The sequence below is a fragment of the Rutidosis leptorrhynchoides genome, chromosome 3, assembly GCF_046630445.1.
Source record: "Rutidosis leptorrhynchoides isolate AG116_Rl617_1_P2 chromosome 3, CSIRO_AGI_Rlap_v1, whole genome shotgun sequence".
Lineage (NCBI taxonomy): Eukaryota > Viridiplantae > Streptophyta > Magnoliopsida > Asterales > Asteraceae > Rutidosis > Rutidosis leptorrhynchoides.
Window position 1 is genome coordinate 481,365,110 of NC_092335.1, and position 72,089 is coordinate 481,437,198.

General features: G+C 34.3%; 1 protein-coding gene and 2 long non-coding RNA genes across 12 annotated transcripts; 2 read left to right on the plus strand and 1 right to left on the minus strand.

Annotated features, from left to right (window-relative positions):
* Positions 1-12,164: 12,164 nt before the first annotated feature.
* Positions 12,165-15,702, plus strand: LOC139902876 (uncharacterized). Of its 9 annotated transcripts, none has more exons than XR_011777764.1 (8): positions 12,166-12,598; positions 12,686-12,801; positions 12,997-13,059; positions 13,189-13,569; positions 13,649-13,844; positions 14,280-14,361; positions 14,686-14,769; positions 15,468-15,702. It is a non-coding gene; the product is annotated as an uncharacterized lncRNA (long non-coding RNA). The 9 variants fall into 9 exon arrangements; XR_011777766.1 differs by having other exon boundaries at positions 13,189-13,272; positions 13,347-13,844; XR_011777765.1 differs by having other exon boundaries at positions 12,167-12,598; positions 13,189-13,272; positions 13,377-13,844.
* Positions 15,703-17,153: 1,451 nt separating this feature from the next.
* Positions 17,154-26,404, plus strand: LOC139901710 (uncharacterized). The gene is made up of 11 exons (XM_071884389.1): positions 17,154-17,478; positions 18,334-18,477; positions 18,566-18,751; positions 18,834-18,896; positions 19,337-19,540; positions 19,672-19,821; positions 20,140-20,584; positions 21,467-22,407; positions 22,901-23,441; positions 23,530-24,188; positions 24,747-26,404. The coding sequence occupies exons 1-11, from the start codon at positions 17,154-17,156 to the stop codon at positions 26,402-26,404; spliced, it is 5,316 nt and encodes a 1,771-aa protein (XP_071740490.1).
* Positions 26,405-55,737: 29,333 nt separating this feature from the next.
* LOC139898156 (uncharacterized) lies at positions 55,738-62,628 on the minus strand. Of its 2 annotated transcripts, none has more exons than XR_011776901.1 (4): positions 62,304-62,628; positions 62,051-62,123; positions 56,515-56,743; positions 55,738-56,164 (listed from the first exon to the last, which is right to left on the minus strand). It is a non-coding gene; the product is annotated as an uncharacterized lncRNA (long non-coding RNA). The 2 variants fall into 2 exon arrangements; XR_011776900.1 differs by having other exon boundaries at positions 62,051-62,129.
* Between the last annotated feature and the right edge of the window lie 9,461 nt (positions 62,629-72,089).

Below are 72,089 nucleotides of genomic sequence, written 5' to 3' on the forward strand. Positions count from 1 at the left end.
AACTACTACCCAAATAGTATCAAAACCACTTGCAGTCCTTGGCAATTTAGTGATGAAATCTATGGTAATGTTTTCCCATTTCCATTCCGGGATTTCGGGTTGTTGAAGTAGATATGATGGTTTCTGATGCTCAGCTTTGACCTTAGAACACGTCAAACATTCTCCTACGTATTTAGCAACATCGGCTTTCATACCCGGCCACCAAAAATGTTTCTTGAGATCCTTGTACATCTTCCCCGTTCCAGGATGTATTGAGTATCTGGTTTTATGAGCTTCTCTAAGTATCATTTCTCTCATATCTCCAAATTTTGGTACCCAAATCCTTTCAGCCCTATACCGGGTTCCGTCTTCCCGAATATTAAGATGCTTCTCCGATCCTTTGGGTATTTCATCCTTTAAATTTCCCTCTTTTAAAACTCCTTGTTGCGCCTCCTTTATTTGAGTAGTAAGGTTATTATGAATCATTATATTCATAGATTTTACTCGAATGGGTTCTCTATCCTTCCTGCTCAAGGCATCGGCTACCACATTTGCCTTCCCCGGGTGGTAACGAATCTCAAAGTCGTAATCATTCAACAATTCAATCCACCTACGCTGCCTCATATTCAGTTGTTTCTGATTAAATATGTGTTGAAGACTTTTGTGGTCGGTATATATAATACTTTTGACCCCATATAAGTAGTGCCTCCAAGTCTTTAATGCAAAAACAACCGCGCCTAATTCCAAATCATGCGTCATATAATTTTGTTCGTGAATCTTCAATTGTCTAGACGCATAAGCAATCACCTTCGTTCGTTGCATTAATACACAACCGAGACCTTGCTTTGATGCGTCACAATAAATCACAAAATCATCATTTCCTTCAGGCAATGACAATATAGGTGCCGTAGTTAGCTTTTTCTTCAATAACTGAAACGCTTTCTCTTGTTCATCATTCCATTCAAATTTCTTCCCTTTATGCGTTAATGCAGTCAAGGGTTTTGCTATTCTGGAAAAGTCTTGGATGAACCTTCTGTAGTAACCAGCTAGTCCTAAAAACTGGCGTATGTGTTTCGGAGTTTTTGGGGTTTCCCACTTTTCAACAGTTTCTATCTTTGCCGGATCCACCTTAATACCTTCTTTGTTCACTATGTGACCGAGAAATTGAACTTCTTCCAACCAAAATGCACACTTTGAAAACTTAGCGTACAATTCTTCCTTCCTCAATACTTCTAACACCTTTCTCAAATGTTCACCGTGTTCTTGGTCATTCTTTGAGTAAATAAGTATGTCATCAATGAAAACAATGACAAACTTGTCAAGGTATGGTCCACACACTCGGTTCATAAGGTCCATGAACACAGCCGGTGCATTAGTTAAACCAAACGGCATGACCATAAACTCGTAATGACCATAACGTGTTCTGAAAGCAGTCTTTGGAATATCATCTTCTTTCACCCGCATTTGATGATACCCGGAACGTAAGTCAATCTTTGAATAAACAGACGAGCCTTGTAGTTGATCAAATAATTCGTCGATTCTCGGTAGTGGGTAGCGGTTCTTGATGGTAAGTTTGTTCAACTCTCGGTAGTCGATACACAACCTGAATGTACCATCTTTCTTCTTGACAAACAAAACAGGAGCTCCCCACGGTGATGTGCTTGGTCGAATGAAACCACGCTCTAAAAGTTCTTGTAATTGGCTTTGCAGTTCTTTCATCTCGCTGAGTGCGAGTCTGTAAGGAGCACGAGCTATTGGTGCAGCTCCTGGTACAAGATCTATTTGAAATTCAACGGATCGATGTGGGGGTAATCCCGGTAATTCTTTCAGAAATACATCGGGAAATTCTTTTGCAATAGGAACATCATTGATGCTCTTTTTTTCAGTTTGTACTTTCTCGACGTGTGTTAGAACAGCATAGCAACCTTTTCTTAATAGTTTTTGTGCCTTCAAATTACTAATAAGATGTAGCTTCGTGTTGCCCTTTTCTCCGTACACTATTAAGGGTTTTCCTTTTTCTCGTATAATGCGAATTGCATTTTTGTAACAAACGATCTCTGCTTTCACTTCTTTCAATCAGTCCATACCGATTATCACATCAAAACTCCCTAACTCTACTGGTATCAAATCAATCTTAAATGTTTCGCTAACCAGTTTAATTTCTCGATTCCGACATATATTATCTGCTGAAATTAATTTACCATTTGCTAATTCGAGTAAAAATTTACTATCCAAAGGCGTCAATGGACAACTTAATTTAGCACAAAAATCTCTACTCATATAGCTTCTATCCGCACCCGAATCAAATAAAACGTAAGCAGATTTATTGTCAATAAGAAACGTACCCGTAACAAGCTCCGGGTCTTCCTGTGCCTCTGCCGCATTAATATTGAAAACTCTTCCGCGGCCTTGTCCATTCGTGTTCTCCTGGTTCGGGCAATTTCTAATAATGTGGCCCGGTTTTCCACATTTATAACAAACTACATTGGCATAACTTGCTCCGACACTACTTGCTCCGCCATTACTCGTTCCGACACCATTTGTTCCTTTCGTTCTATTAACCCCTGGTCCGTAGACCTCACACTTCGCCGCGCTATGACCATTTCTTTTACACTTGTTGTAAAATTTGGTGCAGAACCCCGAGTGATACTTTTCACACCTTTGACATAGCTGCTTCTGATTGTTGTTGTTGTTGCGGTTATTATTGTTGTTGGGATGATTGTTATAGTTGCTGTTGCTGTTGTTGTTGTTGTTGTTGTTGTTGTTGTTGTTGTTGGGCCGTTTGTTGTAGTTGCGATTGATGTTGCGATTGTTGGGATAATTGTTGCGATTATTGTTGTAATTGCTGTTGTTGTTGTATTGGCGATTCTTATCACCGTTTTTCTCCCACTTTCTTTTGAGTTGCTTCACATTGGCCTCTTCAGCAGTCTGTTCTTTAATTCTTTCTTCAATCTGGTTCACTAGTTTGTGAGCCATTCTACATGCCTGTTGTATAGAGGCGGGCTCGTGTGAACTTATATCTTCTTGGATTCTTTCCGGTAATCCTTTCACAAACGCGTCGATCTTCTCTTCCTCATCTTCGAATGCTCCCGGACACAATAGGCACAATTCTGTGAATCGTCTTTCGTACGTGGTAATATCAAATCCTTGGGTTCGTAACCCTCTAAGTTCTGTCTTGAGCTTATTGACCTCGGTTCTGGGACGGTACTTCTCGTTCATCAAGTGCTTGAATGCTGACCACGGTAGTGCGTACGCATCGTCTTGTCCCACTTGCTCTAGATAGGTATTCCACCATGTTAACGCAGAACCTGTGAAGGTATGCGTAGCGTACTTCACTTTGTCCTCTTCAGTACACTTACTTATGGCAAACACCGATTCGACCTTCTTGGTCCACCGTTTCAATCCGATCGGTCCTTCGGTTCCATCAAATTCCAAAGGTTTGCAGGCAGTGAATTCTTTGTAGGTGCATCCTACACGATTTCCTGTACTGCTAGATCCAAGGTTATTGTTGGTATGTAGCGCAGCCTGTACTACGGCTATGTTTGAAGCTAGAAAAGTACGGAATTCCTCTTCATTCATATTCACGGTGTGTCGAGTAGTCGGTGCCATTTCCTTCAAAATAGTCAAATGGAACAAGTTAATCATACAGAATATTAAGAGTAGTTAATAGTATTTCGTAGCATAATATGAACTCATTTATAAAAGCTTTTTCTTCATATTAGCGTTTTATAAGTTTAAATTCGGGTAGTACCTACCCGTTAAGTTCATACTTAGTAGCTAATATACAATTCAACTACTACAATTCTATATGAAAAACTGATTATAATAATATTTCGCGTTCAAACTTTTACACAATATTTTACAAACTTACAATACCGCTTATTTTACATATAGCATGAAATATAGCACACAATAAATTTGATACAAGATGGTTGTGAAGATAATTCTAGCTAGTACACAAGTCGTTCAGCAAAGGCAATAAAGACACGTAATTCATACGTCCAGAAACAAGTCATGCATTCTGGTTTTACTAGGATTACTTCCCATCCTTGGTCTTGTGGAACATAACCGTTATGGCCGTTGATAAGACAGCGTGTTGTAACGTCGTCAAAGGGACGAGGGTTACGTAATGTCCAACAGTCCCGTAACAATCTAAAAACCTCATTTCTTACCCCAATTACCGACTCCGTCACTTGTGGGAACGTTTTGTTTAATAGTTGTAGCCCGATGTTCTTGTTCTCACTTTGGTGAGAAGCGAACATTACTAATCCGTAAGCATAACATGCTTCTTTATGTTGCATGTTAGCCGCTTTTTCTAAATCACGAAGTCCAATATTCGGATATATTGAGTCAAAATAATTTCTTAACCCATTGCGTAAAATAGCATTTGGGTTCCCCGCAATATATGCGTCAAAGTAAACACATCGTAACTTATGGATTTCCCAATGTGATATCCCCCATCTTTTGAACGAAAGCCTTTTATAAACCAAGGCATTCTTGGAACGTTCTTCGAATGTCTTACAAACTGATCTCGCCTTAAATAGTTGTGCCGAAGAATTCTGACCGACTCTAGACAAGATTTCATCAATCATGTCTCCGGGTAGGTCTCTTAAAATATTGGGTTCTCTATCCATTTTATGTTTTTATACTGTAAAATAGACAAGAGTTAGATTCATAAAAAAAATACTTATTAATACAAGCAATTTTTACATATATCATAAAGCATAAGCACACTATATTACATATATTACACCACACGAATACAACTATCTTATTCCGACTCGCTTGTTTCTTCTTCTTCGGTTTTGGTTCGTTTTGCCAAGTTTCTAGGGATATATGATGTTCCCCTAATACGAGCCGTCGTTTTCCACATTGGTTTAGAAAAACCTGGTGGTTTAGAGGTTCCCGGGTCATTGTTACAACTTAAGGACTTCGGGGGTTGACGATACATATAAAGTTTATCGGGGTTGGAATTAGATTTCTCTATTTTTATGCCCTTTCCCTTATTATTTTCTTTTGCCTTTTTAAATTCAGTTGGGGTAATTTCTATAACATCATCGAAATTCTCGTCGGAATCCGATTCATCGGAGAATTGGTAATCCTCCCAATATTTTGCTTCCTTGGCGGAAACACCATTGACCATAATTAACCTTGGTCGGTTGGTTGAGGATTTTCTTTTACTTAACCGTTTTATTATTTCCCCTACCGGTTCTATTTCTTCATCCGGTTCCGATTCTTCTTCCGGTTCCGATTCTTCTTCCGGTTCCGACTCTTCTTCCGGTTCCTCTTCGGGAACTTGTGAATCAGTCCACGAATCATTCCAATTTACATTTGACTCTTCATTATTATTAGGTGAGTCAATGGGACTTGTTCTAGAGGTAGACATCTATCACATAATATCAAACGCGTTAAGAGATTAATATATCACATAATATTCACATGTTAAAAATATATAGTTTCCAACAAAATTTGTTAAGCAATCATTTTTCAAGTAAACACGGTCGAAGTCCAGACTCACTAATGCATCCTAACAAACTCGATAAGACACACTAATGCAAAATTCTGGTTCTCTAAGACCAACGCTCGGATACCAACTGAAATGTCCCGTTCTTATTGATTAAAAACGTTCCATATTAATTGATTTCGTTGCGAGGTTTTGACCTCTATATGAGACGTTTTTCAAAGACTGCATTCATTTTTAAAACAAACCATAACCTTTATTTCATAGATAAAGGTTTTAAAAAGCTTTACGTAGATTATCAAATAATTATAATCTAAAATATCATGTTTACACACGACCATTACATAATAGTTTACAATACAAATATGTTACAACAAAATAAGTTTCTTGAATGCAGTTTTTACACAATATCATACAAGCATGGACTCCAAATCTCGTCCTTATTTAAGTATGCGACAGCGAAAGCTCTTAATAATCACCTGAGAATAAACATGCTTAAAACGTCAACAAAAATGTTGGTGAGTTATAGGTTTAACCTATATATATCAAATCATAATAATAGACCACAAGATTTCATATTTCAATACACATCCCATACATAGAGATAAAAATCATTCATATGGTGAACACCTGGTAACCGACATTAACAAGATGCATATATAAGAATATCCCCATCATTCCGGGACACCCTTCGGATATGATATAAATTTCAAAGTACTAAAGCATCCGGTACTTTGGATGGGGTTTGTTAGGCCCAATAGATCTATCTTTAGGATTCGCGTCAATTAGGGTGTCTGTTCCCTAATTCTTAGATTACCAGACTTAATAAAAAGGGGCATATTCGATTTCGATAATTCAACCATAGAATGTAGTTTCACCTACTTGTGTCTATTTTGTAAATCATTTATAAAACCTGCATGTATTCTCATCCCAAAAATATTAGATTTTAAAAGTGGGACTATAACTCACTTTCACAGATTTTTACTTCGTCGGGAAGTAAGACTTGGCCACTGGTTGATTCACGAACCTATAACAATATATACATATATATCAAAGTATGTTCAAAATATATTTACAACACTTTTAATATATTTTGATGTTTTAAGTTTATTAAGTCAGCTGTCCTCGTTAGTAACCTACAACTAGTTGTCCACAGTTAGATGTACAGAAATAAATCGATAAATATTATCTTGAATCAATCCACGACCCAGTGTATACGTATCTCAGTATTGATCACAACTCAAACTATATATATTTTGGAATCAACCTCAACCCTGTATAGCTAACTCCAACATTCACATATAGAGTGTCTATGGTTGTTCCGAAATATATATAGATGTGTCGACATGATAGGTCGAAACATTGTATACGTGTCTATGGTATCTCAAGATTACATAATATACAATACAAGTTGATTAAGTTATGGTTGGAATAGATTTATTACCAATTTTCACGTAGCTAAAATGAGAAAAATTATCCAATCTTGTTTTACCCATAATTTCTTCATTTTAAATCCATTTTGAATGAATCAAATTGCTATGGTTTCATATTGAACTCTATTTTATGAATCTAAATAGAAAAAGTATAGGTTTATAGTCGGAAAAATAAGTTACAAGTCGTTTTTGTAAAGGTAGTCATTTCAGTTGAAAGAACGACGTCTAGATGACCATTTTAGAAAACATACTTCCACTTTGAGTTTAACCATAATTTTAGGATATAGTTTCATGTTCATAATAAAAATCATTTTCTCAGAATAACAACTTTTAAATCAAAGTTTATCATAGTTTTTAATTAACTAACCCAAAACAGCCCGCGGTGTTACTACGACGGCGTAAATCCGGTTTTACGGTGTTTTTCGTGTTTCCAGGTTTTAAATCATTAAGTTAGCATATCATATAGATATAGAACATGTGTTTAGTTGATTTTAAAAGTCAAGTTAGAAGGATTAACTTTTGTTTGCGAACAAGTTTAGAATTAACTAAACTATGTTCTAGTGATTACAAGTTTAAACCTTCGAATAAGATAGCTTTATATGTATGAATCGAATGATGTTATGAACATCATTACTACCTTATGTTCCTTGGATAAACCTACTGGAAAAGAGAAAAATGGATCTAGCTTCAACGGATCCTTGGATGGCTCGAAGTTCTTGAAGCAGAATCATGACACAAAAACAAGTTCAAGTAAGATCATCACTTGAAATAAGATTGTTATAGTTATAGAAATTGAACCAAAGTTTGAATATGATTATTACCTTGTATTAGAATGATAACCTACTGTAAGAAACAAAGATTTCTTGAGGTTGGATGATCACCTTACAAGATTGGAAGTGAGCTAGCAAACTTGAAAGTATTCTTGATTTTATGTAACTAGAACTTGTAGAATATATGAAGAACACTTAGAACTTGAAGATAGAACTTGAGAGAGATCAATTAGATGAAGAAAACTGAAGAATGAAAGTGTTTGTAGGTGTTTTTGGTCGTTGGTGTATGGATTAGATATAAAGGATATGTAATTTTTATTTTCATGTAAATAAATCATGAATGATTACTCATATTTTTGTAATTTTATGAGATATTTCATGCTAGTTGCCAAATGATGGTTCCCACATGTGTTAGGTGACTCACATGGGCTGCTAAGAGCTGATCATTAGAGTGTATATACCAATAGTACATACATCTAAAAGCTGTGTATTGTACGAGTAAGAATACGGGTGCATACGAGTAGAATTGTTGATGAAATTGAACGAGGATGTAATTGTAAGCATTTTTGTTAAGTAGAAGTATTTTGATAAGTGTATTGAAGTCTTTCAAAAGTGTATAAATACATATTAAAACACTACATGTATATACATTTTAACTGAGTCGTTAAGTCATCGTTAGTCGTTACATGTAAGTGTTGTTTTGAAACCTTTAGGTTAACGATCTTATTAAATGTTGTTAACCCAATGTTTATAATATCAAATGAGATTTTAAATTATTATATTATCATGATATTATCATGTATGAATATCTCTTAATATGATATATATACATTAAATGTCTTTACAACGATAATCGTTACATATATGTCTCGTTTAAAAATCATTAAGTTAGTAGTCTTGTTTTTACATATGTAGTTCATTGTTAATATACTTAATGATATGTTTACTTATCATAGTATCATGTTAACTATATATATATATATCCATATATATGTCATCATATAGTTTTTACAAGTTTTAACGTTCGTGAATCACCGGTCAACTTGGGTGGTCAATTGTCTATATGAAACATATTTCAATTAATCAAGTCTTAACAAGTTTGATTGCTTAACATGTTGGAAACATTTAACCATGTAAATATCAATCTCAATTAATATATATAAACATGAAAAAGTTCGGGTCACTACACTTAAGCCGCGCCGCGACTAAAGGAGCCGTGCCGTGGCTTAAGGCATGATTTCGACCCCGACAGCTTTCCAAGTGTTAAGCCGCGCCGCGGCTTAAAGCTGCTGCAAAATTCTTCTTTGTTTTTGATATTCTTCACACATCCAACATGTAACTTAAAAAGATAGGTAACAAGTAAGGAGTATGACTGAAAAGTTTAACAAAAAATACATGTGACATGTACGTTTTTTTAAACCCTGTGTTTTTTATCTGTGAACAATAGATTTGAGACGGATGAAGTAGTTTTTTCAGAAAGAAAAAATAATAATAAATAATAAAAACTACTAATTTGTTATTTTAGCAAAATATCGATAACATTAATACAGATTCAAAGATTAACAAGTAAATATAAACAAAATAAATCGAAAGGACCACTAACCAAAAACTACTGAACTTTATATATGTCAAGGATAGGATGCTAAGTTTTACGTACATATTAAACACGCAAGGAATATTATACATTGAGATGAGAAAAAAGGTTTTTGTATTTGTGTGTAAGGTGGGTCCGGTAGTACTTTCAGGCATTTTTGGCTTACTGTTATACTCAATCACCTTTTGCTTCGAATCTCATGCCTCGTACAACTAAAATGACTCATGCTTGCTTACTACACTAGTAGTATTCAGTAAAGCAACCAATTTAAATTTTTTTTAAAGCAAAGAAACCCTCCTCTAAAAAAAAAAAAAAAAAAAAAAAACCTCCTCTAAAAACGAGCACATTGTCTCCCCATCAAAAGTAAAACCTCGGGTAATCAAGCTCCTCGAACGCGAAACTTGGTACCGGGTGAATTGCGCATTATGCGCACCCTCTAGTCACACTCTCTTTTTGAATAATTTGACATAGTCAGGAATTGAACCCGGGTGGTGTGCTTCATTGGACAACTCAGTAACTAATTTAGTTTGTATATCTAAGATCATAATATTATGGAGTAATTAATTGGTTGACATATCTAATTCGAAAATTACACTTTGGTAACGTACTTTACCGCCCTTCTTCTAGCTAGCCGCGGATAAGAAGGTTTAACGCGGACAAGTATGTTTACTAGGTAGCACATAATAAAATAAAATAAAATACAAGGTTGTTTTCAAGTATTGATACATATACAGGAAACTTATACTACAACAACAATAACAAACAAACCAAATCGCAGAGGTAAGATGTAGACAATCCTTTCTCTATTTCATAATAAAGAGAAATCATTTATTCACCCAGAGTGAAAACACCCAAAGAGTAGAGAAGTTCTCCCTCTCAATATTCTATTAACAGAGAGATTGTTTCCGAATGAAACTCCAGCCAATAAGTCAATTAAATAAAAATAATTGAGAGACACCATGAAAATTGTAGAATCAAATTTCCATGAGTTTTAATTGTGTCTGAAGTTTAATTTGGACTATAAGCGACAGTCAAATCGCCAATAAATCGACGCTTGCTATTGACTCGATTAATGGAGCCATTATACAAGAAACTTATGTGAAAAGAAAAAACTACTCCTTACTTAGCATAGAATAAGATAAAAACCAAATAGATATAACTACGTAGTTTTTAAAGTATAAGATTCAAAGTTTAATTATTGTACCAAATGTATATTCGTTGATCAATGCATATATTCGCGTTAATCAAAGGAGGCCCGAAGAAGGAACAAAGTGAACGACTTGCTCAGGGTCCAGAACTTTCAGGAGCCCAATTTTTTTTATATATAAAGACATAACGGAGATTTGAGAATCATGGGAATTAGGAAAACGCAACTGGAGCAGCTAATGGCAAAGCAAAATAGGTTCAAAAACAAAAATCAAAGGATCCAAGAAAAAAAAAAATCAAAGTCCACTAGCATTCTAGCAAGACCGAAAGGGCTCTTTTTTCACCTCGTTCTAGGTACTTAAATTCTCGAGACCGGTCCTGACGTTAATATTTTGAGTAGCCAGGAGGAAATTTCAAAAAATAAAAAAAATAAAAAATATCACATATTAAGGTGCTGTTTGTTTTTTAAGATGTTTTTGTCTAAAGATCTGCGAACCACGTCTGTAGAGAAGATATGACCTGAAAGTCTGTAAGTTGATACCAGAAGACTGTTTGTTTTTTTGCCTGCAAAATCTTTTTCTGAATTTATGAATTTATGTAATTTCAGTTAACTATTACGTAGTAGTAATTATTAACTTATATAGATAACAACATTTATTTAACATTTACAAGTATTCATATAATATTCAAAATTAATTAATTGTTATCACTATTATTTTATTTAAAGTAAAAATACTTTGACAAGGTTGTTAACGTTACACGTATTACACCTATCACCCACTATCAAGTATACTCTGTACAAGTTTCATCGGTTCATGAATCATTCCCAAGTTCTCATTTTCGTTCGTATCGAATTCAAAGTATATATCCCTCCTCTTTAATATTTTCATCTATCTCGAATTCTCGATATATATCTACCATCTCAATCCCCATCCTTCATTATATATCAATATTTCTTCATGTTCTTCATATCTAAAATCAAATGAGGAATTCTTTAATTTCTACCAAAATACCTTATTTTACATTAGTTTCATCCCCTATAGTTTACTTAATATAAATTGAAAAGTTAATGTGCGAAAGAAATTTATCAATTTGTTGCTGCCGGAGGTCATACCGTTGAAGGTGGTGCCGCCATCGGAGGTGGTGCAGCCGCCGAAGTGAGTAGGTTGGTGGGAATAGTTGGAAGAGATGATAATAAGGTTATCAGTGAACTAGTTACAAAAGAATAATGTAAGAGATAAAAATGTCTTAAGAAGTTGGAAGCTATATTTTAAAGCTTCAAATTTGCAGATGTTTAAAGCTCTTATTTTGTCTTATGTCTTCAGAAAAACAAACCGTCTTCAATGAAAACGTCTTCCCGCTCGCAGACATAAGATATAATAAGATTTTCAATATGAAAAACAAACAACACCTAAGTTAGATTGCCTACATCCAGATATTTTCCTGTTCATTCTCTCGGCTTGTCACTTTAGACAACATTGTAACGGGATATGGTGTGAGGTATTTTTAATAAAAAATTTCCACTTATGGTCCTCCACATATTTAGTATTGCAAAATTCTTTTGGTTTACTTTTAGACTATTTGCAATGCAGCGTGTTTGGGTGTTTGTTCAAGGAGGAGGCCCTAGCAAGCTAGTAATGAGGTGTATTGGAGGCACATTTTGGTGTTGTGCTCGATGTCATCACGAGGCGTAAGCATGTTAGCCATATTTGTGTTTTTCAATATTTTTTTAACCCATTTTGTATTCAAATTAATTTCAAACATAATTAATATTAATATTAATAATTTGAGCAAATCTCATTTACCGTTCACCAACACTAAGAATATTTTCATCCTTTCACGCTAAAAGATATTGGTATTTTCATAAATTCTCATGCCTTGAAAACCCTCTTCAGATCTAAAAAAAACTCCACCACCTGTTACAGCTTCAGGCATCTTCATCTTCACCACCTCTAATCCATCACACAAATAGTGATTCCGCCATCACAATCTCCATCTTCGGTCGGTGGTTCCGCCATCGCCGTCACCACCGTCTCCCGATCTATCAACAGCGGCCGTTGCTACATCCGACTCCTTCGCCGTCTCTGCCGCTACCACCTTTACCGCTGGTGCTACGGTATCCTCCTCCACCGGCGCCGCTGCTATTACCCCTATCGGCGCTGCTACCAGCACCTCTTCCGGCTTCTTCCAAGGTCTGCAACTATAAAAAAAAAAGGTGTTGTTTTTATCTTATTTTTTTTCCAAAATTTATAATGGACCCATAAAATCGTTGACTCTGATTTATGTGTTACCTTCAATTTAGGAACACACGAATTGGAGAAGGGAATTAGGGTTGTCGATCAAGACGTGTTAACATCAAAGATCTGCTCATTTTGCCTACTTAAAGAGTGGTAGTGGACCAACCAAGCGACAAATTTGGTTTTTATACCTCCACCTTCTTTTATATCAAACCATTTGTTAATCATTTATAATGCTTATATGTTGTTTTTTAGTATTGGTGTAAATCGTATAAGTATATAAGTATATGCATAGCATGTGGCATATTTTATTTGTAATAAGTTTAAGACAAAGGTCTGTGTAATGCTGCACTAACAATTGACCCGTATCAATCAGGCGACGAAGCCAAAGACACTAATAAAGGGGAACAACAGTAACCAATTACGTTAGTTAAGTCCTGTAAGTATTTGTTGTATCCTTATCATTCTTAAGTGGTATGTTTTGGCCCTTTTTAACTAAACTGATATATCATTGTTCACATTTTATGCTTGCTATTTATAAGGTTCATTCGTACGGCTATATTTGCAGTTTCCAATTTGGATTTGGTAGGTTCCTCTCTCGATACTGTATGCGGTTCATCGAACGAGTCATCTAGCCGTCTTAGTTCTGAAGGTACATAATATTCTACTCAATTCGTATATACATTCAGCCCTAATAGTTATTATTTTAGTTATAACGGATGACAGGTACCTATGTATAAATTCATGTATATATAGGGAATACGCATTATTTATATACACATATATGCTTTATACTCTGCATCAAAAGAACTATGCTTTATACTCCTGCATCAAAAGAACTGAAAAAGAAACAAGAGAAGTGCTTTAGCATAGGTCTCTTTTACGCCTGTTCCAACTGGATCGCGTATCTTAACTAACCTTGAAAGGTATCCGCAATCAGATGCCCGTGGTAAATGCTTTAGCATATTTGTGTTTACTGTTTTGGAATGTTATTTTCTTACCTCTCATAAATTTGTTGTTAAATGTAGTTTATGTTCCAAATTCGGCCTCTACAGTTGTAACCTTCAAAACATCGCCACAATTTGAATAACCCAAGGATTCAACAATATAAGTCGCAAGTCGGCCCAAAATATTCTCAAAAAGACTACTGCTACAAATGCCAGTTGACCACTTGTTCAAGCAGTCGTCGTCCACCTGCTAGATCGACAAACGAACCACCATAATGTAAGCATTTCTTTAATAGATCTTTTTTAGCTATGTATTTGATATAGGAAGCAGAAAGTAATCGACATACCTGGGTCAGTAAAATAATTGAACAACTTAAAAAATGCCATCTTCAACATGTTAATAACTTCCACTTATTAAAAGCGTATATATGAGTCAAAACATATTCGTTTGACTGAAATGGGTCATAATTTCGTATTTCAACTCAGATATATTTAAAACTTTTTTTCTAGAAACCAAAACGTTCAAACTCACTTAGATCAACATATGGGATATGCCCACGTTTATTGTTATTTATTTTGATACCCATGAGCTCAAACGTGTTAACTTTCCAAATAGCTCAAACGTGTTAACTTAGATCGACATTGGAAACATAAGGTGTACTTCATATCTATATCTATATTATTCATATAAATACTAGCAATAAACATTCAGGAAACGCTGAGCTAAATGGAACGCATGCAACATACTGTTACTTGAACCAGAACATCGAAGAGTTTCACCAAACGATCAATGAGTAAGGAAACTAATATAAATTATTTCCAAATTTTTACTTATAAATAAATCACTCAATGAATTACACATACAGATACATGAGAATATTTGCACACCACACTTCATTTGTGATCAACAAAAGAAAAGAAATAGGTATCTATTGGCTACAATAACTGCACAAAAACCAGAAAACCACGAGGCCAGCTGACTTCTATAATAAAAAAATTTCAACAACTAATACAACTAACAGACTAAAAAAAAAAAAAAAAAAGTTCTGCAGTGTATATGCTCAGGATCGATCACGAAATCCAAACCAAAAGAAAGTGGTATTACTTAATGTGTGCAGAATGCAGGAGGCAATTCTTATGTTGCGAGCGCGGTTCTTCATATTGGTATTACCTCTGCAGCAAAATACATTGGTCACAATAATGTAAGTGTTTCTTTAATAATCTTTCTTACAACATTGGTTATTCGTCCAATCGTTTTAACCTAACAATGTCATTTAATTGTTTCACTAATTTAGCAATAATGTTACTTTTAAGACTTCTCATCTTACACTTATATATATACTTTGAATCTCATAAGATATACGTACTGTTTAAAAGTACGAGGATTGAGGAATAACACCTAGAATGTGTCTTTAAGTACATCAGGAAATTAGACATTTTACCAAATACGTTAACATTTGCTGTTGGCGTGTTACTTATACTGCATACAACATACTATTCGTTGAGTCTGTTTATATGTTGTCAAAATCATACAAGTATGGCATGTTGGATATTTAGTGGATGGGGTTATCTTGCTTCTTCAATGGTTTGTGGTCATTCAACTTGAGTTTAGTGATTGATAAGTTTTGGTAATATGGGTTTTTACCCGTTAAAAAAAATACAAATATGGGTTTTGTCCATGCTCATATGTAGCCGATGCAACCAAAAAGGAGAAGCGTGTTGCAACTTAGAACTAAGAGCGCCTCTACTTCAGTTCCTCCTTTTACGAGGGGTTGGATCCATCCTCTACTTGAGAGTTACATCCATTTAATGATCAACATGTTCCGAATGCTAATTATTTGCAATGCTTTTGCTTCTAAAGTCACTCCTTTTAGAATTACAGTTTGTGGAATTTTTTCAGGTACCTAAAACATACAAAGCCTTCTCCAAAAACAGATGATGCTCCGGTTTCCAAAGAAGAAAGACTTGAGAAGAACGCAATGCCAAAAGTTTCATGACCATGGTGATGTGTAAGCGAATTACGATGTATCCATGAAAATAGATTACAAAAAGTAGCCAATTGTGCGTACATATATCTTTTATGAATGCCTTTCAAGGTGGCCGCCGCAACGGGCGGTTGGCCACCTGCTTGTATATACTTTTAAAATCAACTAAACACATGTTCTATATCTGTATGATATGCTAACTTAATGATTTAAAACATTTGAGCAAAAGTGGGTTACTATTGATGAATAGTAGCCCACTCTCATGCTTAGAGGAGTTGTACGTCCCGCTTAAATCGTCGTACCCACTAGCACCCTTTACTAAAAAAATGTCAAACAACCCAAACTCCAAGGGATAAAGTGAAACTTACATATTTCTAAATAAAAATACTTAAAAAAAAACTCACCCAAATCTTCAACGGACCACATCTTCTCGCTCGTCATGCGTTAAATTTTTCTGAAACCACGGTTCAACTCGAAATAATTTTATGAACACAACGCAACCTATGCGCAAAATGGACGTTTTTCAAAAACGCTAAATATCTCGGACTATTATTCATACACTTTTTTTTTTAATATTATGTTTTCCTTTAGTGTCCGTTCTGGCCTTCCGTTGCGAAGCGCGGGGCTCATTTACTAGTTTAATACAACACTCAAGACATTCCCATTACCTTTTTCTCACTACTTCCTTTTTTTATTACTACATTTGACACGTCAGCAACATCCCCCTACAACCTAAATATAAATGGTCTTAGCTACAACCTCCAGTTTGTTGCAGGAATATATCTTTCATAAAAAATAACTAATTAAAAGTTTATAATTTAGTTTGTTAGCTCTACAAATTCAAAACTCACCAACAACATATCTTGAGATTGCCTAAGATAGAATCGAAACGGTTACGTAATAACCGAATTAGACTGCGTACATCTAGGTAAAAAAACACCAGCCTTCTCGAACAGTTTAAACAGCAAAAGGTTTATCCGTTGTATCCTTGCCAATTGTGGCTTACTTTCTTGCTTAAAATAACTTTAACTAAAGAAAATATAATACATTAAAATCGAACATGTGAAATTAATTACTCCGTATTATTTTGAACCTTAGAAAATAATAATAATACTGGCTCAGGTTGAATGTGGAATGGGGTCAAAATGATTGTAACTTTGGCAGCTTTGAAGCATGCAAATTCCAAGTTTCAAGAGCTATAGAATCTCCAACTTTCAAGACCTATAAAAGTTAGTAGTAGTAAAAGTCTCCTTACCATTTGAGAGAGTGAGAATCAAGTTAGGTGGCAACAATATATACAATAATATGATCATAGCCACATGCAAATTTAATTGCTTTGGCACTTGAATTTGAAGGACCATTTTCAGAAATACACATACATTCAAATTCTAAATTAAGACTGACTGTATATTCATTTGGGTGGCTAAACTTGATGGCCGATGGTGAAAGCAAAGCAATGAGCTTTTCCCTTTTTAATGTATCCCAATCCCATCTCTCTTTGCCTTCATTTCCCACATAAACTCAAGTTTAGTCTTTCACTCACCTCCAAAACTCTTTCCATTTTTCACCACTCAAACACTTTAGTACTTTTAGTCTTTTAGATGCAAGAACAAAGGGTAGAATTGGAATTTCATCCTCATCATCAACAACAACAAGATGATGAAAATGAAGAGATGCCACTTCCCATCAAGAGCACATATGGACACAATAATCACACTGACCCATTATCACTACACCATCATCATCACCACCACAAACCACCGCGTGTTGATCATGTATCCACCACCATATCACCACCACCACCACCACCACCCTCATCTTCCATGGAAGACAACAAGAGAATGATGATGATCAAAGTTGTAAAGAACAAAGAATGTCTCAGGAACCATGCAGCTTCTATTGGTGGAAAAGCAACAGATAAATGTGGTGAGTTTATGACCTGTGGTGAAGATGGTTTTACCAAAATTGCCATCTCTAGGCTCGCTTAAATTTCTTTTCAGCATGATTTATATATATTATGTGCATATTTAGCTACTTCGTCACCACACAATTTGCAGGCATAATCATCGAGTTGAAGTCATCTACAGATCACATGCTAAAATTGTAGGAAATATAGTTACGAAACTGATTACAAACAAATTATAGGATTAACCCGTAAACAAATAAAGAATGCTTTCAAGGTTTCAAGGATTCCTCCGGGCAGCGATGGGGAGGGGTTATTATTGCTGCATCGACATAGTCGAAACGGGAGATGATCGCAACGGGTGGTTTAGTCCCCCCAATCGCTGTCCAAAAAAAAAATGAACTAAGAAATCAAACCATATTCAGAATGGAACCAGGCATGTGTTTAACACAATTCTCTTAAACAGATTCTCCGTCTGTTCCCAGGTACACCGATCCGAGTCAGCATACTGTCGGACTTGAACACTTGTCTCAAAATAACCGGAATGGGATGGGAAGACCTATGTTGTGGTTGAGATAATGGAGAATCCGCGTGTTGATTGGTTCTCGCTTTTAGTGTGTTGTGTGTGTTCTTCAAATTTTTAGAGAGCACATTCTTTTCCATATTGGTTATATATTGAGATTGTGAAAATTAAATTTGTAAATGGCCATCAATATGTAGTATAAACCGCATTAAAAATCTTTTATCTTTCATAACTTAAAAGGTAAAATGAGAAGTCTCCAAAATCAATTCTCATTCAATTAATCATTATTTTCCAACAAAAATTACTTTATCAAGTTATACAAATACTTTATTTATTCATCACAATTCATAAACAGATCATCGTGATGCATATGTTTTAGGACCAAATTGCGACCCTGTAATCGCCAGGAGTAGTAGAAAAGAAATTATCGCCAGTAAGAGAAGTCACCAATTAAATCGTGCAATAAACAATTTGCCTTCATCCAAATCCGTTGTTACAGGTAACCTTATGAAATATTGGTGTTCTGTATATATATTTTACCATTCTTTGGTGTGTTAACAAATACTAACATATAACTTCATGTGTAGATGAAAACTATAAACAACAAAGTTGTAATAAACGCCCTTATTATGCAACTCTATCTGCCAGTGAATCCTTCACAAAGAAGAACAGTCATCCATATTGTCATGTTGTCCCACCAATATTGTACTTTCCAGCTCACTACATTTACATATCACATACACATTTGTATCAGAACTCTGTATCATCAACAGGTAACTAAAAACTCATTGCCTATGTTTAGTTTCTTTAAGTATATTTGTCATTGCGTAACACGTGTAGTTTAACTCTATATAGGCGTTTATTCAAGTCACATGTCATTCCCATGGTGTTATTATCCAGCACCAATTACTCCTCCTGGTAATATCAACTACAAGTTTCAAATAATTGCAACAAATTTGTCTTATCAGCTTATCATTTGCTCAATATAGTAAATTGATCCTTTTTTTTTCAAATTACTACTCCCTCCTTCCAAATCTAAACAATATAACTTTTCTAGTTTTCCCAAATTGATTTTTCACTTCAATAAATAGACAAAAATAAATAGATAATGTTTACATGTAAGACAAAAGTTAGATAAAAAGTAAAGGGTAAAACAATAAAGTAACAAAAAGTGTAGTATGATAATAATAACATATAATTATTTTGTGTGTTTTTTTGTCTTTAAACAATAAAAAAAACTGGGACGGAAAGAGTAATAATGAGCAATCTACACGCTCGACGTTGAGAGTGCAATATATTATATAAATTTCCTTTAACTTTATTAAGTTTACTTTTGTTTTCATCGTTGTTATCTACAGCTCTTGGATGGGTTAATAATTTAGCAAAAGAGGCTAGAAGGTCGAGAATGTCAAAACTCGACGAACGAAAAAGAGCAAAAATAAATCCAATTAGTAGTACACCATCATTGATCCCAACCCTTCGAGCATCAACTTCATCGAACAGTTTAACTAATTTAGATCCTCCAACAGTTTCATGGAATCCTCAAAGTCATTTATTTAAAGGTAACACTTACAGTAAACACATTGAATATTGTTTTATAAGTATATGGTAAGACTTTGATGTGGTACAACCATGTTACTTATTATCACAGCAGAATATTGATAACTTACTATTAATACTAATAAATGTGCAGAAGCGAGAAAAAGGAGATCAGCTTATCTACATAACCGCCGTAGTAACAGTAAACGTCATATGAGCATAGTAACTCAACCGGTCCCCTTTAACATCGATGAAACCACACAATCTAACATTCAAAGGCAAGAGATACATGGCATCTCATCAGGTTGCAATGATTCTATCAGCTACATTCTTATTTTAAAATATTGAAAAAATGTAAAAGGTAGAAGGTTTTCCCTATTCGGGCTACCCTGGAGGGCGAGTAATTCGACCTCATACTCTGATTTACGCAGCCCAGCAAAATTACTCCCTGACTATTTCCAATCCAACCTTTCCCTGGCCACCTCAATATATTCGTCCTAGACAAGATTCGAACCTGAGACCTCTTGTAAGGAACTCGGGGCCCTAACCATTGAGCTTTGTGATGGTTATTGTATATGACCTATATATATATAATAAATTATTTTTTAATTTACAATTACAGAATATGTTGATGAAGGAGATGCAAATTACACTTGTGCAGCATGTGGTGCAATGTTGTGGTATCAAGAGACACTTCGTGGTAAAACTACTAAAGGACTCCCAGGATCTTTCTCACTTTGTTGTCTCAAAGGAAAGATTGTGTTACCCCTTTTTAATAGACCACCGCCAAAGTTGTTACTCGATCTATATACTAATAATCACCCAATGAGTAAACATTTTATTGAAAATATTCGACAATACAATATGATCTTCTCATTTACATCTATGGGTGGAAACATTCACACAAAGTTGAACAAAGGTAGAGGTCCGTATACTTTTCGTATTCGTGGACAGAATTGTCATAAATACGGAGGTTTGGTTCCTATTCATGGATCAACACCTAAATTCTCCCAACTCTACATTTATGACACTTCAAACGAAGTGCAAAACAGAAAAAAATCAATCGGGTACCATCCTCCTGTTGGTGTGATTAATATTTTTTACCATATATTATATATATATATATATATATATATATATATATATATATGGAGAGGATCCAGTGAGAACTTTTTTAGTGTGAGAATTCTAGGAAGTCCAAAAAACACCTAAATACACTTAAATTCGAGCAAAAAAAGAGGAATTCGAGCAAAAATACAAAACACGGACGAACAAAAATTTCATAGTCGAGCAAAAAAAAAAAATTTTTTATTTCGAAAAAAAATGTAGAACCATTTTTTGTTCGAATATCAAAATTTTTGTTCGACTACCTATATGTTCTACATTTTTGCGTTCGAATTTCAAAAATGTAGAACACATTTTTTGTTCGAATATCAAATTTTTGTTCGTCCTTCTTTTTTTTTGTTCGACTTTCTCCATTTTTGCTCGACTATCAGGTTTTTTGCTCGTCCGTGTCCTATTTTTTGCTCGAATATGGAGTTTTTTGCTCGAATATGGAGTTTTTTGCTCGAATTTCCCATTTTTGCTCGAATTTCAGTGTATTTTTGAGTTCTCAGTGTTCTCACACAAAAAAAGTTCTCATTTGATCCCTCTACTGTATGTATGTATGTATGTATGTATGTATGTATGTATGTATGTATGTATGTATGTATGTATGTATGTATGTATGTATGTATGTATGTATGTATGTATGTATGTATGTATGTATGTATGTATGTATGTATGTATGTATGTATGTATGTATGTATGTATGTATGTATGTATGTATGTATGTATGTATGTATGTATGTATGTATGTATGTATGTATGTATGTATGTATGTATGTATGTATGTATTCTAAACATATTATAACTGAACTTCTTATGTTTTCAACATCATTCATGCCCAGGAGTTCACACAGAATTCGAGGACGCACAACAAACAACTTGCTTGACGTAGGCCTAATTGCACAAATTATGGATCTTTTGAACGAATGCAATCCTCTTGTCAAGTTGTTTAGAATAGCTCGTGACCGATTTGAAGGTAACCCAACCAGTAAGTTTAAAATAAGATTGATAGCTCGAAGGACACAAGATGGGCGAATTTACAACCTCCCAACAGTAGACGAGATCGGCGCTTTAATTGTTGGTGATATAGACATGTCGTTTGATAAGAGGGATATATTAATCGAGAGCCATGATCGAAAATTACATCGTATAAGTGAACTTCACGAGCAATATCTTGCTCTTCAATATCCATTAATATTTGCTTACGCAGAAGATGGATATAGACCTGATATATATCACAGGGATGCTGATGAGGGAACTTCACGAAAGAAGAAACGTGTTACAATGCGTGAATTTTTTGCTTATAAGATTCAAGAAAGAGATCATCCATCTCTATTACACAGTGCCCGTAAACTGTACCAACAGTTCTTAGTGGATGCATACACCATGGTTGAGTCTGAAAGAATATCATATATACGCAACAATCAGAACATTCTAAGATGTGATTCTCTGAGAAACCTGACAAACGCTTCTAATCTAGGCAATAACGACATCAGCCTATTAGGGAACCGGATGAAACTGCCGTCTTCATTTACGGGAAGTGCTAGGTATATGTTTGAAAAATATCGTGATGCCATGGCCTTGTGTAGAACTTTTGGTTATCCTGATTTGTTCCTCACGTTCACTTGCAATCCGAAGTGGCCGGAAATAAGACGGATCTTGAAAGATACTAACTTGAAACCGGAGGACAAACCGACTTATTTGGCAAGAATGTACAAGATCAAACTAGATCGGCTTATGAATGACATCAAGAAAAACAAGATTTTTGGAAAGATCCAAGCGCGTATGTGATTCTCCTACTCTTTTCATTGATCATATTTTGTCACTGATTATACTATATCACACATAGTAGCATTTAATTGCAAACCATAGTCCCACATTCGAAGTTGAAAGAACTTTATGTATGCATATAAGTACTTCGGAACATTTTTGTATCAACAAGTGGTTTTAGAGTACTAGAGAACTTATTAACTGTTGCTCTAAAAGTGATCCTAAAAACATCTATAAAACAAATAAGATTACTGTCCACGTAAGAAATTAATGATAGTTTTTGAAACATAAACTACTACATTGTGAATGGTTAGGCAGTCAGCTTTTGCTCATATAGTCAAACATACCACCAGTAACATACCAAAAACCCCTCTAAGAATTCATGTCTCATCAGATAAGATATATCATTATTTTTCTACCTTTACGAAAACGCGGCAAGGAATGTACTTATGCATATGTAATGTTATAATTTATATTGGGGCTATTATAATTTATTGTTTTTGCAGAGGTTTACAGGATTGAATTTCAAAAGCATGGTCTACCGCATTCTCACATATGTCTTTTCCTTGATGAAAAGGACAAGATGCCGGAAGTAGAGGCTGTAGATTCATATATTTGTGCTGAAATACCCGATAAAAATTCTGACCCAGAGTTATATCAACTTGTCGGTGATTTAATGATACATGGTCCATGTGGAGAAAAAAATCCCAAATGCCCCTGCACCGACCTTGAAAAAAGATGCGCAAAATATTTTCCTAAGCCTTTTTCAGAGAACACATGTGTTGATAAAGAAGGTTATCCAATCTATAGGCGTAGGGATGATGGCAGAACTGTAAATAAACTTGGTCATGATTTGGATAATAGAAATGTTGTTCCGTATAATCCATTACTGCTAAAAAAGTACCAAGCTCATCTCAATGTTGAATGGTGCAATCAAGTGAGTTCAATTAGGTATCTATTCAAGCTTGTAAACAAAGGCAATGATCGAGTTACTGCCGGTGTATGTGATGAAGAAACGGATGAAATAAAAGAATACTATGATTGTCGGTATGAGTCTTATTGCCTTTCTTAATTGTTTATTGACAATTAAGATGTATATTTGATGTCTATAACAAATATGTTCATATGATTGTAGGTATGTATCTTCTTGTGAGGCAGTATGGAGAATGTTATCTTTTGATATACATCATAGCATACCAGCTGTTGTTCGGCTCCTTTTTCACCTACATGGTGAACAATCGGTTGTTTTCGATGAAGAAGAGTTGCTTGATAATGTTCTTAACAAACCTTCAGTCAACACTTCTATGTTTTTAGAATGGATGAAATGCAACAAAGTTAACGAAGAAGCTCGGCAATTAACATACGTTGAGTTCCCTTCGAAGTTTGTATGGCAGAAAAAAGAAAGGGTTTGGACTAGGAGAAAACGGAGTGGTGGTGCAATTGGTCGGATTCATCATGTTTCTCCATCAGCAGGAGAGCTGTTTTATCTGAGGATTCTGTTGAATAAAGTTAGAGGTCCAACTTCCTATGAAGACATTCGCACAGTAAATCATAAGGTTTGTCTTACTTTTAAAGATGCATCCTATGAAATGGGGTTATTAGACGATGATCAAGAATACATTGACGGAATTAAAGAGGCGAGCACATGGGGTTCAGGACCTTTTTTAAGACGGTTATTTGCTCAGTTACTGCTATCCAACAGTTTAAGTAGACCAGAGGTTGTTTACGAAAAGACTTTCGAGTTACTATCCACTGACTTATATCATCAAGAAAGAAGGATAAATCGTACACCAGGTTTCATATTATTATTACTAATCTAAATAAATTGATATCTTGAAACTGTTCAAATTTAATTCCTATTTGATAGTAAGTTACCTAAAGTGTATAATCATCCAAAAGCTGTGCAAAAATCCATATGTTTCTCACCGTTTCATAGTACAAACTTTCATATCAATTAGCCAAAATGTGTACAAATATAACATGTTTATAGTTGGTTTATTATGATTCCACAAAATTTCGTATGTTTCAACCAGTCTATGCTTCTCACATTTTCACATCTACATAGTCCACACTCGAATAGATTGACTCAACATAGTACATCTATTAAGTACAGAAGAAACAAAAGTGGAATCATAATTAACCAACTATAAACTTATTAAATATGAGGACTTTTTTTTGTAATTGTTTCGCATTCACCTTCAAGTATGAATTGCCGAGTATTTATACAATGATGTATAAATGACTTTTTTACGAGCCCTTATCTATTGTAATTGTTTTCATCTCTTATACGCATTTTTTTTTAATTATATATACATATACATTCTCACTTTCTCACAAATGGGTGTAATGCAGGTGTTGATATAAGCCCGGATGACGTACAAAACATTACTTTAAACAAGATTGAGAAAATACTACAAAGAAATAGTAGTACACTAAAGAAATATAGTATGCCGTACCCATCTACAGCTTTTTCCAACCAGTCTAGAAATCTGTTGATTGTAGATGAGCTATCATATGACAAGTCTGTACTAGCAGCTGAACATGCTGATCTAAAATGCAAATTAACCAATGAGCAAAGACATGCATACGACACTATTTTAAATGCGGTTAATGAAGATCGAGGTGGTGTTTTTTTCTTGTATGGTTATGGTGGTACTGGTAAAACTTTTGTTTGGAAGACTTTGTCAGCGGCTTTACGAAGTAAAGGGGAGATTGTTTTAAATGTGGCATCGAGTGGAATTGCAGCCCTTTTGTTAAGCGGTGGACGCACGGCTCATTCACGCTTTGCTATACCAATTAACCCTACGGAAGAGTCATTTTGTTGTATTTCCCCCAACAGTCACTTGGCAGAGTTGATACAAAAAGCAAAGCTTATAATATGGGATGAGGCGACTATGGTGCATAGGCATTGCATTGAAACGCTCGACCGTTCATTACGTGATATATGTCGTCATATTAACAGTAATAGCATGGATACCTCATTTGGGGGTAAAGTGGTAGTATTTGGTGGTGATTTTCGACAAGTTTTACCCGTCACTCCTCAAGGAAAAAGAGAGGATACTGTTGGTGCGTCACTCAATTCTTCTTATATCTGGAGTCATGTTACAGTTCTTAAACTTACAGTTAACATGAGGCTTGGTAGAGGTACATCTGACAGTGCGACCCACGATACAAAATCGTTTGCTAATTGGGTATTAAATATTGGTAATGGAACTTTGGGGGAGTCAGAGAATGGAGAATCTGATGTGCACATGCCTGACGACATTTTAATTCGTGATGTTGAAGATCCGATTGGTTCACTTATTGCAGCTATTTATCCCGACTTTATTGAGAACCTGGGTAACCCAGATTACTATCAAGACCGCGCTATTTTAGCACCGACGCATGACGATGTAAACGTAATTAATGATCGCATGATGAACTTTCTTGATGGTGAGGAGCAGGTTTTCTTAAGCTCGGACAGCATTTGTCAGTCGGAAAAAGATGCAGGTTTTAACAACGAATTGTACACTTCAGATTTTCTAAATAGCATCCAGGTCAGCGGCCTACCTAAGCATAGACTAATACTAAAAGTTGGTGTTCCTGTGATGGTACTTCGTAATGTTGATCAATCATCTGGTTTGTGCAATGGTACAAGATTGCAGATTACAGAGCTTGGTGATAAAATGATACAGGCGAAAATCTTAACTGGTACACATGTGGGAACAATAACTTGTGTCCCACGCATGTTAATTGTCCCTTCGGATAAAAGAATACCCTTTAGGTTTCAAAGAAGGCAGTATCCGTTGTCTGTTTGCTTTGCAATGACTATCAATAAGAGCCAGGGACAATCGCTTTCTCATGTTGGTTTGTTTCTGCAACGACCAGTTTTCACTCATGGTCAACTATATGTCGCACTTTCTAGAGTTAGAAGCAAAAGTGGCTTAAAGGTTCTAATTGTAAACAATGATAAGAAGACCGAAAATTTAACAAAGAACGTTGTTTACAAAGAAGTGTTGCAATATTTGTAGAGTATTATAAGCTCCAAACCCTTCAAGAATCTTCATTATTTACTTCTTCACAAGTCTGAAGGTATTTTCCGCATCATCTTAATATATATGTGTTTTTTTATTGTGACATAACAACCTAAAATTATAGTAGAGAAAATTGCGTGGTTGGTCCCTGTGGTTTACATGAAATGGGGTGTTTGGTCCCTGAACTTCATTTTCGGGGTTGTTGGTCCCCGAGGTTTTCAAAACGCGTGTGGTTGGTCCCTGACACGGACCAAATACACCTGTTTTGAACTTTCATTTTCGGGGTGGTTGGTCCCTGTCAGGGACCAACCACGCGCGTTTTGAAAACCACAGGGACCAACAACCCCGAAAATGAAGTTCAGGGACCAAACACCCCATTTCATGTAAGCCACAGGGACCAACCGTGCAATTTTCTCATTATAGTATTATAGTATAATACTGTAGTATAATGTAATGGATATAATAAACCTGTTATTTTTTAGGAAATATATGTCGTAATACAATAAATATGTAAAATATGTTTAATGTCAATTTCTTTATATTGTAGAAATATTTCCATTGTTATCTTATGTATTCGTTGACCTTACTTATGTTAAGATTTGTTTATGTTACAAACCTATAATGTCATCAATATTTATATCTTCTGTATTCATTAATTGTTATTGTTTATGTTATAGATCTGTTATAGGCTTTTTGTCATTATTATTTATGGTATAAATACATCATTACTATGTATACTCTCTACTATACTCATCTATCACCTACATATTCATATTCTACTTCAGGTTTGATGTCTTTGAGCTGCTTATTTCAACCTGGACATCATTTGGAGCTGCATCTTTTAGAAGTGTCCTTCAGACCATGTCGATAATGTTTCTTGGTCCAGCCAGGCTTGTCTTTCAAACAATGTAGATAATCTTTCAAATTGTTCAAGCAATCGGTTGTGTATTTTGTTTCATGGACCAGATAGACTTGTGTATTTGGGTAGGTTGTATTAAAGGAAAAAAAGGTTGTGTCATGGACCAGCTAGACTTGGGTATTTGGGTAGGTTGTCTTTTGTTTCATGGGCCAGCTAGACTTGTGTATTTGGGTAGTATGTAATGAGCTCGGACTTTATATGAGCTTGCATTACAGACTTTATATAAACGCGAGTCAGTTGATATGAATTAGGGACTTAATGCACCAACAGCCATGATGAATCCCATATCAAAACGAATTAAGTTTTTGATCCAGTATAACATTAGTGCTTCAATCATCGTTACATACTTTGTCTTAGGTTGTTCCGACATTCAAGTATTCATGGGCCTACTGTTACATTTTCACGTATAACCCTATATATAATTTCACGTATAACCCTATATATAATTTCTATTTCTTCTTTTAAATATGTACTTTCATCTTCTTTCTTTCTTTACATGCACAAACATGCTGCCGATTGTATATGTCTTCTATCAAATCATGTCTTTCGACGCCCATGAATCATTCATTGACGTGTCTTACAGATGTCTCATCTGAAAAACAGCGCACTCCACAAGTTGGCTCCATCAACAAGAAACCGAACTCTCCCATAATGAATTTGAGATCTCGCCCATCTAGCTTACATTTAACGCTTTTATCTGAATCGTTTACCCAATCTTGTATATAGCCACGCGTGACTTGAAAATAAAAACAAAATTCTCTCACGCGATGTGGGTAAACAAAATCGTCTAGTTCGACCAGGGTTTTCAATCTTACCGTTCGAACTTTTATAATACGGTGTTGCGTGCCAAAGGTAACAATCGTTCACGAATTAAACACGCACCAGTGCGAATGGGTTGATTGGTTGCATATTCTTTAGATCTGCGAGTGAATCATGAGATATGTGGTGAAGTTACAGTGTTACCAGCCTAACTTTATTTAGGCAATAAACGTTATTCAAACAGAATATGAAAAGTCAGAAAATCCGGAGGTTATCCAAACAACATCCACTACTGGAAAAATGATTTTTTCGGATGATAAATCCGGACGACTAGTCGTCCCAGAAAGTTTTCCCGGACGGCACATCGTCCGGGATGTGTCGTCCAGAAAGGTTTGTCCCAGAAAGTTTTTCGGGACGGCAAGTTTTTTTCCCCGGACATGAAGGTGGGGCATGTAACATCCCGCCTTTTTCCGTTTACTTTCCGTTTATTTATTTAAAGTCCGTTATATGATTATAACATCTTTCGTTAAAACGCGTTTTAAAATTTTTTGTTTAGGTAATCCGTTTGGTTAATACACGCACCCGCTTCAAACTTGAGGGACCAATGTTGTCACTTGACCAAACTCATGACTAGGTCAAAGAGTCAACATCCATCTCCTCCATTCATTATCCATTTCCTTTTTCCTTTTTCTTAATACTTTCATCTTTTCTCTCAAAACTCCAAATCAAAGATTCATCATCCATTTTCAATCTAGCAATCAAACATCAAAACAAATTACATATTTGGAATCCTTGCATCTTCCTATTCAATTCTATACCGATTTCATCAAGTTTGGGTAACTTTCTAAAATCACTAGATTCTTTGTTCTTGATGTTTTTAACTTATAAAAGTGTTAATTAGTGTCTATGGCTCAAGTATAACATGAATATATGATTTGTATGCTTGTTCTTGTTATTTTGATGTAACTAGCTTAAACTTGAAATGAGTGTGTTTGATCTTGAGATTTGGTTGCTTAAATGTTGTTAGATGTTAAAAGTGAATGTATTAAATGTGTTACTAGCATCACTAGCTTCAATTTGATGTGTAGGTTGATTAAGAACACTTCATTAAAATGATTATTGATTTTGGGTTAGGGTTTGATAGAAGTAAAATGGAATTTAAATGCATTGAATGCTTTGCAAGGTTAATTGTAAGTGTTTATTAGCATTGTATGCATGATTACCTATAAAATGGCGTATTATATGTGTGCATTTAATTCCCGAATCATCAAAGTGCATTTATGAACTTGAAAGCATTTATGGTGGGCATTTAATGAGCTTTCAACTTGGATTTGATTATTGTAAATGATGATTTTGTTTGATGAAATGTGTTTAGTTGTGTTCCTCGTTAAATTACCTTTCCAACGATGTATGGCATGCATTTTGAATGTTTTCGGTTCATGAGTTATGTTTGTTTGATGTTTGGTTCGAGACTTAACACAATTTCAGCAAACGGCACCTTTTAAGTAGTAATGCGCGCCGCGCATTATTTCGCGCGCCGCGCAAATGTGAAGACCCAGATGCTTACCCCCTTTAGACAATTCCTGACCTGATTCCACGCTTTAGCGCTCGCCGCGCACTTCCCCAGACCAAAATTCCTTTGTTGTTTTATTTTTCACAAACTTTTCCCGCTTAACCGCAACTCCGATTAACATGAAATTTGGATAACATGCTCATATACGATTCCTCATCATGGGAAATTTTTCGGATACCCGACCCGACCCCGTTGACTTCTACTTTGACCAAGTTTGACTTTTAGTCAAACTTAACCAAATGTTTAGGGAATCGTTCTAACATGCTTTTATACTTGTATCTTGCATGAAACTTGACAATTTGATTCACATGCTATATATTCGAGTCGTAACGAGCCATAGGACTAATTGAACAACTTTGACCAATCGTGTTTCCGTTATTGATACAACCTACTTGTTTAGGTCAAGACTAGCAATTGTCCTTGCACACATTTACTTGTGAAGTACTTTATTACTGGAGCACTCAAGGTGAGATCATAGTCTCACCTTTACTCTTTTAGACTTACATTTGAGATGAGAAAACATAAACGTTTCATTTTACAAAGTGAACACAAGTACGAAAACAAACATTCTACATACGAGTTAGAACAAAAATCCTCAATTCGATTATCATTAGTTACACTTGCCAGGTGTAAGCGAGAACTTATGTTGTATGGCCATATGGGTTTGAAAAATCCTCATTCGGACGGTTCGCTACCGTTATTCGGATGAAATATAATTTCGAGAAACAGTGTATGTTCTAACACTATTGTGATTGGGTTCTATGGATGGAAAGTTAAGCCTTAATAATTGGGTGCTCGTGACAACAAATTTTAGAATGGTTTACTATTATTTCAATGATATAAATCTTGTGGTTCATTTATACTTACTTACTTACTTAAACCTATGATTTCACCAACGTTTTCGTTGACAGATTTCTATGTTTTTCTCAGGTCCCTGAACGTTTTGTGATACATGCTTCCGCTCATTATTTTGATACTTGCATTGGATGTCGAGTATATATGCATACATGGAGCGTCTTTTGGCTACTTTTAAATTGTGTCGCATAGGTTTCATTTGTACTTATAATGTTATAACATAACTTGTGGTTGAACTATTATTGTAAACCTTGAAACAATCTTTACATTTGAAATGAATGCGGCATATTTTTGGTCAAACGTTGTTTTAAAGACTTATGACCACGTAACGGGACCTAAGTAGACGGCGCCGTCAATGACGATTTTGTCGGGTCGCTACAGATGGTATCAGAGCGTTGGTTGTAGGGATTTAGAGTTCATTGGTGTTAACCCCGAGTCATAGGGTACATTAGTGAGTCTAGACTACAACCGGCATATAGACTTGAAGTAGGAATTACTTGACTACTTGTGCATTTATACTCGAACTCTTCTATTCATATCTAACTTTTATTCCATCTTAATCTCACGTTGTTTAATTTGATTGACACGCCACCTTGACTTAGTGAAATAATGTCGAATGCACATATGAATTAGGGTAATATAATTTCCGGGATTATATTACGGTGACTCATATGAACGTTCCGACATTATGACATAAAGAATTTAAGGCGAGTCAAGGAAAACTTTCTCTTTATCCTCATTCCATATCACGGTTAGTATTATTGAGAATACTAATCAACGATATTCTTGTGTTTTGAAGGAACAATGCCTCCTCGCCGCGTACCACACCATGAAACACCCAAACAAGCTCTCCAATGGATGATAGCCACCGCCGTAGATGCGGCCATGGCCGGTCACTCATCCAACAACAATAACAATAACAACAACCACAACAACAACAACAACAACAACAACAACAACAATGGAGCCGGTAATTCAAACGAGGATTGCTCCTATAAAGCTTTCATGGGGTGCAAACCTCACACTTTCGATGGAACCGGAGGACCGGTTGTGCTCACCCGATGGTTTGAGCAAACGGAAGCCGTCTTTAGCATAAGCGGTTGTCGGGACCAAGACAAGGTCAAATAATACACTCACACTTTCGCCGGTGTCGCTCTTACGTGGTGGAACACCTATGTACAATCGGTGGGTACCGATGAAGCTCACGCCCTCTCTTGGGCCGAATTAAGGGAAAAGATGATCGTCGAATATTTTCCTCGTGAAGAAACCCGAAGGCTCGAACAAGAGCTAAGAACTTTAAAAGCGGTCGAAAACGATCCCAAGGCCTACAATCAAAGATTCTCCGAACTAGCCTTGATGTGCCCAAACCTTATAAACCCCGAGTCTTTAAGGGTTGAACTCTACATAGATGGTCTCCCAAAGAGCATCAAACACGGGGTAATGTCATCCAAACCCACTAATCATCAAGAAGCTTTGAATATGGCCCGCAAATTGATTGAAACGGTGGACGAAATCGTAGTATCGGCACCTAAAGCCGAGGATAAGTCGGGTAACAACAAAAGAAAATGGGAAGCCCCCCAATCAAGCAACAACAACTTTGCCAAGAAGCCTTTCACCTCCGACGGCAAGAAGGGTTATGCCGGAAACCTACCTCTTTGCAACAAATGCAACAAGCATCACTTTGGTGAATGTGGCAAGCTAATTTGTCATCGGTGCCAAGGAATTGGTCATAAGGCCAACGATTGTAAAAGTGCCGCCCCCGCCGCTCGAAAGGGGCCCAATGCACCAAAGACGGTCACTTGTTACGAATGTGGCCAAACGGGTCATTATAGAAATGCATGCCCAAAGAAGAAAGATAATCCCAATACGCGCGGACAAGCTTTCAACATTAACACCGAGGAAGCCCGAGATGACAATGAACTAGTCACGGGTACGTTTCTTCTCAACAATTCTTATGTCTCTTGTTTATTCGATTCGGGTGCCGATAAGAGTTTTGTATCCGAGACTTTGACTCATTCTTTTAGCACTCCACCACTCCTACTAGATACTACTTACACCATTGAGGTGGCCAACGGAAAATTATTGGGTGCCGACAAATTTTATCGGGGGTGTACGTTAAACTTAATGGGTAAAGAGTTTGAAATTGACTTGTTACCTATAGAATATTGGTATGGATTGCTTAACCAAAATGAAATCTCACATCCTTTGCGATCTTAAAGCGATTCAAATTCCTATCGAGAATGGTGAACCCTTGATTATCTATGGCGATAAGAGTTGCACCGGACTCAACCTCGTCTCGTGCCTTAAAGTTGAAAAATACCTTCGCAAAGGTTGTTTCGCTATTCTAGCCCATGTTAAGAAAGTCGAGATCGACGAGAAGCATATCGTTGATGTGCCAATTGTTAGTGACTTTTCCGATGTATTTTCCGACGAATTGCCGGGTCTTCCACCTCATCGGCCGGTAGAATTCCAAATCGATCTTATTCCGGGAGCCGCACCCGTAGCACGTGCACCGTATAGACTTGCTCCATCAGAAATGCAAGAATTGCAAAGTCAAATCCAAGAACTACTTGACCGTGGTTTTATCCAACCTAGCCATTCACCATGGGGCGCTCCGATTTTATTCGTTAAGAAGAAAGATGGATCCCTACGAATGTGTATCGACTATCGTGAACTAAACAAATTGACGGTTAAGAACCGATATCCTCTTCCACGCATCGATGACCTCTTTGATCAACTACAAGGATCTCGTGTATATTCGAAAATCGATCTCCGCTCGGGTTATCATCAATTAAGGGTTAAGGGGGTAGATGTCTCCAAAACCGCTTTCCGGACTCGTTATGGTAGTTATGAATTTCTTGTAATGCCATTTGGTCTCACTAACGCACCGGCGGTGTTCATGGATCTCATGAACCGCGTGTGCAAACCATACCTCGACAAATTCGTTATCGTGTTCATCGATGATATTTTGGTCTATTCTAAAAGCGAAGAAGAGCACGAACAACATCTCCGACTTGTGCTTGAACTCTTGAGACAAGAACGACTCTATGCCAAATTCTTCAAGTGTGAATTTTGGTTGAAGGAAGTTCAATTTCTTGGTCATGTTGTAAGTGATCAAGGTATTAAAGTCGATCCCGCAAAAATCGAAGCCATTAGTAAATGGGAGACTCCTACTACTCCTACTCACATTCGTCAATTTTTGGGTCTCGCCGGATACTATCGTAGATTCATCAAGGATTTCTCTTTGGTTGCTCGTCCTCTAACCGCATTAACTCACAAGGGAAAGAAATTCAATTGGGCGACCGAGCAAGAATCCGCGTTTCAAATCTTAAAGACAAAGCTAACCACCGCTCCTATCTTGTCACTTCCCGAAGGCAATGATGATTTTGTTGTATATTGCGATGCCGCGAAATATGGTTTTGGGTGTGTATTGATGCAACGAAAGAAAGTCATTGCTTATGCCTCTCGACAACTCAAAATTCATGAACGAAACTACACGACACATGATCTCGAACTCGGAGCCGTTGTCTTTGCACTTAAAATGTGGAGACACTATCTTTATGGAACCAAGAGCACTATCTTCACCGATCACAAAAGCCTTCAACACATCTTCGACCAAAAACAACTAAACATGAGACAACGACGGTAGATTGAAACTTTGAATGATTACGATTGTGAGCTTCGTTACCATCCCGGAAAGGCGAATGTAGTAGCCGATGCCTTAAGTCGAAAGGAAAGAGCGGTGCCTCTTCGTGTCCGAGCTTTAAATATCACCATCCACACAAACCTCAATAGTCAAATTCGTGTAGCCCAAGACGAGGCTCTCAAGGATGAAAATATCTCTCTCGAACACTTAAACGTTCTCACCTCTCGTTTCGAAGTTAAAGAAACCTATAACGACCCTCATTTTTCCATTCTATATTTTTCCTTATTAAATGCCCAAACAATATAATTAAAACTTAACGACTTAACTTTAATTAATAATTGATAAGTATTAAAAATTTTAAAACGTAATTATTAACTTTGTGTAATAAACAACAAGTTAATAAAATACGGAAATGATAAGCTAAATAACTTTCGTGAACAAAAGGTAATAAATTAAAGTTTAATGTATATAACTTAATTAGTCTTAAATAAGTTTAGGGATCATTTAAGCTAACTTAAAGTACAAGCTAAAGTGAAAAATCCTAAAACCAACCCATGTAACCCTAGCCGAATTTAGGAAGGGTAAAATTACCCTTTTGCCCCTTAAATTTTCGGCCAAGGCACCCATAATCACCTCCTCATTTACTTGACTTGTTCCCTAAGTAATTCCTAATTAAACCCTAATTCTAGAATTATCTAATCCTCCCTATAAATAGAGGCCTAAGCTAGAGCTAAAGATGTACCAAATCACAATCAGAAATATCTCTCAAATCTCTCCCCTCTCTCTAATTTTCGGCTCACAAAACCGAAAATCCCCCACCACCATCGAAAATCTTCAAGGGTTTTCAAGCAATCTTCATCGTGTTCTTCGCGTTCTTCGAAGATCTTCAAAGGTGTTCTTCAAATCTTCAAGGTTTTGATCTTCATCTCCAAAGTGTTTCATCTTTTCTTTGTTAAGCATCTTCGAATCTTCAAGGTATAACATAAACCCTAAAACTTATTTACATAATCTTTGATCTTGTTTTAAATTCATGTTCATGATATAATCTTGTTAAATCAAACAAATACATATTCATATACATGAACACGCATAGATATATATATATATATATATATATATATATATATATATATATACATGGAGAAAAAAAAATATTAATATGTATGTGTGTGTGTCGACCGAAAAAAAAGGAAAAGGAATGTTTGATCTTTAAAACCTAGGTGATTAGATAAAAGATTTGTTTGTGTTAATTAAGGAAACAAAATATAAATATATATACATATACATAAATCGATACATATATATACATGTAAAAAAATATATTTTTATATATATATAGACATATACACGGTTTACATATACAAAAAAAATTAATAAAAACTATATATATATATATATATATATATATATATATATATATATATATATATATATATATATATATATATATACACACACACACATATACGATATACATATATATACATAAACCCTAAACCTAACCCTAATTAGTAAACCCTAATTTATTAAAACCCTAATTAGTAAACCTTAATTTATTAAAACCTTAATATTACCTAAACCCTAGGACATTAATTAAACCCTAGTCATTTATTACTAAACCCTAATCATTTAAAATACTACTTTAATTAATTAACCCTAATTAATTAATGAAACCCTAATATTACTTATACTATTATTTAACATTTATACACTATTACTATTACTAACACTTATAACCTACTACTTATATTATAACACATATAACATACTACTACTTATATTATATAATACGATTACGTTAGTCATTCACGATAACGTGTGATTACTCGAACGTCAACGCCACTTAAGGCCTAGGGTGATCCTTGGTACCACTATGGGACGCTTGTGGATTACGAATGCCAAACTTAGATTTTGGTCAAGAAATCCTGGGCCAGCCGGTAACAATTGGTCATTCTGGTGACTCGGCGGTGGAATAGATGTTTGAGTATGATGCACAATGTCAAACCCGACTATAGTAATCATACACTTAGTTATCTTCACACTTAATAGGAGGTAGACTTATTAAGGACAACTCACTAGTGTTCGACACTAACTTACTAAAAGTGGAAACTACTAAAAATAGAAACTTGCTAAAAGTAGAAACTTACTAGGAATGGAACTTAGTAAAACGAACTATACTTAAACACATGCATACTTAAACTTAAATTTAGACAAAACACTTAACTACTCTTAAATGTCAATAGGTTGATTTTCTGCTCACGTTCATTCAAACTTTCTATTCTGAGGAATAACTCTATCTCTACTTACTAAGGTGAATTTCATAGCCCCACTTTATATTGTGCACAACTTATTTAACTTCTTGGGGTGAGACACATGCTGCTTTTACTATTTACAATTTAGACACAAGTACCAACTGTTAAACTATGCTATACCCGGCTATGTCCGACTAAGTCCCTGCAGTGATATTTTTAATTGATCGTTGAATGCATGCTTAATTATTGGGGGTAGGCCTATTGGGAGTAACGTCCCCGATACATTTGACCAAGTCATTGTATTACTTAATAATGAAATTAAACCGACAAGGACAGACACAACTTGTCATTGGGGCAAACTTGAACGTTTAGTCTAAATATCACGAACTGGCATAACTTTTTGATCCCTGCGAGATCAACTTTATAAACTAAATCTTGTGGTCTAAAACAACGGTCAAACATTTTTGTTAAACCTATGAACTTCACTCAACCTTTTTGGTTGACACTTTAGCATGTTTGTCTCAGGTGCCGATTGATCAAGCTTATTTACTTACTGCTTATGTGATGCTACTTGGACTTAGGATCAAGAGATATCGCATTTATTATTCTTGCATTTGAAACAATTACTTTATTGTAATTCCCATTATTGTAACGACATTTCATTTTCCGCTGCGTACTCAATAATGTTTATCTTTATCATTTAGTATTGTTCTCGTATATTATAATATGTTTGTTTATTTGATATTAAGTCACATTTCGCCCAGGCTCTAACTGGGGGTGTGATAGATTGGTATCAGAGCAAACCAGGCTGTTATAGAGAACCATGATTGCATCTTTATGTGTGACTTATTTGCTAGCTAGGGTGCCTTAGCAATCTAGGAAACTATAACCTTTTCTGCCTTAGACTTTAAAGCACTTAGGATTGCCTTATAATCTTAACACTTATGCTTTACTAAACTTGACTCAAAGATTCTAATCAAAGTCTCTTTCCTAATGTTAGGATGTCAAGCTCAAGCGTTAATCAACCAAATAAAATGAATCTCTTCAAATCTTCTGAAGAAATGGCTCGCTTTAAACCTTCCACTGAAGTAGGTGTTGGACACTCTTCAACTTCAAGACGAGTCCAAAGCCCACCTTATAGTCTTGGTGGACCTCCCTCACCAAACTATAGTCCGAATACTTTACCTAGGTCTCCCCACTACTACCCAACCCCAAGAATTGAAGACAAGGGAAAACGCCCTGCTGATTTTAATGAAGATGGCGCGTCTAAGAAAAGAACTCGATCTCCTTCTTATGATAACCATAACGCCATGTGTGAAATCATGAATCTGCGAACGAATACCGAGAAGAACTTCGATGGTTTGCTTCGCCATGTTACAAGGATCGAAGCTCGAATGGATGAAAAAGACCTGATAATAAGAAACTCTTGGAGGAAAATGCAGATTTAAAGAAAGAAATAAAATTGGTGAAGTATGAGGAAGAACGTAACACCCGTTGGGGAAAACAATCACTTGCTCATCTCAAGGAGAATGTTGATTTCTGGTTGGATATGGAAAGAAATCAAGTCAACAAGCAGCTTGCTCTAAAGGGTTACGATAACAACACAGTCAACAGCCGCGTTACTAACCTCTACGATAACCTCGAGTATCTCTATGAGAAGCAAAAGGAGAGGAACGAGAAAGTTGATGAGTTTATGAAGAAGGTCGAGGACGAAAAGAAGAAATATGAAGATTACTTCAATCTTAATATTTCCTAGATTATTTTTCCAATTCCCCATCTATGTAAAGGCTATGCCTTAAACTATTTCTATTTCAGAATCGTGTATTAAAAAGGCTTATTCAATGCCTTGTTCTAATAATAAAAAGTGTTCTATTAATATCATGTGATATCAATGCTTTATTTTATTCATACTTATAATTGCCCAAACTTATAGCTTGTCACCTTACCAAACTTATGTTCACTTCTATGTAGTGACATCATGGTTCGTCCAGCTGCACCTACTGTTAACAACATCGTATTGACCACCGAACAATTCCAACAGTTGCTTACTGCCGCCCAAGGCAACGCTCAAGCTAATAATGTTAACACCCAACCGAAACCTTGTTCTTACAAGGACTTTACAAACTGCCATCCTCCCGCTTTCAAGGGAAATGAAGAGGCCGTCGAACTAGTTCGTTGGTTCGAGAAGCTAGAGTCTATCTTTCATATTTGCAACTGCGGGGATGACGATCGGGTCAAATATGCCACTAGCTCATTAGCTGGCAATGCTTTGACTTGGTGGACTGCTTATGCTAAATCCGTGGGAATTGACAATGCTAATGCAATCCCATGGGACGAACTCAAAAGCATGATGGTTAATAAATTTTGTCCGAGAAGTCAAGTTCAAAAACTTGAAGCCGAGTTCTGGGAACTCAAGGTGAATGGTACAGATATTGAAAGCTACACCAATCGTTTTCTCGAGCTTTCAACTTTGTGTCCCGAGATGTTTCCTACCGAAGCAAGAAGGATTGAAAGGTATATTGAAGGTCTCCCCGAAGATGTTCAAGGGAATGTTATTGCTGCCGAGAAGGTTACTCTTGATGCTGTGATTCTCATGGCACAAAATTTGATGTTGGCCAAGAGAAGAAGAGCGTCGGCTAATAAGCAGGTTGACACTAAGAGTAATGAAGGTAAAAGGAAGTTTGAGCCATCTCAAGGTTCGACTCAGAATGTTAGTAAGAAGCCGGCGGATAGTAGAAGGACGAATTATAAAGGCACTTATCCTTTTTGTATTCGTTGCGAAAGGCATCACCTGGGGCCGTGTACTGCTACTTGTACGTTGTGTAAGAAAGTGGGACACGTTGCTAAGACGTGTAAGACTCCTCCAAAAGATAAAGCTATTGTTCCTGCTAAAGCTCCTCCTGCTTGTTACACTTGTGGAGAAAAGGGACACATTAGTCCAAATTGTCCTAAGAAGAAAGATAATCCCGCTACTGGAGCTAATACTACTGCTGCGAAGGGTCGTGCGTTTGTTCTTACTGCTGCTGAAGCCCGAGATGAAGATGAGGTCATCACGGGCACGTATCTTGTCAATAATTGTTATGCAACTATTTTATTCGATACGGGTGCCGACAAAAGTTACGTGTCTAGTGAATTTTGTACCATATTTACTGAAAAGTCTCAACCCTTAGAATCTAAACGATTAGTAGAAGTAGCCAATGGAAAGATCATGAAAGTCGATAAAATCTATAAAAATTACAACCTAATCTTAGCCAATAAAGAATTTAAGATAGACCTTTTGCCGGTCGAGCTCGGAAGTTTTGATGTCGTAATTGGAATGGATTGGTTACGTCCATTACATGCTGCAATCTTGTGTTTTGATAAAACCGTTAACATTCCGTTGGGAAATGGAGAGACTCTAGTCATTCAAGGCGACAAGAGTGGTTCTAATCTCAACATTATCTCCTGTATTAAAACCCGCAAATACCTTATGAAAGGTTATCCAGCTATTCTAGCCCACGTTAAGATGATCGAATCGAAAGAGAAGTGTATTGAAGATGTACCAGTAGTTAAAGACTTTCCCGATGTGTTTCCCGAAGATCTTCATGGTCTTCCACCTCCTCGACAAGTTGAATTCCAAATTGATTTAGCCCCCGGTGCTGCTCCTATTGCTAAAGCACCATACCGTTTAGCACCATCCGAAATGAAGGAAATTTCTAACCAACTCCAAGAACTATTGGATAAAGGTTTCATTCGTCCAAGCTCGTCCCCATGGGGAGCTCCTATTCTATTCGTTAAGAAGAAGGATGGTACGTTGAGGATGTGCATTGATTACCGCGAACTCAACAAGCTTACTATCAAGAACCGTTATTCGTTGCCACGTATTGATGATCTATTCGACCAACTTCAAGGGTCAAGTGTTTATTCAAAGATTGGTTTGAGGTCCGGTTATCACCAACTCAAAGTCAAGGAATCCGATATTCCTAAGACTGCTTTTCGTACACGTTATGGGCACTATGAATTTTGTGTTATGCCTTTTGGCTTAACTAACGCTCCTGCCGTATTCATGGATCTTATTAATCGTGTTTGCAAGCCGTATCTTGACAAATTTGTCATTGTATTCATTGACGACATCTTGATCTACTCCAAGAGTGAGAAAGAACATGAGCAGCATTTGCGCATGATTCTTGAACTCTTACGGAAGGAACAACTTTACGCTAAATTTTCTAAGTGCGAGTTTTGGCTCAAAACCGTACAATTCCTTGGACATGTTGTTGATAGTGAAGGAATACATGTCGATCCAACTAAGATTACCGCTATTCAAAACTGGGAGATACCAAAGACTACGAAGCATATTCGTCAATTTTTGGGACTTGCCGGTTATTATCGAAGGTTCATAAAAGATTTTTCCCTCCTTGCTAAACCTCTTACCAAGTTAACTCACAAAGAGAAGAAGTTTGAGTGGTCCGAAGAACAGGAATCTGCTTTCAAGATTCTGAAGGATAAATTGACCACAGCTCCGATCCTCTCTTTACCTGAAGGTACTGATGACTTTGTTGTTTACTGTGATGCCTCAAAGCAAGGCTCTGGTTATGTTTTAATGCAACGTGAAAAGGTTATTGCCTATGCAACTAGACAGTTGAAGAAACACGAGGAGAACTATACCACACACGACCTTGAGTTAGGTGCCGTGGTATTCGCATTAAAGATATGGAGACATTATCTATATGGTACTAAGTTTACGGTGTACACTGACCATAAAAGTCTTCGACACATCTTTGATCAGAAACAGCTGAATATGAGGCAAAGCCGATGGCTCGAGTTATTGAATGATTATGACTGTAAGATGGAATATCATCCTGGAAAGGCGAATGTAGTTGCCGATGCCCTTAGTCGAAAATACGATGTTAAACGTGTTCGTGCTTTAAACCTGAAAATCAAGTCGAATCTTATATCACGAATCTGTGAAGCTCAACTTGAAGCTATCAAACCAACACTTATCGAAGGTGAAGGACCTATCGGTTTTGAGAACCAACTCCAAGTGAAAGCTAATGGTACACGGTACTTTGGCAACAGAATTTGAGTTCCTCGCTTCGGTAATCTCCGTGAACTAGTCTTGGATGAAGCACATAAGACTAGGTACTCTATTCATCCCGGTTCAAGTAAGATGTATCACGATGTGAAGGAATTCTACTGGTGGCCTAACATGAAAGCCGATATTGCTACTTATGTTAGTAAGTGTCTCACTTGTCTGAAAGTCAAGGCTGAACATCAAAAGCTTTCTGGTCTGTTGACACAACCCGATATTCCGCAGTGGAAGTGGGAATGTATCACTATGGACTTCGTTACTAAGTTGCCTAAGACTTCAAACGGTAACGATACTATTTGGGTCATAGTTGATGGCCTTACTAAATCTTCACATTTCATACCGATCAAGGAAACTGACAAGATGGAGAAATTATCACAGCTTTACATTAAAGATATTGTCTCACGTCATGGAGTTCCTATCTCGATTATTTCTGATCGCGATGGTCGATTCGTTTCTAGATTCTGAAAAACTTTACAATCTGCTCTTGGAACTCAACTCGACATGAGTACAGCCTATCATCCACAAACTGATGGTCAAAGTGAACGAACTATTCAAACCTTGGAAGATATGCTACGTGCTTGTGTAATCGATTTCGGCAAAGGATGGGATAGACATCTACCTTTGGTTGAATTTTCTTACAACAATAGTTATCACTCTAGCATTAAAGCTGCACCTTTTGAAGCTTTATATGGCCGGAAGTGTAGATCCCCTTTGTGTTGGGATGAACTCGAGGACAGACATTTAACTGGTCCTGAAATCATTCATGAAACTACCGAAAAGATCGTTCAGATTAAGCAACGATTAGAAACTGCCCGTAGCCGACAAAAGAGCTATGCCGATAGAAAGCGAAAGGATATAGAATTCCAAGTTGGAGATAAAGTCATGTTGAAAGTATCCCCTTGGAAAGGCGTTGTCCGTTTCGGTAAACGAAGCAAACTCAGTCCACGATATGTTGGACCTTTCACGATCACTCAAAGAGTCGGTCCCGTGGCGTACCGATTAGAACTACCAACTGAACTTAGCCAAGTACATGATGTGTTTCATGTCTCGAATCTTAAAAGGTGTCTTGATGATGACACACTTGTTATCCTTTGGATGATATCCACATTGATGAGCAAATGCACTTGGTTGAAGAACCTATAGAAATCATGGAAGGAGAGGTCAAACAAACGCGTAAAAGCAACATACCTATCGTTAAAGTCCGTTGGAATTCGCGTAGAGGTCCCGAATATACCTGGGAACGCAAAGACCACATGACACGGAAATATCCCCATCTCTTCTCAACTGCTGATGCAAACGAGGAATCTACTTAAAACTTCGGGACGAAGTTTCTAATTTTTCCATTCTATATTTTTCCTTATTAAATGCCCAAACAATATAATTAAAACTTAACGACTTAACTTTAATTAATAATTGATAAGTATTAAAAATTTTAAAACGTAATAATTAACTTTGTGTAATAAACAACAAGTTAATAAAATACGGAAATGATAAGCTAAATAACTTTCGTGAACAAAAGGTAATAAATTAAAGTTTTATATAACTTAATTAGTCTTAAATAAGTTTAGGGATCATTTAAGCTAACTTAAAGTACAAGGACTAAAGTGAAAAATCCTAAAACCAACCCATGTAACCCTAGCCGAATTTAGGAAGGGTAAAATTACCCTTTTGCCCCTTAAATTTTCGGCCAAGGCACCCATAATCACCTCATCATTTACTTGACTTGTTCCCTAAGTAATTCCTAATTAAACCCTAATTCTAGAATTATCTAATCCTCCCTATAAATAGAGGCCTAAGCTAGAGCTAAAGATGTACCAAATCACAATCAAAAATCTCTCTCAAATCTCTCCCCCCTCTCTCTAATTTTCGGCTCACAAAACCGAAAATCCCCCACCACCATCAAAAATCTTCAAGGGTTTTCAAGCAATCTTCATCGTGTTCTTCGCGTTCTTCGAAGATCTTCAAAGGTGTTCTTCAAATCTTCAAGGTTTTGATCTTCATCTCCAAATGTTTCATCTTTTCTTTGTTAAGCATCTTCGAATCTTCAAGGTATAACATAAACCCTAAAACTTATTTACATAATCTTTGATCTTGTTTTAAATTCATGTTCATGATATAATCTTGTTAATTCAAACAAATACATATACATATACATGAACATGCATAGATATATATATATATATATACATGGAGAAAAAAAATATTAATATGTATGTGTGTGTGTCGACCGAAAAAAAAAGAAGGAAAAGGAGTGTTTGATCTTTAAAACCTAGGTGATTAGATAAAAGATTTGTTTGTGTTAATTAAGGAAACAAAATATAAATATATATACATATACATAAATCGATACATATATATACATGTAAAAAATATATTTATATATATATATATATATATATATATATATATATATACATATATACATATACGATATACATATATATACATAAACCCTAAACCTAACCCTAATTAGTAAACCCTAATTTATTAAAACCCTAATTAGTAAACCCTAATTTATTAAAACCTTAATATTACCTAAACCCTAGGACATTAATTAAACCCTAGTCATTTATTACTAAACCCTAATCATTTACATTAAAGAGATCGTAGCCCGTCACGGTGTGCCTTTATCGATTATTTCCGACCGAGATGGCTGTTTTGTTTCTAGATTTTGGCGTACTTTACAAGAAGCATTGGGGACGCGTTTAGACATGAGCACCGCATATCATCCAAAAACCGATGGACAAAGCGAACGCACAATTCAAACCTTGAAATACATGCTACGAGCTTGTGTTATCGATTTCGGAAAATCCGGAGGTTATCCAAACAACATCCACTACTGGAAAAATGATTTTTCCGGACGATAAATCCGGACGACTAGTCGTCCCAGAAAGTTTTCCCGGACGGCACATCGTCCGGGATGAGTCGTCCAGAAAGGTTCGTCCCAGAAAGTTTTTCAGGACGGCAAGTTTTTTTCCCCGGACAGGAAGGTGGGGCCTGTAACATCCCGCATTTTTCCGTTTACTTTCCGTTTATTTATTTAAAGTCCGTTATATGATTATAACATCTTCCGTTAAAACGCGTTTTAAAATTTTTCGTTTAGGTAATCCGTTTGGTTAATACACGCACCCGCTTCAAACTTGAGGGGCCAATGTTGTCACTTGACCAAACTCATGACTAGGTCAAAGAGTCAACATCCATCTCCTCCATTCATTATCCATTTCCTTTTTTCTTTTTCTTAATACTTTCATCTTTTCTCTCAAAACTCCAAATCAAAGATTCATCATCCATTTTCAATCTATCAATCAAACATCAAAACAAATTACATATTTGGAATCCTTGCATCTTCCTCTTCAATAACTATACCGATTTCATCAAGTTTGGGTAACTTTCTAAAATCACTAGATTCTTTGTTCTTGATGTTTTTAACTTATAAAATTGTTAATTAGTGTCTATGGCTCAAGTCTAACATGAATATATGATTTGTATGCTTGTTCTTGTTATTTTGATGTAACTAGCTTAAACTTGAAATGGGTGTGTTTGATCTTGAGATTTGGTTGCTTAAATGTTGTTAGATGTTAAAAGTGCATGTATTAAATGTGTTACTAGCATCACTAGCTTCAATTTGATGTGTAGGTTGATTAAGAACACTTCATTAAAATGATTATTGATTTTGGGTTAGGGTTTGATAGAAGTAAAATGGAATTTAAATGCATTGAATGCTTTGCAAGGTTAATTGTAAGTGTTTATTAGCATTGTATGCATGATTACCTACAAAACGGCGTATTATATGTGTGCATTTAATTCCCGAATCATTAAAGTGCATTTATGAACTTGAAAGCATTTATGGTGGGCATTTAATGAGCTTTCAACTTGGATTTGATTATTGTAAATGATGATTTTGGTTGATGAAATATGTTTAGTTGTGTTCTTCGTTAAATTACCTTTCCAACGGTGTATGGCATGCATTTTGAATGTTTTCGGTTCATGAGTTATGTTTGTTTGATGTTTGGTTCAAGACTTAACAAAATTTCAGCAAACAGCACCTTTTAAGTAGTAATGCGCGCCGCGCATTATTTCGCGCGCCGCGCAAAAGTGAAGACCCAGATGCTTACCCCCTTTAGACAATTCCTGACCTGATTCCACGCTTTAGCGCGCGCCGGGCATACTTGCGCGCGCCGCAAATACTTTCGCGCGCCGCGCATACTTGCACGCGCCGCGCACTTCCCCAGACCAAAATTCCTTTGTTGTTTTATTTTTCACAAACTTTTCCCTCTTAACCGCAACTCCGATTAACATGAAATTTGGATAACATGCTCATATACGATTCCTCATCATGGGAAAATTTTCGAATACCCGACCCGACCCCGATGACTTCTACTTTGACCAAGTTTGACTTTTAGTCAAACTTAACCAAATGTTTAGGCAATCGTTCTAACATGCTTTTATACTTGTATCTTGCATGAAACTTGACAATTTGATTCAAATGCTATATATTCGAGTCGTAACGAGCCATAGGACTAATTGAACAACTTTGACCAATCGTGTTCCCGTTATTGATACAACCTACTTGTTTAGGTCAAGACTAGCAATTGTCCTTGTACACGTTTACTTGTGAAGTACTTTATTACTCGTGCACTCAAGGTGAGATCATAGTCCCACCTTTACTCTTTTAGACTTACATTTAGGATGAGAAAACATAAACGTTTCATTTTACAAAGTGAACACAAGTACGAAAACAAACATTCTACATACGAGTTAGAACAAAAATCTTCAATTCGATTATCATTAGTTACACTTGCCGGGTGTAAGTGAGAACTTATGTTGTATGGCCATATGGGTTTGACAAACCCTCATTCGGATGGTTCGCTACCGTTATTCGGATGAAATATATTTTCGAGAAACAGTGTATGTTCTAACACTATTGTGATGAGGTTCTATGGATGGAAAGTTAAGCCTTGATAATGAAATGTCCTGTTCATATTGATTATAAACGTTCCATATTAATTGATTTCGTTGCGAGGTTTTGACCTCTATATGAGACGTTTTTCAAAAACTGCATTCATTTTTAAAACAACCATAACCTTTATTTTATCAATAAAGGTTTCAAAAGCATTACGTAGATTATCAAATAATGATAATCTAAAATATACTGTTTACATACGACCATTACATAATGGTTTACAATAGAAATATATTACATCGACATATGTTTCTTGAATGCAGTTTTTACATAATATCATACAAACATGGACTCCAAATCTTGTCCTTATTTTAGTATGCAACAGCGAAAGCTCTTAATATTCACCTGAGAATAAACATGCTTTAAACGTCAACAAAAATGTTGGTGAGTTATAGGTTTAACCTATATATATCAAATCATAACAATAGACCACAAGATTTCATATTTCAATATACATCCCATACATAGAGATAAAAATCATTCATATGGTGAACACCTGGTAACCGACATTAACAAGATGCATATATAAGAATATCCCCATCATTCCGGGACACCCTTCGGATATGATATAAATTTCGAAGTACTAAAGCATCCGGTACTTTGGATGGGGTTTGCTAGGCCCAATAGATCTATCTTTAGGATTCGCGTCAATTAGGGTGTCTGTGCCCTAATTCTTAGATTACCAGACTTAATAAAAAGGGGGCATATTCGATTTCGATAATTCAACCATAGAATGTAGTTTCACGTACTTGTGTCTATTTTGTAAATCATTTATAAACCTGCATGTATTCTCATCCCAAAAATATTAGATTTTAAAAGTGGGACTATAACTCACTTTCACAGATTTTTACTTCGTCGGGAAGTAAGACTTGGCCACTGGTCGATTCACGAACCTATAACAAATATGTACATATATATCAAAGTATATTCAAAATATATTTACAACACTTTTAATACATTTTGATGTTTTAAGTTTATTAAGTCAGCTGTCCTCGTTAGTAACCTACAACTAGTTGTCCAACGTTAGATGTACAGAAAATAATTGATATATATTATCTTGAATCAATCCACGACCCAGTGTATACACGTCTCAGGCTAGATCACAACTCAAAGTATATATATATTTTGGAATCAACCTCAACCCTGTATAGCTAACTCCCACATTACTGCATATAGAGTGTCTATGGTTGTTCCAAATAATATATACACATGAGTCGATATGATATGTCAATACATTTGCATACGTGTCTATGGTATCCCAAGATTACATAATATATTAGAATACATGTATAATACAATATAAGTTAGCTAGGATATGATTAATATAGATTTGTTATCAATTTTCACGTTGCTACAACAAGAAAAATTATCCAATCTTGTTTTACCCATAACTTCTTCATTTTAAATCCGTTTTGAGTGAATCAAATTGCTATGGTTTCATATTGAACTCTATTTTATGAATCTAAACAGAAAAAGTATAGGTTTATAGTCGGAAATATAAGTTACAAGTCGTTTTTGTAAAGGTAGTCATTTCAGTCGAAAGAACGACGTCTAGATGACCATTTTAGAAAACATACTTCCACTTTGAGTTTAATCATGATTTTTGGATATAGTTTCATGTTCATAAGAAAAATCATTTTCCCAGAAGAACAACTTTTAAATCAAAGTTTATCACAGTTTTTAATTAACTAACCCAAAACAGCCAGCGGTGTTACTACGACGACGTATGTCCGGTTTTACAGTGTTCTTCGTGTTTCCAGGTTTTAAATCATTAAGTTAGCATATCATATAGATATAGAACATGTGTTTAGTTGATTTTAAAAGTCAAGTTATAAGGATTAACTTTTGTTTGCGAACAAGTTTAGAATTAACTAAACTATGTTCTAGTGATTACAAGTTTAAACCTTCGAATAAGATAGCTTTATATGTATAAATCGAATGATGTTATGAACATCATTACTACCTCAAGTTTTCTGGATAAAGCTACTGGAAATGAGAAAAATGGATCTAGCTTCAAAGGATCCTTGGATGGCTTGAAAGTTCTTGAAGCAGAATCATGACACGAAAACAAGTTCAAGTAAGATTTCCACTCGAAATAAGATTGTTATAGTTATAGAAATTGAATCAAAGTTTGAATATGAGTATTACCTTGTATTAGAAAGATATCTTACTGTAAATAATAAAGATTTCTTGAGGTTGGATGATCACTCTACAAGATTGAAAGTAAGCTAGCAAACTTGGAAGTATTCTTGATTTTATGAAACTAGAACTTGTAGAATTTATGAAAAACACTTAGAACTTGAAGATAGAACTTGAGAGAGATTAATTAGATGAAGAAAATTGAAGAATGAAAGTGTTTGTAGGTGTTTTTGGTCGTTGGTATATGGATTAGATATAAAGGATGTGTAATTTTGTTTACATGTAAATAAGTCATGAATGATTACTCAATTTTTTTGTAATTTTATGAGATATTTCATGCTTGTTGCCAAATGATGGTTCCCACATGTGTTAGGTGACTCACATGGGCTGCTAAGAGCTGGTCATTGGAGTGTATATACCAATAGTACATACATCTAAAAGTTGTGTATTGTACGAGTACGAATACGGGTGCATACGAGTAGAATTGTTGATGAAACTGAACGAGGATGTAATTGTAAGCATTTTTGTTAAGTAGAAGTATTTTGATAAGTGTCTTGAAGTCTTTCAAAAGTGTATGAATACATATTAAAACACTACATGTATATACATTTTAACTGAGTCGTTAAGTCATCGTTAGTCATTACATGTAAGTGTTGTTTTGAAACCTTTAGGTTAACGATCTTGTTAAATGTTGTTAACCAATTGTTTATTAAATCAAATGAGATGTTAAATTATTACATTATCATAATATCATGATGTATTAATATATCTTAATATGATATATATACATTAAATGTCGTTACAACGATAATCGTTACATATATGTCTCGTTTCAAAATCATTAAGTTAGTAGTCATGTTTTTACATATGTAGTTCATTGTTAATATACTTAATGATATGTTTACTTATCATAATATCATGTTAACTATATATATATCCATATATATGTCATCATATAGTTTTTACAAGTTTTAACGTTCGTGAATCGCCGGTCAACTTGGGTGGTCAATTGTCTATATGAAACCTATTTCAATTAATCAAGTCTTAACAAGTTTTATTGTTTAACATGTTGGAAACATTTAATCATGTAAATATCAGTTTCATTTAATATATAAAAACATGAAAAAGTTCGGGTCACTACAGATAATTGGGTGCTCGTGACAACAAATTTTAGAATGGTTTACTATTATTTCAATGATATAAATCTTGTGGTTCATTTGTACTTACTTACTTACTTACTTAAACCTATGATTTCACCAATGTTTTCGTTGACAGATTTCTATGTTTTTCTCAGGTCCCTGAACGTTTTGTGGTACATGCTTCCGCTCATTATTTTGATACTTGCATTGGATGTCGAGTATATATGCATACATGGAGCGTCTTTTGGCTACTTTTAAATTGTGTCGTATAGGTTTCATTTGTACTTATAACGTTATAACGTAACTTGTGGTTGAACTATTATTGTAAACGTTGAAACAATCTTTACATTTGAAATGAATGCGACATATTTTTGGTTAAACGTTGTTTTAAAGACTTATGACCACGTAACGGGACCTAAGTAGACGGCGCCGTCAATGACGATTTTGTCGGGTTGCTACAGGGCCCACATTGACTTTCAACGCTAGCCTTCGTGGACGATTTTTCCGGTGACTTGTGGAAATGACAAATCGTCCCTAAAGATTTAATATTAAAATAATGTTATATTTTTATTAATAATTATTTATTGATAACAGAAAAATAAAAAAAATTCTAGACGACTCATCCTGGAAGACAAATCGTCCGGAAAGCCCTCTGCTGTATCCGGACGTATTCGTTTCTGCTGTTACCAGCTGTATTCGATACGGCACATTTCAAATATCCAAACCTGCTACATAAATAAGATTATAGTTTCACAAAATACCACAATAACATTAAAAAAATATCCAAACGCGACAATAATTATCCATACATTTTAAAATTCGGAAAACCTACCAAATCAACTAATATCGTTTACAAATAAACTAAACTTAACATAATTGTCTTGAAACAACCGGAAAAACTCCCAAAATTTGGTTGAATATCGGGAGGGACTACAAGATTATTAAAACGAAAGATTTGTTCAATTTGACTTGCCGTGTAGTATGGTTCCATTGGTGGTTGTCTACTCCGACCGGTAGAAGATGAAGATGCGGAATTACTTGCCGACTTTGGTAACTTTGGCCCCACTCCGCGTTGGTGTCCGGTTCGATCACTCAAAGAGGACATACCTCTTGCATTCTCACAAGTGTGGTTCTTCAAGGAACCCAATGTTCCAGCCAGTCTTCTTAAAGATGAAGAAGACTGGACCATGCTTGTGGGTCTAGCAGTGACCAGCAACGAAATCATCAAGTTGTATATCGAGTTCCGGGATGAGAGCAAAAATATTGTGTCTGATAAAGAGGACTACGTGCCCTCCGGGCCACAGTACGACACGGATGGCAAATTCTATTCGTCTGATTCTCCTGATCTCAATGATTTCTAAATGTTTTGTTGTATTATCGTTGTTTAGCTTTCGTTGTTATTGTGTTTAATCCGTAGTTTCAAAAAATTGTAACCGTGATGTTGTTTTAATAAAAGTGAAAAAATTAGTGATTTAAACGCCCACCGACACATGCATAACACTGTTACAATACACCGTTACATAACAACGTTACATTACACTGTTACGTACACCGAGACATAAATACCGTTACATTAGGGCGGGAAAAATTTTGGGCGGGAAACATTTGTGCGGGAATTCTTGGTGGCAGTTTGTGGATCTACTTAAAGAGTAGCCATACACACTCTTTTCATCCATATCTACCCATTCAAGTCTCTCTATCTCTATCTCTACAATCACACTATGAATCAACCAACAAATAATAGACCTATTAGTAAAGGGAGACAAGTCAGACTACAAGATTTTCCAGAGATCGATCGTGAATTCAGAAGAATGGGTTGACTTCCTTTCCTTTTGCTTGATAAGTTTTTTTTCCTGCACTCGTGCATCAATTCTATTCCAACTTTCAATTCACTAATGAACAATTGGTGAGGTTTCAAATCTATGACTGGCAACACGAGTATACTCTTGAACAATTTGGTATGCTATTGGGCGTACCATTTGAAGGTAAAAATATCTATTTTCCCAGTGAAGACCTCGAAGCTCTTCCTCGGGATATTCCAAATATGACATGGCCATACTTGTGTGTCGTACTGCGGTTCCATTCAGAACTGTAGAACGTTCAGGCATCCTTGATGAATATCTTCGTCCGGGAAATATTGCACTAAGAAATGCAATTATTAGCAGTAACATGTACCACCGCGAACCAAACGTCACTCGATTGTCAATGACTGAAGCATGTCTTCACTGGTGCATAACTCACAACATCCAATATTGCTCATTTGGTCGCTTCCCGAATGAATCAACTTCGTTATGCTGAAACAAGACCTCATCTTCCGTACGGAGCATTTTTGAACCGTGTATTTACTAGTATTGGTGTGGTTGAAGGTCTGGTGGGACGACGTCCGATAACTACATTACCTATCGACCGGTCCTTCGTTTCTGAAACATCGGCAGCATCGAGCTCAGGTTCTGAAAGTTCGTCCACTAAATCGGATGCGTGTAGTCATCGTCGTCGTCGTTATTAGTGTGTTTCAATAACAGTAACTTTGTAGTCGTGTGCTTGAAGTGTGTTTAATTCAGTAAGTGTGTTTAATTTTATTAAGCGTGTTTAATTTTAGTCGTGTGCTTGAAGAATATGTAGGACGACGTCTGATAAGTACTTTACCTATCGTTGAAGCGTGTTTAATTCGGTAACTTTGTATTATATTAATTTAATGTTTGTCGTTTGTTGTGTTTAATTCAAAAAAATTCGTTTGTCTACTTACATATTGCTCTTTATATATAATAACCGATTTACTTAAAATCCGTTTTCTTTCAAAACAAATGACAACAACATAACAATTTCATTCAACATAACTAATACAAACGATACAAATACAAACGAGACAAATACAAACGATAAAAATATAAACGATACAAAAATACAAACGATACAAATAATACCCAAGTTAACTAACTAACTTAACGGAAAGTTAAAAAAGTTTTTTCGTCTTCCAAAACCAAATAAAGAGAAATGCTATCAGAACACCAACTCAGGGTTTCTTTTATACCGTTCCACTGATCGTCGGTACGGAGATATGTGGCGGACAATTCCGGAACACAGTCATCTTCATAAAACAAGACGTCCGTGTGTTCGAACGGAACATTTTCTTTCAAAAAGGTTAAAAGCTCATCTAAACTCACGTCGCGAACGTCAATGTTTTTGAACGTAGCTTTTGAACCACGCGTATAATCGTAAAGTTTCATTTCATTACGGAATTCACTTCCGTAATACACTTCGATTGATACAATCATCGGCGAAATGGTCACCATTTTGAGTTTGGAAGTGTGATAATGCAGTTTAAGAGTTGGATATGTGTTAGAGTGTGTTCAATATGTGTTGAGGATGAAGTATAAGTAGGCAAATCGACTAGTCGTCCCTAAAGACATTCCAGACGACAAGTCGTCCCTAAAGGCATTCCAGATGGCCAGTCGTCCGGGAAAAAACGCGCGAAAATTTTCTATTTTTTTGAGCCAATTTTCGCCAGTACAATAATTGGTGTCTACTTTTTTGGACGACATTGGGTCGTCCGGGAAAGTCTGGTCAAACGATTCAGTAAAAAGTGAACGAAAAAGCAGAAATTTTTGTCGGATTGTGGTTTTTTGGGGACGACTTTTTTCGTCCGGAAAACTCCTGTCCGGAAAAATCATTATTCTAGTAGTGATCCGAAAAGTCATAAAATCTGGAAGTAACACTCACCAGACATGGTGCGTGGTGCCTTGTGTGGGTAAGTTAAAGCGTAACTAGTAAAACGAGCCATCGACCATGAGACACGCACCAAACACAGTCGAGCACGCACCGTGTGTGGTACGTGGTCTGAGGGCATTTGGGCAATTTCGATATATCTTAAACAATTTGGAATTTGAAGGCAACGCAATTTTCTTCAAAGCGTGTTTTTATTTTATTTTTTTCTTTTTTCTTAATGGGAGGGCGGGCCATCTTAGCTAAAAATGCATACATATGTCAATTAACAAAACATAAACACAAGTCATAATGATATGAGTAAAAGGAACAGATTAACAATATAGGTAACCAAAGTTGTTTAAAGTCCATCAAATCGATGTCACCATAGAACACAAAGAAACAACTAACCAAATTCATACATAAATAATCACATTACGCCTCTACAATTATTTAAGATTTGTATGATGGTAAGATAGTTTTTAATCACCTAATAATTAATCCATCAAAATATGCTGAGACTTTTCCAATAACTACTAAAGCAGTCAATTATATGCATATAAGATGATCATAAATGAAAAAATCATAATCAATTCGGCAAAAATAACAAACATTTAAAACAAATCATCCGGTTAAATAATTATATGAATCCAAGTTCATGAATTTAAGTTCCTTAAAATGCCCTAAATATAAAATAATATAAACATAGCAGTATATTAATCATACAATAACGGACATATAAATCAATACCTTTAATTAATTCTCTTGCCTAATTCAGTCTCAGCTAAAATTGATTTCCATTTCTGTTGTGTAACGATGAATTTATGTATAGTAATTTTGAGCGAGATTTTACAAAATGATATGATAGAATAATGTGGAAGCAGAGTGGGAGGGAGGATTATACATATATTTAATACCATTTATGAATAGTAATTAGAGATATTTTTGATTTTTTGTCTTTTTTTTTCTTTTTTAATTTTAACTAAATTTCATTTCACCAACAAAGCCTATCACATCTTTTTCAAAGATTCAAATCGACACCCCAAACAGGGGTTAAAGTGTCAAATAACCATTTTCATAAAAAAAATCTTAAATAAACTCCAGCCAAATATTCAACGGGTCATATCTTCTCACTCGCAACGAGTTAAATTTTTCCGACACCATCGTTAAACTCGAAATAATTTTAGGAACACAATGTGACTAGCTATACGTAAAACGGACGTTTTTTAAAAAATGCTAAATATTTGGGTTACTTTTCATACACCTTGATTTTGGGTTAAATTTTTAAAAGTCGACAATTCCATAGCGAAACACGGAGATGCACATATATTGTTAATTTAAAGTAACATTTAAATTTTTCACGGGTTATACATTTTAGTTCGACTCGAGTTGCGCTTCAACGACATCATTGTTAGCCACAAAATAATTTTACAAACTAAACGCAATAAAATACATTGAAAACCGAACCCCCGACGCGAAGCGAGGGTTCGAAAACTAGTTAAAAACAAGAGGGAAATGAAAGAGTGTGGGGATTTGGGGGAAACTAGATACGGATCGGCCCGCGCGATGCGGCGGGGCCTTTCGGGTTGCGTATTCATATTTAATGTAACGTTATATGTTTACAGAGTAAAAAAATGCGTTGCTGCGGGTGTGTTATGTATGAGAGGTAACCCGAAATATTAAGCGGTTTTTTAAAAAGCGTCTTTTTCGCGCGTAGCTAGTTGTGTTGTGTTGTGTTCGTAAAGTTATTTCGAGTTGAACGGTGAAGGCGGAAAAATTTAACTCGCGTCCAGAAGAAAGATACGACTCGCTAAAGAATTGAGTGGTGTTTATTTATGATTTTTTGAGTAAAATAATAAATTTACGGTTTATGTTCCTGAGTTTATTAATGAAACTTTGTTATAGACTGGATTTACTTAGGAGTTGAAATTGTTGAGATTGACCATTTTTAATATCTATATGTATGTAATGTGTGAGGTTCGGTAGTAGACGGGTAAGAATGTTTTTACCACTGTTTTTGCAGATCCAACATGCATTTGCAGCGATCATTGCCGGTTTTGGGAGTAAATTGTAAGCCTTCAAGTCATAGAACGTCACTTCAGGTTGTTCAACTTGATGTATGTTACAGTCAGAACTATGTAGGGTATATGTAAGTATAAATGAAGTAGTTTGTTATTTCAAGTTTGCAATGTCAATTGATTTTTGTTGTGTCCGGTTTTCATGCGAATTGCAACTTCTGCAACAACAAAAAAAAAGATAATAAAGAAAAATAAAAAGAAAAAAAATCAACTAGCAGCCACAACAAATGCTGGCAACTAAACATACAAAACAATTACTTTTAACAAAATGGTAACAAACACCCCGCTAAACCACAGGAAAAGCGAAAGAAGCAAACATATAGAAATATAAACAAAAATTGCTATCCTAACAATTGGTAAGATCCAAATACAAAAACCAATTTTATTTTGCAGAAAAGGTGGTCAAACACCCTCAACATATACTAACAACAGCTCCAGCTGGTGCAAAAAAAAAAACGGAAAAGGAAACAAAAAAATCAGCAAACTCACACCACAATGTAGAAATATCTCTTTAGATCCATGACTGAATGGTTAAAAACCCCAACCGCAATTGCATATTTAGTTGAAATTCACTATTTACACATTTGTGTTGAATCTTACCAACGTATACACATCTCAATTCCTTGAAAGCATGATGGAGGGAAATCTATACAAAGTCAGTAGCCTGCACAATATATACTTTAACTCTTGTTACAACAATATGTGCAGACATAGTATATAAAAGAAGTTATAACCAATGAGCATGGGAAAAAATATTGAAAACATGGTATATAACAAAAATTATAATAAGTCAACGATTTCTCCTGATTTTAGACTAACTTATAATAATAGGCTATTTCTTGTGTAACATATAATCAATGACTACTTCATGGTATATAAACGGATAGCATATACCTAATGTTGACGGTGACGTTAGCTGTTTCACCGACTCAAAATACAAATTAAAAAATAGTAGGCAAGCGATCTAGAAACTCCAAATCGAATTTCGTGTTAAATTGAATCTGTTTAATGTACCTTTGTTTTGCTCTGCCTTACTGACATAGCTTATAACATGCGCAAACTGACCCATCTCAATGCTAACCGAAATTGCATTCAAACACATATGTATGATATGCTTTGCAGTTGTACAATAATCACGTGTGCGGACATAATTCTTAAATGCATCCCCAAGTGCTCCATGAGCGTAATATAAATCTCCAAAGTCATTGTAGACCATCCTTATGCTCTCTTTAATCAAATTTGTCTGTAAGAATAAAAATAATTAACCGCTGTCATGCAGTATATAGCATGTCTGTTGGAATTAATTCGGCACATGACTGGCACATGGGCTGAAGATTTGGTCTAAAGTTTGTTTCCTGAATAAGTGGATCATGGAGAAAATGTCATGCATTAACGAATTTGAAGCCACACGTTCTTTCAGTTTTTTTTCCTATTTATTAGCTTGCATTAGGAGTTTTAATGTATGCAGTAAACTTATTTCCTTTTAGTTTTGTAATCTTTATTATTGGAGTGATAATAAAATAAGAAAATTGTCCCAAATCTTTTGTGTTCTACGTCCATATATTTGTGTTGATTAATGTTCTATCAAGGTTCAATCCCTACACTTGGTATCAAGAGCCAGTGTTTATGCCCAAGTACCTTCGATTCAAAGAGATGTCAGTATAAACACAACTTGTAGCAAAAGAAAACGGCGGGGTGTCGTTGCAATGACCCATGTTAATGTCAAGCAATTACACGACATGGGCCATTCGGATGGAAGCAATAATGGATGCCCAAGGTATTTGGGAGTCCATAGAATATCCAGAAGGTACAGAGGTGGACGACAAAAAGAACAAGGCGGCGAGGGCCTTCATCTTCCAAGCAATACCGGAAGATATATAATGGATGCCCAAGGTATTTGGGAGTCCATAGAATATCCAGAAGGTACAGAGGTGGACGACAAAAAGAACAAGGCGGCGAGGGCCTTCATCTTCCAAGCAATACCGGAAGATATTCTTCTTCAAGTGGCGAAGAAGAAAACAGCAAAAGAGATTTTGGGAGGCTTTGAAACTTCGGTACTTAGGTGCTGATCGTGTTCAGAAAGCCAGACTACATACCCTCAAAAAGTGAATTTGAAGGGTTACGAATGAAGGAAAGTGAAACGATTGACGAGTTTGCTGGAAAACTCAGCGGCATGGTTTCAAAGTATAACAGCCTCGGATCCACGGTTGAAGACAGTGTACTTGTCCGAAAGTTACTTGATTCCGTACCAGATAAGTACCTACAATTAATAGCATCGATCGAGCAATACTCGGAGTGGATAAGATGCCGTTTGAAGAGGCAATAGGCAGGTTAAAGGCCTATGAGGACAGGTTGAAGCTTCGTAGTACTAACGTGAACAATGAAAGTGCTTTGTTGCTTACAAAAACCGTGGGTGAGTCAAGTCAGAAGCAGTTGAGTGGAGGTAACTCGACATGTGGACGAGGACGAGGATCGTCTAATTATGATAGAGGTGGTCGTAATGGTGGCCGAGGAAGAGGAAACGGACGTGGTAGAGGTGGTCTAGGTTCATCTCGGGAAAATGGCTTTAACCGCAGTAAGGATAAAAAGCACATAAAGTGCTTTAATTGTAACCTCTGGGCACTATGCATCTGAGTGTAAGTCGCCAAAAGAAAGGGTTGAAGAATCAAATCTGACTCAAAGTCAGGAAGAAGAGCCAGCCTTGTTATTGGTAATTCATGGGGAGAAGGAGTCCATGGTATTGCTAAATGAAGAAAAGTTTTTCCCATCAAAGATCAGTGAATCAAGAAACGATATCTGGTACCTTGATAATGGTGCTAGTAATCACATGACAGGAACAAAAGATTATTTTTCTGAACTGGATGAAAGTATTGAAGGAAAGATTCGTTTTGGTGACGACTCAAACGTACGTATAGCTGGTAAAGGGACGATTGTGGTGGAATGTAAAAATGGTGAACAACTTGTTGTTCCTGAGGTGTACTATATTCCAGCCTTGCACAATAACATCCTAAGTCTTGGGCAAATGACTGAATCGGGATATCGAGTAGAGATGTGTAAGGAATACTTGAAGGTCCATGATGAGTTTGGCAGACTCGTTTGCAAGGTAGAAAGAAGCAGAAATAGGTTATACAAGCTGTCATTAAACATATCCAAACCAGTATGTTTATTGACAAAGATGGATGACGAAGCATGGGTGTGGCATGCAAGATTGGGCCATGTAAACTTCCGAGTAATTGAATCCATGGTGCAAAGGGAACTGGTTCATGGGGTACCGAAGGTAAAACGACCAACCCAAGTCTGTGAGGGTTGTATGGTGGCAAAACAATCAAGGCATTCATTCCCGAAGGAAACACTGTTTCGTGCTAAACAACCATTCGAACTAGTCCACGCTGATTTGTGTGGACCCATATCGCCAACAAGTACAGGAGGTAATCGTTATTTTATGTTGATTGTTGACGATTATAGTAGATATATGTGGGTTTGCATTATTAAGTCCAAAGATGAAGCATATCAGAATTTTGTAAAGTTCAAAAATGAAGTTGAAGGACAGTTTTCTCTTCGTTTGAAGATGCTTCGTACTGACCGAGGAGGTGAGTTCACCTCAAACAAGTTTCATGATTTTTGCAGTAAAGAAGGGATTACAAGACAATTAACGGCACCTTATACCCCACAGCAAAACGGGGTGGTGGAACGAAGAAACCGAACAGTTATGGAGACGACAAGATCATTGCTGAAGTCTATGGAGGTACCTGATGAATTTTGGGGTGAAGCAGTACAATATGCGGTTTATATATTAAACCGTATACCAACAAAAGGCTTGAAAAATATGACTCCGTATGAAGCCATCAAAGGTAGAAAACCATCACTTAGCCACTTGAAGATTTTTGGGTGCTTAGCTTATGTAAAAAAGCCAACTGGTCAGCTACATAAGCTGAGTGATCGCAGTCAAAGGATGGTCCATTTGGGTGTCGAACCGGGTAGTAAAGCATATCGTTTTTACAACCCAAGTGAAAACAAAGTTTGCATTGCTCGGGATGTAGTGTTCGAGGAATCACTAAAATGGAGCTGGGGACAGAAACAAGAACATGATGGTGAGTCCAGTATGCAAAAACCTAATGATATTATTTTTGGTACATTTACAGGAAGTCAAGAAGATGTAAGTGGTCAACACACACAAAGTGATGATCATAATTTGCAGTCACCATTAGCAGTGTCTCCACAGCCCTCTAATGACCCAGGTAATTCAGTGAGTTCAACTGAAACGAGCATTGCATACAGTAATGAAGTGTCACATGAAAGTCCACAAAATTATGATCAATACGCCGGTTCGTGGGTTCCGATTGTTGTCTGATGTATATGACGAGACACAATCGATAGAAATTGATCAGGAGGTATTGTTATTGATTGAAGAAGAGCCAAGAAATTACGATGAAGCAAAAGATGACCAGAATTGGTACGAGGCTATGATAAGGGAACTAGAATCAATTAATAAAAACAGTACCTGGAAGTTAACTACTTTACCACTCGGGCACAAGTCGATTGGGTTAAAATGGGTCTTCAAGTTGAAGAAGGATGCTCAAGGTATTGTGGTGAAATATAAAGCGAGGTTGGTGGCAAAGGGTTATGCTCAACGAAAGGGTGTGGACTATGATGAAGTTTTTGCGCCTGTAGCTCGGATGGAGACAATTCGCTTGCTACTTGCTTTAGCAGCTTCAAGGGGTTGGAAGATACACCATTTAGACGTGAAATCAGCCTTTTTGAATGGCAATATCGAAGAAGAAATTTATGTAGCACAACCCGATGGCTTTGTTGTTGCCGGAAAGGAAAAACACGTCTACAAATTGGAGAAGGCTCTTTATGGTTTGAGACAAGCTCCGAGAGCTTGGAACACTCGGCTGGATCGTGTGCTAAAAGAGTTGGGTTTCAAGCGGTGTCCACAAGAACAAGCCGTCTACAAACAAGAGAAGTCAGGAGAGCTGTTGATAGTTGTTGTATATGTCGATGACTTGTTTGTGACAGGTACAAATAAAAGGCAGATTGATATTTTTAAAGAACAAATGCATGAGGTGTTTGAAATGAGTGATTTGGGCTTGTTGTCATACTACCTTGGGATTGAGGTAGAGCAAAAGGAAGATAGCATAATTATTGGACAGAAGGCATATGCAATGAAGTTACTTGAAAATGCATGCATGGCAGAGTGTAACTCAACAGCATATCCCATGCAACCAAAGCTCTTATTGACCAAAGATGAAGGAGCAGCAACTGTGAATGAAACGGGTTACAGAAGCATAATTGGAACTCTGAGATACCTTCTCCACACAAGACCAGACCTCGGGTACTCTGAAGGTGTTCTTAGCCGATTCATGGAAGCACCAAAGTTAAGTCACCACAAGGCAATCAAGCAAGTGCTGAAATATGTGAAAGGAAGTTTATCTTATGGTTTGGTTTATCAAAGGTGTGGAGATGGTAAGCTTCATGGTTATAGTGACAGCAGCCACGGTATGGATTTGATCGATCGAAAGGGTACAACCGGGATGGTGTTTTATTACTCGGGTAACATCATTACTTGGAACTCGAGCAAGCAGAAAACAGTGGCGTTGTCCTCATGCGAAGCTGAATTTATGGCAGCTACTTCAGCAGCCTGCCAGGCCATTTGGTTACGAAATTTGTTGGCTGAGATAATTGGGAACAAGGGTGAAAGTGTTAAGATTTTTGTCGACAACAAATCTGCTATCCTACTGATGAAGAATCCCGTATTCCACGGACGAAGCAAACACATTGACACGAAGTATCATTTTATTCGTGAACGCGTTGAACAAGGTTCGATAAGGGTTGAGCATGTGAGCGGGGAGAAACAAAAGGCTGACATCTTGACGAAGGCACTACCTCGAGTTAAGTTTGCAGAAATGAGAGCTTTAATGGGAGTCGAAGACCTGGAGAATATGAGCCAGAATTAAGGGGGAGAATGTTGGAATTAATTCGGCACATGACTGGCACATGGGCTGAAGATTTGGTCTAAAGTTTGTTTCCTGAATAAGTGGATCATGGAGAAAATGTCTGATGCATTAACGAATTTGAAGCCACACGTTCTTTCAGTTTTTTTCCCTATTTATTAGCTTGCATTAGGAGTTTTAATGTATGCAGTAAACTTATTTCCTTTCAGTTTTGTAATCTTTATTATTGGAGTGATAATAAAATAAGAAAATTGTCCCAAATCTTTTGTGTTCTACGTCCATATATTTGTGTTGATTACTGTTCTATCAAGGTTCAATCCCTACAATGTCAACTATACAACAACCTGACTTTTGTTGCTAATAAAATATCAAAAACTGTTTATACATTACAAAATATCCAACACCAGTGAGTTAACAATTAAAAATCACCCTAAAATAATGTGTCATTAAATGTGTTCCTGGACACCCCTTTCTATTCAACGATCAAATTTTTGGTACCCGTAATGGCAAAAAGAGTGAAGCTAATTATTTTGCATAATATATAACAAAAATATAGTTTGATAACTTTTAAAGCATAAAACACATAACACACCAACCTTTGTTAATCTCAACTTTTGTCAATACACCACCCATATTTCATCTTCATCAAACTCAACGGTAATCAAAACCCTGAAACTAAACCAAATTTGTAATTCTAAGACGAATTAAAAGTAAGAAAAAAATGCATCCCTGCCATTAAAAAAATCCTGGCTGCTTTAAAAAAATATCATGAGACCAGATTCAAACATGTATCTCATCAAAATGAAAGAAATGGAAAAAAAAAACTAATTGGAATAAGCCATCTCTTACATGGTGGAAGCGGCGTACGACGACGGTGGAGGTGACGGATCGGGCCAATCGGTTAAGTGTGGGTGTTGTTTCCGTTTCTTGTGGGAGTGGTGGTGTTGTTGGTGGCACCGATGGGCACCGCTGATGCAGGTGGAGGTGATGAATTTGGGGGAGGCGAAGCGGCAGGCGATGACGGTGGAGGCGACGGATCAGGTCAATCGGTTGAGCGGAGGTGATGTTGCCGTAGTTTTTGGGAGTGGTGTGGTGTTGGTGGCGCTGCTGGGCACCGCTGATGGCGGTGGAGTCGGTGAGTTTGTGGGAGGTGATGGAGGTGAGAAGTTTGGGGAATGGGGTAGAGTTGTAAATAGGATGATAATGATGATGTCGTATTTGGGGGGATGGCTAAAAAGACGACGAATTTCAGAGGCGCTAGTAGGGTGGTAAAAATAAAAAAAGGGTTAAATACAAAAAAGGGTTAATTAGTGGGTAACTAGTGTTTGAACCTGCTTCGCGCCGGGGTTCAGTTTTCAATGTATTTTATTGCGTTTGGTTTGTAAAAATTTTTTGTGGCTAATGATGATGTCGTTGAAGCGCAACTCGAGTCGAACTAAAAGGTATAACTCGTGAAATATTTAAATGTTATTTAAAATTAACAATATATGTGCATCTCCGCGTTTCGCTATGGAGTTTTCGACTTTTAAAAATTTAACGGAGAATTATCGTGTATGAAAAGTACCCAAAATATTTAGCGTTTTTTAAAAAACGCCCGTTTTGCGTATAGTTAGTGACATTATGTTCCTAAAATTATTTCGAGTTTAACGATGGTGGCGGAAAAATTTAACTCGTTGCGAGTGCGAAGATATGACCCGTTGAATATTTGGGTGAAGTTTGTTTAAGATTTTTTATGAGAATGGTTAATTGACACTTTACTCTCCTATTTTGGGAGTGGATTTAATTTTTTGGATAAAGTGTGAGGGTGTTTGTGGTTGAATTGGAAAAAAATAAAAAAGGCAAAAAGTCAAAATACCTCTGACTACTATTCATTTTCCCAATGTCTTTTAAAATGTAGGTATAATATAATATAATATAATGAGCATTCTTTCTGTTTTTATGTTTAATGCTCATTAACTAGTGTATATATATAATGAGCATTAAATAGTGATTGTGGTACACTATGACTTGACCAAAAATTGTTATACAAATATTGATCAACATATAAATATATATAATTAATATAGGTTCGTGAATCCGAGGCCAACCTTGCACTTGTTAAATGACGTTATATGTAATAAAGCTATCTAACATTAATTATATATATATTTATAACATATCATTAAAAAAAATTTGTAAAACCCCGTGATTCCACGGGTCTCTGCACTAGTTACGTATTATTAACTTTTATATATGTAAACCACTTTTATATTAAAAAAAAAAAAGAGAGAGAGAGACGCTATATATATACTTCTTATATAGTGATTATAAAATAAGTGCGCCTAATGGTTAAAGTGCGCCTGATGGTCAAGTCGTGGACGAGTCGATCGTTGACCAACGTTGACTTTTAGTAATAAATAAATTAAACATGTATATACAAATATATTAAACATAGATATATATTTATTAATAATAATAATATTTCATTATTATAATAAAGGTTATAATTATTATTATTAGGATTATATCTAAAAATATTATAATTATCATTAGTATTATATATTTGTGAATATATTTGTGAATATATATGGTTAGTATGAATACTAAAAATTAGTGCGCCTGATGGTTAAAGTGCGCATGAAGTGATTTGGGTTTCCGTGAAACCTTGTATAGTTGGTATGTACGTTGTATGGTCTTGATGTCGAAACGATTATTAGTATTATCATTATTATGTAAAAAATAACAATAATTATATTTTCTAAAAATGATAAATTGATATTTTTTATTAATAATAGTACTAAAATATATTAGACGTTGAATGAGTTCATTGGCTTTGCCGAGTCAGAAGTGATGTCTGTAACCAATTTATATGCCGTGGTGGTAAGAATATATCAAGTACTCAAATAACATGCTTAAATCTATCTATCTTTTTCTCCCTACATTATTATAAAATCGGTAAACATTTTATTCTATATAAAAGAATCACTAAAATAATAATCAAATAATAATACGTAACTAGTGCAGAGACCCGTGGAATCACGGGGTTTTACAAAAAAAATTTTTAATGATATGTTATAAATATATATAATTAATATAGGTTCGTGAATCCGAGGAAATATTTAATATATATATAAACTCATTTGATTAATATATATATTAACACGTTGTAATATTAATCAAATGAGTTTATATATATAAATATATATATATAGATTAATATCCCTACATATAATTAATTCTTATTATTTGTTATAATACTATATGATATATATATACTTTAAGAAATATGATATTACTAATAATAATATTATATTCGTTAATATATTAAAAATCTAATATTAGTATACTTATGATATATTATATATATATATATATATATATATATATATATATATATATATATATATATATATATATATATATATATATATATATATATATATATATATATATATATATATATATATATATATATATATATATATATATATATATATATATATATATATATTTCTTCTTTTTGGAATAAAATAATATTCACAACTATTTAATTACTTCATAGATATAATGTGTTAATAACTCAAACGAGAAATATCCGGTTTACGACTACATATATATTATAATAATAAAATATATTCAACAACTTAGGTAGAGTTTTGGTATACACAACTTTTGATTTCATAACCTGCTTCATATTATCAAATAAAATATAAATCATATTATACCAATTATTAAAGTAATTTATCATCATAATTATTATTATTAATCATTAATGTTATTATTAATATTAATATTATTATTATAAACATTATGATTAATAAATATCATCATTCTTGTTTGTAAGTAAAAATGTATATATATATATATATATATATATATATATATATATATATATACCTATAAATATAAGTTTATATAATAAATTGAAGAAATAAAATGTAATTGAAACATTAGAATTTAATATGTAAAATAAAATATAATGTAAATAAGTTGTAATTAAAGTAAAAATAAATATATATGATTTCAAAATATAATTATTATTACATTTATATATATTATTATTATAAATTTAGTGGCAGTTTACTTTATATATATATATATATATATATATATATATATATATATATATATATATATATATATATATATATATATATATATATGTATGTATATATATATATATATGTATATATATATGTATACATGTATATATATATGTATACATATATATATATATATGTATACATGTATATATATATGTATACATATATATATATATGTATACATGTATATATATGTATATACATATGTATATATATATATATATATATATGTATACATATATGATATATATATATACATTGTTATTAATAAATATTCAATATATGTCATTTTATATATTACACAATCAATAACATGTAATATTAATATATTGAACTGCAAGTTAAAATATAATTGATATATTTGAATTACTTACATTATAATAAATGTTAATATCTAAAAATCAGTATTAATAATATTTATATATAAAAATGAAATTTGATATGTTTATATTGCTATTATTATTAATATTATAGTCATTTGTAATATTAAGATTATTATAGCTAGTGTTATTATTTGTATCATTAATAAGATTATTATAATCATTGTTATTAATTAAATGTATTATTGTTAGTTTTAATGTTATCATATATATATATATATATATATATATATATATATATATATATATATATATATATATATATATATATACATATACATATACATATATATATGTATACATATACATATATATATATATATATATATATACATATACATATATATATGTATATATATATATATATACATATGTATATATATATATATATATATATATATATCATATATATATGTATATGTATATATATATATCATATATGTATACATATATATATATATATATATACATATGTATATACATATATATACATGTATACATATATATATATATATATATATATATATATATATATATATATATGTATACATATATATATATACATGTATACATATATATATACATATATATATATATACATATATATATATATATACATATATATATATATATATATATATATATATATATATATATATATATATATATAAGTAAACTGCCACTAAATTTAATTAGCCCACTCTAAAACTCCTTTAAGAATATAATTGCGAATTCGATATATGTTCGTATACTATGATAAATACATAATAGTATAGTATAAAGGCTACTTAGATAGACACTAATGATAATCAGTTATATTTGTAAAAAACACATGTTATTTTAACGAGTTGAACTTCAATGATTCGCGACTCATTTACACCCTTAATTTGAATATTAACAAACTGACTGAATAAATCATGGTTATCACGAAAAGGATAAAAATAATTCGTTCATTAAAAAAAATATTCCCAAAATACGAGAGCCCTAATCGAATAAATTTCAAATTGTTTAAATTGAAATACAAAAAGTATTCAGTTTAATACTACTTACGTACTCCGTAGTGAGTATATATTAAAATTATGACGTTGGTATGTAAAATCTTTCACCAGTAGGAAGAAGATTCCCTGAAGCAACGCAACGCTACGCTCCCATCATATTTATTCCCCTTTTCTTTCTTTCTTTCTTTCACAATTTCTTGTTTTCTTGTTCTGATTCCCTTATCACCTCTTTAAATCAATTAAATCAATAAAATCAAAATTAGGGTTTTGATCCTTTCATCAATTTCATAATCCTAATCATAAAAAGGCGATTGCTTGAATTCATGGGTCAAGTTTTTCGCAAGCTCTTTGATGCATTCTTTGGCAATAGCGAGATGCGGGTACCTTTTTTAAATTATGTCTTTTCAATTTCTTTTACATAAGAATCTTGAGTTTTATCATGGGTTTCTGATAAAGTTCCCATCTTTGATTTAGTTCTACACTTGTTAATCTATGTATGATTATTATATATGGATGATGATCGATTATGATGTTTAATGATGATGATGAGGATGATGTTAAACGATAATGATAATGATACGTTAAAGATGTCAATAATAATAATAATTATGATGATGATGAATGATCATGGTTAGTTCGATAATATCGTGATGTTAAGATGACACGTTTTTCTTGGATACCCTAACTGCTCCCATATCTGACGACAGGTTAGCTTTACAACTATTACTTTTAACGTCTAACATAAATAAAATCGTCATCTTCATTGAGTCGTTTTCATCCATCATCATCATTCAACTTGCTTAAATTATCATCACCATCATCGTAGGGTTTATAGTAGGAGCGATTCTCGTATTGTTTTGCCAAGATTACTGAAACATTCATCTCCTTCGTTTCTTTTTAATAATTCATACTTTAATAATTCACTTTAATAATTCATACTTTAATAATTCACTTTAATAATTCATACTTTAATAATTCACTTTAATAATTCACTTTAATAATTCATACTTTAATAATTCACTTTAATAATTCACTTTAATAATTCATACTTTAATAATTCACTTTAATAATTCATACTTTAATAATTCACTTTAATAATTCAAAAATCTAATTTCAAAATAAGTTTTCAAATGAGATAGAGCTAAGGAAATTATGGGTTATAGCTATGAAGGTTATGGGTATTGATCGAGGGTATTGCTCGTGAGGTCAACCTAACGTTTATCATTTTCGTTGCGTCTATTATTATTATTATTATTATATTAGTATTATTTTCAAATGTAATTATTATTATTATTATTATTGTATTATTATTATAATTATTATAAACAAAAGATATTTATATAAGATATATATATTTATATCATAAGTATACTAATATTAGATTTTTAATATATTAACTGATATAATATTATTAGTAGTATCATTATTTTAAGAATTAACACTTTTATTAAAACTATCGTATACAAAATATAACAAGTTATATTTATTCAATTACATATATATATATATATATATATATATATATATATATATATATATATATATATATATATATTTATATTTTATATTAGAATAATAATATTAGTAATACACATGTCAATATTATTATTAACATTAATAATAATAATGAAAGTAATGATGATAATATTAATATAACACTTATATTTTAACTTGTAACTGTATATAATATATAAACATTGAATTATAATTACAAGTCTCTGTTGAGAGGCCCACTATGATTTGAGAAAATCTATTCCTCTTAACGATATTCAGAATAATTTGTAAAGCTATTTATAAATAAAAACAAAAAGTGTCATTTACGAAAGTTAGACAAAAGTTAGTGGAGAATTGGTTTCCATAATATTCTATTAATCTATTTTCAAACGTACAAAGACGTTTTCAGTTTAAAAAGAACTTTATTATTAAAACATATATAACTTTTATAAATATCTAGAATCACTTTTGACAACTCATTACTTAACCAGTATAATAAATATAACGATATTTATATTTTATTTCATTAAATATATATAACGATTTAAATTAATATTATATATATTTATACGCGTATTATACATATATAGTTTTTATACTTTTACTATACTTTAACTATACCTTTACTTTACTTTTACTTTTACTTTACTTTAACTTTAATAATTCACTTTAATAATTCATACTTTAATAATTCACTTTAATAATTCACTTTAATAATTCATACTTTAATAATTCACTTTAATAATTCATACTTTAATAATTCACTTTAATAATTCATACTTTAATAATTCACTTTAATAATTCATACTTTAATAATTTACTTTAATAATTCATACTTTAATAATTCACTATAATAATTCATACTTTAATAATTCACTTTAATAATTCATACTTTAATAATTCACTTTAATAATTCAAAAATCTATTATAAATAGAATTCAATAGATTTCATTATTTCATAGAAACTTAAAAATATTATTATTAAGATTAATATTATTATTAATCTTATTATTAGTATTAGTAGTATTTTACTACCATTAAGTAGTATACATAAAATACTACTAATACTAATAATAATATTAACAATAATATTAATCTTAATAATAATAATAATTATAATTTATATATATATATATATATATATATATATATATATATATAAATTATATATATATATATATATATATATATATAATTTATATATATATATAAACGATTATTATGATATATATAGAGATATTACACGTCATTAATTATACATATAATCACATTTTTTTAAAACAACACTTTTATTAATAAACACAAATACAGTTAAATATATATGAATGCTTGCACAATATGGATTAATGCTTGACATTAGTAACATCAACTAATGTCAAGTAACGTCAAGTAACATGAAGTAACGTCAAGTAACGGCAAGTAACATCAAGTAACGTCATCTAACGTCAAGTAACATCCACTATTGTGGACGTTTTAAATATTTCCTCGGATTCAAGAACCTATATTAATTATATATATTTATAACATATTATTATTATTATTATTATTATTATTATTATTATTATTATTATTAGAATTATATATATTTATTAATAATAATAATATTTCATTATTATTTATTTATTTATAGAGTGGATATACCTAAAAATTACAACATAATTATATTACAACTTTTACTTATTATTATATAAAAACATATATCTAAAAATATATATAATACTAATGATAATTATAATATTTTTAGATATAATCCTAATAATAATAATTATAACCTTTATTATAATAATGAAATATTATTATTATTAATAAATATATATATATATAATAATAATAATAATAATAATAATAATAATAATAATAATAATAATAATAATAATAATAATAATAATAGTGAGGGTGATTAAAACTAAATAGAACATACATAATATACAAAAAGGGAATCCCCATTATCTTTAATAGGAATATTATATCTAATACTATATCTAATACTATATATATATATATATATATATATATATATATATATATATATATATATATATATATATATATATATATATATATATATATATATATATATATATATATATATATATATATATATATATATATATATATATATATATAGTATTAGATATAATATTCCTATTAAAGATAATGGGGATTCCCTTTTTGTTTCGAAAAACATGAAATATATATTAAAAAAGAGAAGTCATTCATCAAAGAGATGAAGACTTCTAAGATACAAAGAAGGTTTACAATCGATTGTGCAAGACCTAAACAAACTAACCAACAAACATGAACCTCCTTAGCCGAAATACATAGCCAAAAGGAATTGAGAAACCATACAAAAAATTGATTCCCGTAACAATGTTTAAAAGTAAATGCACGTACGAAAACTTAGAGTTTAAACTGTGAACAATGCTTAACCAACATGAATACTTTCCATTGAACTCGAAATCCTTTCTAGCTAGCCAAACACCCAAATGGTAGTCGTGCCTATCAAACCCATAAACACTTGTCGTTAACACCATATCAAAGATTTCGAGTACATGAGAGTAACCTATCAATCTCCAAACTTAATGGTGAATCCATAATGGGGATTCCTATTAAAGATAACCAAACAACCTCAATGACTATCAATCTCATTACTTAATGTTCAATACCCTCTAGTAAACATGCCCTCAGTCTCTCTCTGTTTTACTATACTTTTAAAATGTATGAAACCCTAATTACCGCGACCGAACAACCACCATCGTGGTGATAAAAGATTCACTTTAAACTTTACATGATAAATTGGTACATCGTGTAGGCAGGATAGTACAATCGAGAAGCTATATGACCAAGGAGTGTCTGATTACTTGGTAGGCTTCATTTTGCTCTAAGGTGGCGATCAAGCATAAAATAGTCCAAGGAGTTCGGTCTATGTAAAATCAACAAACAAATAAGGGGGATTTAAGGGTTCTTTAAGTTTAACTCTCCGGTTTGGAGCACCGTGCGTAACCCTAATACGAGATGGTGATCTCGGAAAGGGTGGTTAAACATGACCCACCATGATTCGAGTTAGCCGGAACTGATGGCTCAAGGGCGGTGTTAGGGTTTATGTTATAACAACGTTACCTGAAACCGCAAGGAGTGCTAAGTGACTCTCCAGGTTGTGCGGGTTAGTTAGTGTAGATTGTGTATTATTAAGAAGATAATACTCTTGAGAAAGATTTTGAGTGGATGAAATGGTGTGTGTTTTCAGCCCAAGTTATGTCTATTTATACATGTGAGCTTTTGTTCCTTAGTGCCATGTAAGGGGACAAAAAGACATATTAGTGCCACGCTGTTTTGTTTTTGTCCTTTTATTTTATAAAGCTGCAAAAGGTTCTGTCATTATCTTAGTGATGTCCTCTTATGCCCTGCTGTCTTTTTCAGCCGTTATGCAGTGTCAGGATCATGCCAACCTGCCATAATGTCCTTTATGTTTTTAGTACCACCACTGTACACTCTTTATCTTGTATGTATAGTCTTAGTGATGCTACGTTTATCTTGCAGAACTGGGCCTAGCAATGCGCATCATTAAGACCTCGCGCAACTGTCAACTATTGAAACGACCCGTCCATATTACTATAAACGCAATACGTTATTCATTGGTCCCATAGCGAGGTATTTGACCTCTATATGATACGTTTTAGA

Coding starts and splice junctions, on each gene's coding strand:
- LOC139901710 (XM_071884389.1), top strand. CDS start 17,154: ATGCAAGAACAAAGGGTAGAATTGGAATTTCATCCTCATCATCAACAA. Junction 22,408..22,900: donor TTTTGGAAAGATCCAAGCGC/GTATGTGATTCT, acceptor TTGTTTTTGCAG/AGGTTTACAGGATTGAATTT. Junction 23,442..23,529: donor AAAGAATACTATGATTGTCG/GTATGAGTCTTA, acceptor ATATGATTGTAG/GTATGTATCTTCTTGTGAGG.